This window comes from Cibotium barometz, chromosome 3 (genome assembly GCF_041138505.1).
Source record: "Cibotium barometz isolate CiBa-2024 chromosome 3, ASM4113850v1, whole genome shotgun sequence".
NCBI lineage: Eukaryota > Viridiplantae > Streptophyta > Polypodiopsida > Cyatheales > Cibotiaceae > Cibotium > Cibotium barometz.
Window position 1 is genome coordinate 66,842,032 of NC_141048.1, and position 72,089 is coordinate 66,914,120.

Genomic DNA, 72,089 nt, shown 5'->3' on the forward strand with positions numbered 1-72,089 from the left:
TGTGCTAAGTAGAGATGGAGTGAAGGCATAGATCAACCAAAGATGAGTTCCTAATAATGCCCAAAGTCCAAAACCCAAGTGCATGACAGAAATCCCCTTTTGGCCTCTGAGCTTCATGTTAGCTTTGATGGAAGCAAAGCTGCAACACTCACTCAATTAATGTTCATAGATTAAAGAAAACACAAGGGAGAGAGAGCTTTAATAAACCCCCCTGTAGTATAAATGTGAGGTTTACAGAGATTACAGAAAGAGAAGAGGCCCAAAGCTTTATGGAAGGCCTCCTCAAACTTTTCAAGTGATAAGGCTTTAGTGAAAATATCTGCCACATTATCATGTGTACTGCAATAGATTAGATTGATCCCTCTCTCTCTAACATAGTGATAATGCACTTCATGGCATGCAACAATTACCATTAAACTCTGGTTGTCAGTGAGAATAAGAGTAGGAGTGTTTGAAGGGACACAAAGGTCATCCATCAATCTTCTCAACCATACACATTCAACGATAATACTGATGAATGTTGCCTTGTATTTAGCTTCCATAAGATGAGGTTGCCCGGTAATAGGTTATTTCTTGCTTAACTAAGATATACATGAATTACCTCTAGAAAGAAATAGTTTCTAGATGACATGGAATATTGTGTATCATAATCGCATGCCCAATCTAAATCATTGAAGGCCTACAATTTGTAAATTCACCCCCCCTCAGCATAAAACAATCAAAGATTTTGAGTGCCTTCAAAGTATCGAAAGATACATTTAATTGCTTTTGCTAATGTTGGCGGCCAATCAGCCCATCTGACCGCCACCAAAGTTCCTCCCTTTAGTAACAAACTTATCATGTGTCAAGTCCTTTTTTTTTGTAACAACATTGTAACGGCTTCTTGGAAACGGGTAGTACCCGAATGGATGTAAGGAGCAAAAGGGGAATTCCCTATACCAAAGTGATGTATGCTTGAGAGTCTGAGCTAATATTAAAATAAGGTCTTTTGGGTTGGTTTCTCTTGTTGCTACTCTGTACTACATAATTCTATTAACTTTGTGTCACTCGCACGTTTGTCTTTGTGTTAACTACCATCAGGAAGCATGGTGGACCTATTAACCTGTGCATAGTCCTAGTTAACTCCCCTAAGCATGGGAAGACTGGTAGCTCAGGGCTCGGTGTTGGCTTGTGGCATTGGGTAGAGTTGAGTTAGTTGTCACTCTATAGGAGCCGACTAGGTGGTCCAGAACCATTGAAGTGTAAAGTCTTGGCTAGAAAATGACACTTAGCAATCTTGTTGGGGAACTAGCATGCTACCATAAGGGGTTAGTTTAATGTAGGAAGCTTGAATTGTGCTTGTGTGTATGATATACATGTGCTCCTAGTGTAGAGGAGCTAGTTGGGGTAGATCACTAAAGGAAATGTGCACATTATGTTGTCGAGTATGTTCATGAGTGAGTCAAAGAGTGCAATGGATGGTGCATGGAGAAGTTTGAGTAGAGCAATGCAGTACCACTGAAGGCAGTCAAAAGCTTCAAAAAATGAAGGGCGGTCGCATTGTGCAGAAAGGTTTTCGGAAAGGGCTTTGTGCTAGCAAGAGCAAGAACGATAGAATCAATAACCTCTAAGAGATCGAGAGGGAGAGGAGGAACACCATGAGCTCCAAAACAGGAGGGAAGGAGATCAAGAAGGAGAGGAACAAGTAGATTTGGGAAGAATGTCTTTGAAATACCCAAAGTTCAAGAAAAAAAGTGAGGAGGACCAGATGCTCATATCTTTGCCTTTGAGACCACCTTCTTAGTCACTTGAGCCCTATTGCCACAAAAGATAGAGTACTTTGCAAACAACACTAGGTGGAAAGGCCACTAGTAGCTGGTACGCTTAGTATGGTCTAGAGAACTTCCAAACGTTTGAGGAACTAAAGAAATCTTTCCGGAGAGAGAGACAAGACCACCATTGAGGCACTAGAAAAGCTGCAAAGGTTGACTGAGAGGAAGAGGCCAACAAAAGATTATGCAGCGAAATTCAGAGCATTACTAATACGTATGGACTAGCCCAACGAATCTATAGCATCCACACTGAGTCAGTGGTTTGTGAGAGAATTGAGGGAGAAGCTCCAAACGGCAGTAGCCTCTTATGATTTAGAGACTCTCACATTTGAACAAGTGGTAAATAGGAGCAACCAGAGCCCAAGAGGAAAAAAAAAAAGGAGCTGACCAAAGGAAAAAGAAGGAAGAAGAAACTTCTAAGTCGAATTCTAGTGGTGGACACCTGAGAATCAGTCTCCAGTCAAGATTCTAGTGGTGGACACCTGAGAATCAGTCTCCAGTCAAGATTCGGATGCTGATCAGCGGCGGAAGCCCCACCAAAAGAAGAAAGGCAGGAAAGCAGGCATTGGATATTTAGGAAGAACTGAAGGCCACCCTAGCCAAGCTTACCGGAGGAAACACATGATCCAGAATGAGACCTGACATCTAGTGCACCGAGTGTAATAACCAAGGTCATACAAAAGAAGAATGTCAGATGAACATCAACCATGTGCTATTTGTAATAAGAGAAACCACACCACTAATACATGATTTTACAACACTTGGAACAGGAACCCGAGAGTAGTAGAAAGACAACAACATCAGCAGCATCATCAGGTTTCAACTATCAATCAAGTCACCACCACGGGCCTCAAAACAACATACCTTAGAACAGGAGGAGGTGGAAGATTTGGACAAAGGGGAGCCGGGATGATATGATACTACTAGAGTGCTCCTGGGCATAGGCAAAATGATTGTCCCATAATACAATGCCATCAGCAAGAACTGCAAGAAGCAAGGAGGCAAACCCAGCAGGAGCTGCAAAGGGAGGCAAACCCAGTAGGAGCTAATGTAGTAGTAAACATGGTGAAATTGGATGAATGGGCATTAAAACATCAAGAAAAGCCACCAATAGTAATGACAAGGTCATAAGGACTTGTCAAGACATTGACAGGTATGAATGCTGACCTGGAAGAAAAGTAGAAGCCTAAACAGTGGGTAGAGCAGCAAAGGATCACTAAACTTGCGTAGAGTGCATAAGGAATGGTGCGGACGATGTGCAAAGGGAGGCAAACCCAGCAGAAGCTGATGTAGCAATAAACATGGTGAAATTGGATGAATGGGCATTAAAACACCAAGAAAAGCCACCAATAGTAATGACAAGGTCATAAGGACCTGTCAAGACATTGACAGGTAGGAACACTGATCTGAAAGAAAAGTAGAAGCCAGAACAGTGGGTAGAGTAGCAAAGGGTCCGAGAACAAATCACTAAACTTGCGTAGAGTGCATAAGGAATGGTACGGACGATGTAGGAAATCCCGATCTTGAATGATCATGCTGATACTAATATGGATAGGACAAGCTTGGTCAGGAAGAGAGAAGACATTGCAGTAGGCAAAAAGCCACTAGGCAGTGTGAAGATGATTGAAGAAGCGATGCAGGAGTGTTAACTAGAGTCTATAAAAGCCCAAAATAATAAAAGAACCTTCTAAAAGGAACTGGAAAGGAATCCAGAGCAAGTTTGGTTAAAAGAACTAACAAGAAGCCAATAAGAAAGAAGGAAAGGTGAACAGAGGCCAAAGTATGCTAAGTTAGGAAGTGAGGAGCAACAACTCGGAGGAGGAATATGACCTGTGGTAGTATCTCAACAAAACAAAGCTGAATATAACACTAGATAAAATGTTGAATCTGGTACCCAACTACAGGTAAAAGTTTCTCCAAGCAATAGTGCCGAGTGAAAAACTGTTGTAAGTACTCATTTCAAAAATGGAGAATCTAGCTTGTAGAATGTAGAAATGTGGAAACAATTTAGGACCGTGACATAACTATTCCTAAAGTGGCCATAAAAATAAGAGGGAAGATGGTGTCACAAGTCATCCTGGATGGAGGATCGGGAGTCAATACAATATCAGATAGCCTGACTAAGAAGTGGCAATGCAGCCTACTCCATTCCAGATAAGAATGGCTGATCAAAGAAGATTTTAGCCAGTTGGAATCATCAGAGGTAAAGCTGCAATTGCCTAAGAATACCAAGGAGTTAGCTAGATTTCTGGGATTAATTAAATGGCACAGTAGGTTCATGAGATTCCTAGCAAATGTAGCAATACCTCTATACAATCTAACTATGAAGGACATGGAATATGTTTGGTGAGGAGTATGTTAGGAAGCATTCTAGAATCTAAAACGGATGTTGTCTTCAACACTAATTCTTTAGCGCTAAATTTTGACCTGGTGTTCCATGTGTTCGTGGATGCTTCTAAATTTGCCATAGGAAGTGCTTTAATGTAGGGATCACATAAAGGCTGGTTCCGATCAGTGTATTATGCAAGTAGAAGACTATTAAAGACAGAGAGGAATTATTCCACCATGGAGAAGGAATCATTGGGAATGATTACTCAATCAAAAAATTTAGGCATTTTCTATTGGATAATATTTCCAAATTTTATGTGGACCACAAGGCACTCTTGTATCTTATAAACAAGCAAGACTTAGTAGGAAAGTTAGCTAGATGGATATTGTTGCTGTAGGAGTTTGAGTTCACCCCATTAAGCACACCGCATGAAATAAACATGTAGTGACAGATTTCCTATCCAGACTGGAATTAGGAGAAACTCTAGATGGGGGGAAGATGATTTCCCAGATGCACATCTCTTCATCATCGATGGAGAGAGACCAAGTTGGTATGATGAGATGTTGCAATTCATTTCCAATTTGTCTTTTATGGAGTACATGTTAAGAGATTAGAGGAAAAAGTTGACTCTCTGGAGTAAGTCATTCATGGTGGTCGCAGGACAATTATATAAAATGGGCAGAGGCACATCAAGGGATCAGTGGAGGGGCCACTTTTTCAGAGAAATTACGGGAAGGAAGGTGTTCCAAGTAGGATCGTGGTGGCCAACATCATTGAAAGATGTCCACATGTTTTTCAAAGGAGTGTGACAAGTGACAAAGGCTAGGGAAGCTAAATGATTCAGACATAATGTCTCACACCCCGATACTACCACTCAAGCCATTCCAAAAATGGGGTGTGGACTTTGTAGGCCTATTCAAGCCAGCAGCTCAGAGAATGGGAAATAAGTATATACTGATTGCCGGATTACTACACAAAGTGGGTAGAAGCAAAAGCTTTGAAAGGCTACAAGGCATCATCAATGGAAAAGTTTCTATACAAAACAATCATGACAAGATTTGGATGCTCGATAGTTAATGCGATAAAGAAAGACATTTCCTCAATGAAGTGATCAAGAGGCTAATAGAGCAACACATGATTATGCACAAGAAATCAAAAGTCTACTACCCATAGGCTAATGGACAGGTGGAATCCATGAACAAAATCTTGAAAGGAATTTTGATCAAGACAGTCAATGAAAACAAGACAGATTGGGACATAAAACTGCATTCTAGATTATGGGCATTTAGTAGTGATAGGACTTATGCCATTTAGCATGGTGTATGGGGGCTAGAAGTAGTAGTGTCCATGGAATTCCTCACACAAAGTCTTAGAATAGTCGGCTGAAAGATTATCTCTGAAAGAATAAAAAATTCACAGAATCGAGAAACTTCTTAAATTGGATGAAAAAGATTGTATAGTGCATGGACATCTGAGATTGCGCAAAAAATAAGGAAGATCCAAGTGGACAGGAACACCAAATTCAAAATCTTTGAGGAAGGAGACATAGTCCTGCTATTCTCCTCAAGAATGGGACCTCACCCAAGAAAGCTAAAGATCAGATGAATAGGCTCATTCAGAATCATCAGGAAGATGGGAATGGGAACCTTTAAACTGGAAAGCCTAGATGGAGAAAGGCTAAAGAAACTCATGAACAGATATAAACCGAAGCCTTATCATGGAAGGATTCCGAAACATTAAGGGACACAAGCAAGACAATCATGTCAAGAACCGAAAAGCATCCAAGGAGTAGAATACGAATCCAGTTAAGATCAGGAATGGGAATTGGGATAGGATTCTGAAAAGAGCAAAAAGGGAGAAGCACAAGATATTAAATTAAATATCATTGATGTAAATGTAATTTGAGCATGTGTAGAAAGCAAAGAGCTGGCAATTACATGGAGATGGCGGGAAAATTGATGGTGGCACCTCGTAAAAGGGTGCATGGATGGAAAGGGAAAATGTCACATCAATTTTGTCCCACCACTACTTGGCTATAAACAACCATGTGGCATGTGCAATAGGCAATGATAAACAATATCTAAAAATAATTTAGAAAAATTATGAAAAAATGAGGCAATTATATCTATACCAAGGAGAGGTGTGCTCCATGATAATGGTCGGGAGGGACTGCAATTTCTCACTCAAACGCCCACCTTACCTGGTTTGTGTTTTCTATTGTGCAAAAGCTCTATTCCCTGCTCTCTCTTCACTAAGCTTTTCTACGCTACCTACCCCCTCTTCGCTAAAATTCGATGTGATCCCTGCCTTCACTCACCCTCCTCTAACTATATGTTACATAGCAGGATGGTGGAGTTCAAGTACCTGTCATCCATCCTGTACAAAGAAGTAGACAAAAACGCAAAATGGCCGGAGAAGATGGGCTTGAAGGAGTTTGCAAAGCTACCCTAGGAGGAGCTCCAGCACAATTTCACGGCAGGAGAACAACTGGAGCAGCTCTAGCGTTCCAATATCATCACAAGGAGCTCACTCCCTTGTATGTGTCTGAGGTGTTCTGCTTGCCAGCAGAAGACAAAAGTTGAAATCAAGCTTGTAGAAGATGATGATAACATCACAGAATTAGGCCTGCTCTGGAAGGAAAAGCCAAAGAGTATAAAATAACTGGAACTAAGATGAGGTTTACGGGTGGAGATGATAAACCTCACTCACAAACCCTACTGCATGTCTAGGAAAATGCTTGGCATGGTGAAAGATGTAGAAATAGGCTCGGGTGGCATGGGAAAAGGTGCTCTACCATAACCTTAAAGAGCAGATTGGGAAGCTCACCAAACCAAACACAAAAACAAAAATCGGGCTGCACCTCGACGCTCTCTTCAAAGACAAGGTTTAACCAGGAGAAGATAAGGAAAAGGAGGAAGGCTCAAAGGACAATGCCCTTGGAAGATCTGAAATCTCAAAATCTTCTGAAAAGACTCAGGAACCAGCCACCACCATAGGTCATGGCAAAAAGAGGTTGTTTGAGTTTGGGGAGAAGAAGGTCAACGCAAAGAAGGAGAAGAAGGTCAACACAAAGAACGGGAAAATGTCTAAGAAGGAAGGCTCCAGTGGAGGAGTGGAGGTGCCAAGCAGCCAATAAATAAAGGAGGATCTGATTACATTGGGCCAATCTATGTTGCTGTCCTAGAGGCTGGAGCAACAACAAAAAGCATACTCCACTGCCACACTCCACTGCCACACTGCAACTAGAAATGTAATCTCCATAGCCAGAATCCTCGATGCCCAAATTGGCCCCGATCATGCCAAGCCTGTCAAATTTTCTAGAGACGATAGAAATGGATTGGGTGCAAGGATCTTTAAACTACCTGCAAAGATGCATGATCGATGGGCTCAAGGAAATGACAAAGTTGCAAATGATCATCAGGGAGAAAGATGTTGCATGTGCCAGAGCACAAAGGCACTGCAAGACCTGAAGAGCCAACAAGAGCCATTATAAGAAGAGCTGCGTAGGAGGAGAGAAGAAGCCAGCTAGGTAGACAACCTGGCAGGCAGCTAATGGAGCTCCAACAGGCCAACAAAGGGTTGGGGAAGGAGGTGGAAGAAATGAAAAGAAACATGGCCAGAAGGGACCAAGAAGCCCAATAGATGCAGGATGATTTGAATAGGGCCATAGAAAGGCAAAGAAGCATGGAAGCACAGGTTGCCCTGATCATGGAGGAGCACCTAAGAATCATTACAGATGTCTAGAACATAGCAAACAGAGATAAAGTGGACTTGGTGAAGGCGGAGGCATGTCTAGAAGTGCTGGATGCCAAGGAATATCTAGAAGTATATGAGTTGGAGGCAGAGAGGATGGAGAAATGGGAAACACATGTAGTGGAAGACCTCAAGGAGGTGTGTGGAGCATACTTGGAAAAGTTAAAATCAGTAACGGAAGCACCCACACCTACCTGTAAAAAAATAATTCCTCATCAGCCAGGTGATAGGAGTCTAGACGGAGGGTTAGGACATACGGATCCGGCTACATCCTTGGGCCCAAAATCAAGAAAGGCTCTAGACACCCTAGCCTTGAGTGGAGTTGTAAAGGAGGCAAGAGGTAGTAGAGGTGGTGGTAGAAGGTCTGAAGAACTATAAAAAGAAAATGAGGACCTACAAGATAGGAATTCGAAACATGGAAAAAAAAATTCTATCTTGAAAGGAGAAGGAAAGAAACCAGCAACAACACAGAAATAAAAGGAAAAGGTAAAGAAATAGTGCTATGGAGCCTAGTGTGGCCAACCTAGCATGCCACAACTGGTCATCTTTCATTGCATGAGAAGTGTTTGCCAGATAAGCAACATTGCTAGAGTGGAAATTAATGTAGCAACATACACAGATGCAATATTGTTGGAGTGGAGATTAATGTAGCAACATACGCATAGATACATGTTAACCTATGACGGACATTGAGACGTACTATGTTTTACGTCATGTAATTAGTTTAAGTATTCTGAGTCATGGGCCGGGCTTGTCGGCACCATATGCAAAGGATAAAGGGATTGGGTGATCGTCGATGAGAGGCGCACCTTGAATATCAATAGGATAAGGGTTCGGATCGGCCGGCCATGTATGGGCACCCATGTGTGAACGGCCAAGTCACCTATAAGAGTCCAATATAACCCTAAAACCCTCATTCTCAATGTGCTGAATACAAGAGTGCTCTTGCCTTATCTTCTTGGTTTCCTTCTCCTGCGTGAGAGAGAGAGAGAGAGGGAGAGTGAGAGAGGTGGCTCCTCCTTCACTGCGACGCGGGTTTCCTTCTCCTGCGTGTGTGAGAGAGAGAGAGAGAGAGAGGGAGAATGAGAGAGCGATCGAGCACTGTGCAGCAGCACGGCGGTGGCGAGGCCGTAGAGCGTCGACGGCGGCTCCTCCTTCACTGCGACGCGGGAATCCTTTGCGACGGTGGTTTTTGCGGTGAGTGACACACCTTTGCATTCTGTTTGAGCTTGCTTTCCTGGTTGTATGCTTGCAGCCATTCGTGGCTCGCATACGGTGTTCGGCAAGTCCCCAGCTACGACTCGTGCGACAAAAGCGCACAATACAATAAGCAATTAGAGATAAATGGAAGCACAACACTCAAAGTAGATTGATAAGAATGAGTGAAGTACAAGTGAAATGACATTATAAGGCCACTTATACACTCATAAGAGTGCATATATGCACGAGGAAAAAAACCTCCTAAAGAGGGAAAAAGTGCCTTGGCCCATTATTACTAGCATACGTCCACACATCACTACCATATAAATGCTACAAATTCCCCCTATATAGTGATGATGTGAACATATACATGAATCATATGGCTTATCAATCCCTAAACAGAAATAAGCCCAAAGCTTTACGAAAAGCTTCAAACTTCTCTTGTGAGAGATCCTTCATGAATATTTTTCCACATTATCATGTGTAGAAAAAGAAGCTAGGTTAATCTCTCCTGCAATAAGCCTCTCCCTAACATAATGATAATGCACCTCAATTTTCTTTATGTGTGAGCATGAAACACTAGGTTCCTCACACAAAATGGCTAATGAACTCTGGTTGCTATCAATGAAGGTGGAGGTAGGAGACTACTATCTAACACCAAGATCTACCAAAAGGTGTCTGAGCCATACACACTCCACAATCACTGTAAAAGCTACCTTGTACTAAGCTTCGCATCTTAAAGTGGGTTGCTTCTTGCTAAGAATCACCAAGGTGCAAGCAAAATCCATTAGTGGTCACTCGTGTGTCATACCATCTAGCACAATCAAAATCACTAAAAGCATATGCAGCTGAACATCACTCCCCTTAGCATAGAATAATCTAAGGGATTGAGTGCCTTGTAAGTATCTAAATACTCGCTTGGTAGCTTGCCAATGCTTACTTCCGAGACTGTGCATAAACCTAATCAACTAGGAGACCCCAAATTGAATGTCTGGCCTCGTATTTGCATTGATAGATGAGGTACTCAACAATTTGATGATAAAGTGATGTATCAAATGGTTCACTTGCACCATGGAGATTAGCATTTGCCTCTACTAGTGTAGCAATATGCTTACAAAACCCTAGAAAACTTATCCCAAAAAAAAGGAGGAAAAGAAAAAAAAAACAAAATTAAAATAAAATAAAGAAATTTAATTTTATTTCTAGAAAAAACAAACGTGTTAAGAGGAAAGATTTTTTATTTGGAGAAAAAAATTTTGAGGAAGAAAAAACCCCCAACCGACCCCGGCCTCGATCTTTTGATATATATATATAGGGGAGAGCCTCCATAGCTTTCTTTCAAGTGAGAGCTTAAGGAAAGTGGAGCTCTATATGTAGCCCACCCCCCAAGGAGTGAAGTGAGCATGTGGGATAAAGCCTTCACCCTTCCCTCCACCAGCAAATAGGCCTTCACCCTTCCCCCACAAGGAAACAGACTGTTTTGAGGACCACAGGAGCTCTGGATAGGCGAACACGGTGCTGTAAAGCACGCTAGGACCCTTTAAACAATACGCTTGTTTCGAGCTATCACATGCCCTAGTTCAGGTTCGACCATAAGTAAGGGGTTTAAAAACGGGTTAAAAACAATACAAAAACAAGTAAAAATGGGGTGTGAAACACCTAAGAAACCACTTGTGTGGACTTCAAGGGTAGTTACCAACGCCCATAGGGTACCCACGTCACATGCATCTACGCTCTGGTTGGGTGCTAGAGTCTGAGCCACTAGAAAGCGTTTCAGTTTACGCAGGCTCACACCATCCCTCCACGTTGGCATCTTGGCCTTCAGCTGGAACCCAAGGAAGTGCAACAACCCAAGATCCACGAATAGCGGCTAGTGACTCGTCCTCTGACTCAGAAGCCATGGAAGGGCACCCTACCAATAACCCTGAGGAGACAAGCCAAAACATGCCAGTTTGGGCTCCACAACCCGGATCTAGCATGTTTAGTCGTCTAATAGAGACCTTTAGTAGAGCTACACGCTCTGAACATGCGACAAGCGAAGTAAATGAAGAAGGAGGGGTAGTAGATTCGCCATTCACATCTTATGTAGACCCTACCCTCCCAAAGAGTGTCCATGTGGATATTCTACCCACTTCGTTTAATGAGGGCCCTACTGAGCTACCACCTTCTGACGCGCTTCCTAAGGTAGAGGTCCCTAGAAGTCGATCCATGTGGATATTCTACCCACTTCGTTTAATGAGGGCCCTACTGAGCTACCACCTTCTGACGCGCTTCCTAAGGTAGAGGTCCCTAGAAGTTGATCCATAAGAAGTGACATTGCGTCCACTTCAAGAGAACCGTTTGGCACGTCAAGTCTAGATGGGATATTTCTCAATGAAAATTGGGAATATGATCTACACACAGAGACTCTAACTGACCTATACACGGGTTACACATACCATGTAGGTTGGTTAGAAGTCATACGATCTACATCTAGCGCCACTAATCTAGAGGAGCAACAACAAATGATATGTGAGGTTATTCATATAATTATCCACTTTGAGAGGCAAAATAGGAGAGTGAACCTAGTTTCCACTGGCCCTATGAAATTTTTGGATATGGGCAAGGCCAAACAACCAACTCTGTCACAATTGGAGACTCCCTCAGTGAGTCCCAAAGACCCTTCGTATGTTGTTTCGCCTGGAGTCTCAATGCAGGTTGAGCCCACGAGCAGTAACTTTAGCTTTCCAACCTTGGCTCAACTTTCCATTAGGGAGTCCACAATGCCTACGCCAATGATGAGCATGACAGAAAGCACACCTGTTACCACTATAGTGAGTACGACACGGCTATTTAGTGGAACAGTACCTACAACAGTGCGTACCAGTGCCTATCGACCATATGTACCTATCGCTACTCATGCTCATGTAGCTCCTACGCCTCTTAGTATGCCAATGGCATATGCTCCACGACCGCCTTATCACAACCCTTACCCAAGAGGGGCTAGGCCTAGTCACATATCATATCCTACATCAGCTGCCTACATACCAAGACCAACGCCAACTCCTATTAACCAGGCTATCCGAGAAGTGCCTCCACCAGCTATGCCTACTCACCTAGGTGATCTCGCAGCATTTGCTCAGACGATCGGACGATCTATTGCAAAAAACATGCGGGCATGCCTGAGAGAGAACCCAGAAGCAAGGTGGTACAAGTGGTGGCTAAGCTCACTCAAAACTTCAGTGGTACAACATGGCTAAGCTCACTCAAAACTTCAGTGGTACAACGTGGCTAAGCAAGGTGGTACAAGTGGCTAAGCTCACTCAAAACTTCAGTGGTACAACGTGGGAAGCAGTCACTGCCAATGCAATCCAGTTAGAAGACAACTTGATGATTGCAGGTAAAAAGGTGTCTTCAGAGACAAAATCCGTTAGTTCGCAAGTATCTGGGCACGAGCCAATGACGGTAAAACCTATTGCCAAGGAGCCCAAGATATTCGAAATGTCTGTGGACCGACCTTACAAAGGCTCTCCAAGAATACTTTAGGGGTAATCGAGAGCAACAATGGTGTTTGGTTTGCTTAGGATCACATAGCACGAGTGAATGTCCCACATTCAGAGTTAAATTCAATGGGAATTGCAATGCATGTGGTAAATATGGCCATCAATCTAAGGATTGCCTAGTACTTAAGCGTATGTTGGCAAATCAGGCACCACTAGCCTGGTCAAACACACCTCAAGTACCCGCGTTGTTGCATGCACAACCTGTCGAGCAACCGTCACAGCACATAGTTCCAAGGAACTCGAATACAGTCCAATCTGTGCCGTTACCACCGCCAGTGCTAGGACCACAACCTCCACATCCAAGAATTACCCCTATGAACCAGATGGGTTGTGAGTCACATAGTGCGTGTGGGGATTATGAAGAGGAGATAGACCCCACTGCTCCATATGGGATTGATATGTTTGAAATGATTCCCCAGTACTACATGGAGGATCCTTTCGGGCAAGTCAAGCCTGTATATCAAGCGGTTGCTCTCGCCCCACAAGAGGGCAAAACCTTAATACTTTGGCAAGGAGACCACCTCTTCAATGCTACGATTGTGGTGGACCGCATCGTGTAGCGGAGTGCCCTAATAGGCTACAGAAGATCGCTACTCAAATGCAACCAAATCAAGGGAGCACATCAGGAATGCCGGTACTTACACGTAATCATTGTGGCATAGATCATTTGATTGCTCAATGTCCACATAATCCTAATGCACCCAAGATTACGCCATTGAATTTGGTTGAGGTTACCAACCAGGCACGAGGAACCACACCCGTTGTACTTGCGAATGTAGTTACACGGTCAATGCTTCAAAATCAAAACTACATTCTTGAAGAGAGGGATACTGCATCGATTGCTCGAGCAAAGAAAAAGAAAACTCGGCGGAAGAGATCGCTTAATGCCAGAGCTCCAAGCCTAGTTCAAAGACTAACATAGGAACAGGAGACGACCCCGTGTATATGAATGATCCTGAAGATGATTCTGATTCAATAGAAACCATGGGGACCAAAGCCACTACCTTAAGGGAGGAACGGGAGCTCATCAAGGGAGAATCAAGCAAATACGTAAATCAGGGGAAACAAAAGGAAACTCCCCCAGTCCCACAACCAAGTCATCTAATGCCTTCTCGGCCACCCAAACTGACTGAGACTCTCCAAGACAAGCCACGTGGGCCAAAAACCCTCAAGAAAAAGATTGGAACTTACCCAAACCCAGTTGAGGAGATTGAACAAGTGCAACACTTGAGGGGTTTGGTGGAAGAAACACAAAGAGAACTGGAGCCAAACCCTAGAAGAATCAAAATTCCAGATACAGTGTCTCCTACACAAGTTTAGTCTCATAGGAGCCATAAACCGTTAGCTATACCTAGTATCATTCGGGAAGAAAGTGAGGATAGGACATCAAGAAGTGGGCAACCACCCTTCTTGCTGGAAAGAATGTTTAGTGAGGGAATGCCTGACCCCATCGAAGAGGAAGTGATTCCATCTTCACCAGTCCCTAGTCAAGGGGCGATATCTCAAAAAGTACCATTGAATGTGTCCAAACTAATGGATTTCATGTCCTCTGAAATCAGAACCACGATCATATCCAAGCTATACAGAGATCCTGAGCTATTCTTAGCTCTTCGGGCATGTCTCAATGGAGAACTGAAGGCGGGGTTACCACAATTTGCAAATATGGATAGACCCGACACGCTTCAAGATGAAGGGGAACATTGGGATCTACAACCCAACCCAGATGAAGACTCGGTCGTTGAAATACCTGTGAACAAGTTGGGATAGTACTTTGAAGGTGACGAATCTAATGCAACTCTCCCCATTACTACCAAGGGATTAACTCTAAAGGGAATCCTTGATGGTGGTGCTGGAGTGAGCATTGTGACTTGGGAATCTATGGGAAGACCTCACCTTGAAGTCACAAACATAGTGGTTAAGATGGCAAATGGAACTATTGCTAAACCTATTGGGATGTTAAGGGATCTTAAGATCAAGGTCCTGGGATATAAGGTAAAACATACCTTCATTGTAATGGATTTCTCCAAGCATCCTATGTCATATCAAATGATCTTAGGACGTCCATTCATGAGGGAAGCACAAATGGTGCATGGCTGGTCGAAAAACCATGTCTATCTACAATTCCAGGATTCTGTCATTCGAGTTGATCTTGAGAATGGTCGCGCACATCCTTTAGGAAGCAAGGTTATCATCAATAATCGATCGGATACCACTATTCACTCCGCCCCATTAAGGTATTGCTATACATGCAAAAAAGAGACTGATGATGGGAAAGATTCTCCTTATATTATGGATGTCCTACCGGGTATGACTGAGTCAGATAATGTGGATTGGGTACACCTAGCGACAACCATAGACACATGGGGTAATAGAGGCACAAGTTGGGTAACACCTGAGAGGCAAGATATGCCACCGTTAGTGCCAATAAACATGATAGGTGTTATGCACTTGACTCCTGATGGCGAGAAAGCGGCAAACTCCACTGACACTGACAGTAGAGCGAGGACTCTGACCAATGCAACTCTGAGTCGTCTGAATCTCAAGAAGAATCTGACTCTGAGCCTGATGGGGGGGATGAATCAAATATTCACCCAAATGTGGAAGCAAGGTGCTCAAGGCCTAGGACAGTGACCTCCTGCAGTTCATCCGAAAGTGAGGGGGACACAAGTGAAGATCGACCAAGTGAGTTCGAATCTGACAGAAACAAAAATAAAAAACTTGGTAAGAAGAAAACAAGACATAAGCGACAACGCTATCGAGCTAATGTACGAACTGCAAAGTACGAACTGTAATAAACAAGGAGAGATCCACTGCAGAATGGCTTAGTTATGTAGGAGCTATTGACGCTCATTGGAAGTTAGCGGATAATTGGGGACAATACCTCCAAAGTGTCATGTGGTATATTCCGCAACCTCATGACGTTGCCCAATTAGAAATCAAAGAGAAGCCAAAACTAAGTCGTATTGCCAGAAGGTGGCAAAACCAAGAGTTAGCTCAGCAACACAAGGAGGCGGAATTAAAAGAAAAAAGCTTGGCACAACAAGAACCCAAAACTAAGTCGTATTGCCAGAAGGCGGCAAAACCAAGAGTTAGCTCAGCAACACAAGGAGGCGGAATTAAAAGAAAAAAGCTTGGCACAACAAGAACCAGTAGACTTACACCCCGCACCCACCAAGAATTTCAAATCATTTACCATAGGGGAACGTAAAGTTGTCTACACAAAAGCCCAATGAACGCCTACCACCAATGGGAGTAGTGGTGTCTACGATGGCCCTGCGGCTACGGTAGTTAAGGAGATAGACTTAGCAGATCCGGGTGAGGAGTCTAAACTAGTTTTTATTGCTCAAGACCTCACCCAGACAGAGGAAGCTACACTCAAGAAGCTTCTTAAGGAATTCAAAGACATATTTGCTTGGACACATCATGATATGAAGGGTGTTTCACCCTCGGTGGTGCAACACACGATTCCAATGATTAGCACTGCTAAACTAGTCCAGCAACGTCCCTACCCAATGAATCCTAAGTACGCAAAGATTGTACAAGAGGAAATTGAAAAGCTTGTAAAATGTGGATTCATATACCCTATTGAGCACTCAGAATGGGTTTCTCCGATAGTCATCGTACCAAAGAAGAATGGGAAACTCAGAGTGTGTGTTGATCTCAAAAAGGTTAATGCAGCCACTAGAAGGGATCATTACCCCTTGCCGTATTCTGAACATGTGCTTGAAAGAGTGGCAGGCAAGGAGGCATATAGATTTTTAGATGGGTACTCGGGTTACAATCAGATCACAATTGCAGTCGAGGACCAAGCTAAAACAGCATTTATCACGGAGTTTGGAGTGTTTGCCTTTCGCGTCATGGCTTTTGGCTTGACCAATGCACCTACAACATTCCAACGATTGATAAACACAGCTTTTAAGGAATATCTAAGGGACTTCTGTGAAGCTTTCTTAGATGATCTTTGTGTTCATTCCTCTTGGGACGAGCACTTGATGTGTTTACGAAAAATATTTGAAAGGTGTAGATTATATCGCATCTCCTTGAATCCTTTCAAATGCCAATTTTGGGTTAACCACGGAGTTATCTTAGGGCATATAGTGTCCAAAAATGGGATTTCCACGGATGAGAGTAAAATCAAGGTCATTCTGGAATTGCCCCCACACCCACGAACTATAAGGGAGTCCAACGCTTTATGGGCCACGTTGGTTATTATCGAAGGTTTATTCTATTCTTTGCCGAGATAGCTCGACCATTGTATAAGCTTCTCATCGAGTTTATTTGGACCGAAGAATGTGACCATGCCTATGAGCTATTAAAGAAGGCCTTGGCGAGTGCTCCAATCTTGCAAATGCCTAACTGGGATTTAATCTTCCATGTGCATATTGATGCATCAAACTTTGCTATTGGGTGTGTGTTAACTCAACCTGGAGAACACAAACTAGACTACCCCATTAGCTTTGCCAGTCGCCAGAGTTGAATGATGCTGAGATGAACTACACCACTACGGAGCGATAAGGGTTGGCAATGATATATGCAATAAGGAAATTTCGTTATTACCTCCTTGCCACGAAGTTTGTTTTCTATGTGGATCATCAAGCATTGTTGTATCTGGTAAACAAACCATGCTCCACAGGAAGAATCACACGATGGCTATTGATTCTTCTTGAGTTTGATTTCACTGTTGTTGTGAGACCTGGCAAAAAACATGTTATGGCTGATCATTTGTCTCGCATACCTAATGGTGAGGCTCCTATGGGAGTTGATGATGACTTACCGGAAACTTCCTTGTTCATGGTGGAGACAATGCCGGAATGGAGTGAGAACATTGTTAACTTTTTGGTTAATGGCTTCCCACCCAAGGAGCTTCGTAAAGATCTAGTGCAAAAGCTGATCAAAGAATGCAAACCCTATTGCCTGATAGCCGGGACCCATTATAAAAGAGGAAAGGATGACGTTCTTAGGCGTTGTGCCCGAGAGGATGAGTACCTATACATTTTGCAAGAGGCACATATGGGCGTAGCCGGTGGTCACTTCTCAGGAGACTTAATTGCGCGAAAGATCTTACAATCAGGGTATTGGTGGCCCACTATGTTCTAAGATGCATCACTTTTTGTGAGAGGTTGCGATGAATGCCAACGATACAAGAAACCCCAGTGGAAGGATCAGCAGATGCCCCTACATCCAATCAAAGTAAACCAACCATTTGAAAAGTGGGGTTTAGACTTTGTAGGTCCAATTAGCCCAGCGGCCCGCAACACACAATCTCGCTATATTATTGTGGCCACCCACTGACTATATGACCAAATGGGCTGAAGCAAAAGCGACACGTAAGGTAGATGCAAGGACAATAGCCAAGTTCCTCTTTGAAAATATAATCACACGCTTCGGTTGTCCTTTTGAACTTGTGAGCGACAATGGTACACATTTTATAAATGAAGTGATTAAGGAGCTCACAACAAATTTCATGATATCCCATCATAAAGCTACTCCTTACTATCCGCAAGCGAATGGCCAAGCCGAGAGTACCAACAAGACTTTAATCTCTGTTTTGACAAAGACAGTTGAAGCTCATCGCACAGATTGGGATCTAAAGCTTACGAGACAGCTTTATGGGCCTATCGTACTGCGTACAAAGTGGCTTAATTGCACACCATTCAAAATGGTATATGGCCAAGAAGCAGTCATGCCGTGGGAATTTGTCATTCCTAGTCTTCGTGTTGCTACTCAAGAGGGTTGGGATGGTAATCCCTTAGTAGAGCGTCTATATATCCTTGAGCGGCTAAACGAAGAAAGACAATTGGCTATATACAATGCCCTTGTGGAGAAGGATAGAAGGAAAAAATGGTTTGATCGCCACCTGAAAGACAAGGACATCAAGGTTGGGGATAAAGTCCTTATGTATGGAGTGCGTAACGAAAAGAAGAAGCTCAAATATGCTGGTAAAGGACCATATAGAGTATGTGAAATTACCCCGCAAGGTACCATCCGAGTGGAGACTCTCGACGGAGTTGAAACTATTGGATTCCTTAATGGGAGTAAATTCAAAAGATACTATGACCCCCTGAGCTGCCAAGAGGAGTTACATGCAATCCATCAAAAGAAGGCAGCTAAAGAACAAGCTGAGCTTAAGAAGATACAAGTGAGAGTTGAAGCCAAAGAACGTCAACAGCATGCTGGGCGTCAACGAGAAGCCAACTTGGGGATTACACAAGCATTTTTTGAGGAGGCAAACGAGGATTCACTGGAATCTGACCCACCTCTAAGATACCCAATTGAGTTACAAAGTCCTTACGGGAAGGTGCTGTACAATGCATTATTGGATACAGGAGTTCAACACAATTTGCTATCATATGGCGTGTGGTGTCAACTTGGAAAACCACCTTTATCCAAGAGTGCTATCCAAGTTAAAGGAATCAACAAGAAGAAAACCCCTGTCTCAGGAATTCTGCACACTCCGGTTGCCTATGACAAGGGGACCGTAATTCAAAGCTTTTTGGTTATGCCTACTGTACCATGGAGGGGACTGTAAACTTAGGGCGCAAATGGATGTTAGCCACCAAGTGCAACATTGATTGGGCCACCAGGCGAGTTACAATGCAAGAACCCACTCTCGGTCTCACTGCTCAAAATCCTGCACCTAAGTCATCAACTCCGGACAAAATGCTAGATAACAAAAAATCACAAAGTCAAGTGGCAAAACCATCTTTGATTGTTTGCCACCCCTCTAACGCTTCAACGCCAAGAGTGGAAACAAGCAGTATGGTCTCCAAGGCTCTGCTTACTATGCCAAAGAGTACATACAAATGGGTCCCAAAAGCTTCGTCAACAGCTACTTCCCCTGCTCAATCTCATTCAGCCAAGAAGCCTCGTAGAAGGAAAGCAGCTACCCACCCGAGACAGGGCAATGTAACATCACGTTGGATCCCTAAAAAATTATTAGTAGCCCAAGGGTACTATGAGGGGAATGACCAGATTTGGGTCCCTAAGCATGAATCCCTCTACATCACCTGTAAAACCTTGCAAACCAAATGTTGCCACCCCAACGACAATTCAAAACCGTGGTAAGAGAAAGGTAACAGAGTGCTCCGCACCACTTCTTCCAGAGCTAGTTTGGATTCCCAAACGATATATCTCAATACCACCTAGCTCAGGAAAGGGGGAGCCACATGAAGCTTCTAGCTCCTCATGCCAGGCACACGTTGATATAGAAGTTTCTTTATGCTCTACACCTACTCTTGTCAACACCCAACAAGAGACCAATGAGTCTATGTCTCCCTTTGTAAAAGTATCGTCGGAAACCATTTCCTCCATTCGCGTCAATGGGAGCGTACACTACCATCTCTGCAATTTGATGTGGCCACAAGGGTCATAAAAAGCTATTTGCCCACATCACCACCTATGACCCGATGGACAAATTGGTTCCAAGAGGCTGCAACATCATTGCAGAAAATATGATCTACCCAAGGAAAGGGAGAGCATGTACTCACGCTCGACATTCTATTGGTTCCTCCTTAGCCTTATCCCCCTGACCATGTAATTGCCAAATTCAAGGGGATGTATATATATAGCTTCACACAAAGAAAAGAAAAGAAAAACAAAAAAGAGTAAAAAGAGCAAGAGCATATTAAGAAGAGAAATATCCATATATGATCAAGAACTAGATTGACCTATCATAAACCTACTGATGCTATATCTGTGTTTGTAGATATGGAAAATGCACGAGCATCACACACTTCATCCACTCCCACCTTTGGTGAAAGGTATCATCTGTACCTTTCTCAGATATTTCACATATGCTATCCTGTATTGAAACTGAATGGGATCATATAGATGTACTAGCCAGAGAGGAAAATGTTGAGGAATTAGAATGGCTAATACGCCTATTGACCATGACTGACCCCTACTCCGTAGAGGACATATCCCCGATAGCCCAAGACTTTCCTTTTCCACAAAATGACTATCCTCGCATGGTTACATTCTTGATGAGTTTATATGGATGGGAAAATTTTCTTTATGTGTGAGCATGAAACACTAGGTTCCTCACACAAAATGGCTAATGAACTCTGGTTGCTATCAGTGAAGGTGGAGGTAGGAGACTACTATCTAACACCAAGATCTACCAAAAGGTGTCTGAGCCATACACAAAGCTACCTTGTACTAAGCTTCACATCTTAAAGTGGGTTGCTTCTTGCTAAGAATCACCAAGGTGCAAGCAAAATCCATTAGTGGTCACTCGTGTGTCATACCATCTAGCACAATCAAAATCACTAAAAGCATATGCAGCTGAACATCATCCCCTTAGCATAGAATAATCGAAGGGATTGAGTGCCTTGTAAGTATCTAAATACTCGCTTGGTAGCCTGCCAATGCTTACTTTCGAGACTATGCATAAACCTAATCAACTAGGAGACCCCAAATTGAATATCTGGCCTCGTATTTGCATTGATAGATGAGGCACTCAACAATTTGATGATAAAGTGATGTATTGAATGGTTCACTTGCACCATGGAGATTAGCATTTGCCTCTACTAGTGTAGCAATATGCTTACAATCTTTAAGACCAATCGTGTAAGTAGCCTCTGGATGTACTTTGACTACAACATCACAATACCATCATTACGCTGCATAAACTATATGCCCAAATAATAATGCAGCGAGCCCAAATCTGTCATCTCAAATGACACATGTAGTTCAAACTTGAAGGCTAAAACCTTCTCCTCATCATTAGGGCATGTGTGAGTAGCATTTCATCAACGTATAAAATGATTACTAAAAAATAATCTTTACTCCTCTTTACATAGAGGGTACTCTTTGTTGGAATTTTGCAAAACCATTTGCAACCAAGTATGCGTTTTCTCATACTATACTCTGGGAGCCTACTTAAGACCATATAAAGATTTTTTTAATTTGCATAATTTAGATTCCTTCCCCTTGTCAACAACAAAACCATGAGGCCGAGATACATAAACCTTATCATGAAAGTCACCATTTAAGAAGGCAGTCTTGATATCTAATTGATGTACATTTCAACCATATACCCAAAAATGAGCAAATGCTCACATAAAATGAAGAGTTGACTGAGTATAAGGTTTATTAGTTAAAAATTATGAGATATTACTAAAACAATGAGATATTTTAGAATAATGATGCATTTTTGACACCTTGGTAAGGAGAGGGGGACTCTTGAGGTAGGCACCTTTTTCACATGCGTGGAAGGGTTTTTAATTCAAAAAAATTGTGATATTTTTATCTCTCCTCCCTCCTGGATCAAACCAAATAAAAAAGGGAGCCAAACTGGTCCAAATCTTGTCCAAATTGACTCAAATTGAACCTGGAAAATTCTAGAACCTAGTTGGACTTGGTTAGTGGCCTCCCTCACCTATAAATAGACCCTCAGTCATTTGTAAAAAAATATTGGATCTATACCATGCCAATATTATATTAAAATAATCATATTTTCTATTATCCCTTAAATTTTCCTCTCTATTGGGATCTTGGAGCTCTCTCTCTCTACAACAACTCTTGGAGTTGCTTTTCTCCTCTTGGTTGACCAATTGATTGGTCGGGGGCTTCACTGCTAATAGAGAATCAAGCCAAACTTAGAGGTAAAATCAAATTTTATGGTTTTTTCCAATTTATCTCAATGCCTTTCTTCTTCTCAACCCCTCTTAAGCTTGAGAAGCTTTCTAAATGATTGTTTTAATTCAAATCAAGCTTTCTAAATGATTGTTTTAATTTAAATAAAGCTTTCTAAATGATTATTTTAATTCAAATCAAGCTTTTTCTTAAAGTCTTAATGCTTAATTAAGAGAAAGTTAATCTTTATGCTTATTTGTAATGCTTTCTTTAAATAAATCTCTCTCTCTAAAAGAATAGCCATCTTTATGGCCAAATCCCTTGAAAAAGGATGCTTCTCAATGATAGTCTCTTAATTCAAAGCTAAACTCTAGGCTTGATAAGCTAGACATTAAGAAAATGGTATTTTTATGATTTTGTGTTAGCAAAATAATGGTTATTTCTTTTAGATTATTTTATAAGTAGTTAAAACTACTTTGAATGATTCCAAATGAGAAATAGATTATTCTATCAATTTGGGAAAAGAAAAATAACGGAACTAGCTTAATCTAGTGGGTTAATCATAATTAAGTTTATGATTATGGTTAAAATTATGATTTAAATTAATAGTTTGATTGTAAGCATAAAAGAGGAACTACTATCATATTTTCATTACAAGCTTTTACTCTTTTAAGAAAAAATGAGAATTATCAGTAATAGCAGCGAAGCTATGGCAAAATTTTTAAAAAATAATACATATCTTATTTTTATGCATAATGCTTAAATAGGACTTCCTACCATATTCTAGGATTAGACATCGTATGCAAAAAGAATGAGTTTCATCATATTCATGAGAAATAATTTTTTTTGTAATTATGCATAATTAATTGATTATGAGAAAAGAGTAAATTTTGGTAAATTTATTTTTATACAAAAAGAGAAATTCCCATGATATTTGAGATCCAAGTAATTAAATGGTAAAGAGGAATTTTTAGCATAATTCACATTATGAGTATTTATTAAAAGTGGAATTTTGAGCATTATTAATTTTATTGGAAAATATGGGTAGAATTGATTTTTGTAAATCCCATGAATATTTTACTCAAAAAGAAGAATGTTGAATATATTTCACTTGAGAAATTTGAGAAAGAATATGAAAATATCCATTGAGAAAAAGTACCTTTAACTAGGCCAAGAAATTGGCAAAAACTTAGAAAAGTCCCATCGGTATATCGAAAAGTAGAAAATGGTACTAAATGTGAATGCGATGTGAATAAGATGTGAATGCGATGTGATAAGATGTGAATGTGATGTGATAAGATGTGAGTGGATGTGATGATATGTGAAAGGATGTGATGTGATGTAAATGGATGAGAATGAGATGTGATGATATGTGAAAGGATGTGATGTGATGTAAATGGATGTGGATGTGAATGTGATGAGATGATGTGGATGAGATGTGATGTGATGTAAATAGATGTGGATGTGGATGTGATGAGATGTGAATAAGATGTGATGATATGTGAAAGGATGTGATGTGATGTAAATGGATGAGAATGAGATGTGATGATATGTGAAAGGATGTGATGTGATGTAAATGGATAAGAATGGGATGTGATGTGATAGATATGCATGTGAATGAATGGATGGATGTGGATAGATGTGAATGTGAATGAATGGATGGATGTGGATAGATGTGCATGTGAATGAATTGATGGATGTGGATAGATGTGCATGTGAATGAGTTGATGGATGTGGATAGATGTGCAAGTGAATGAATGGATGGATGTGGATAGATGTGACTGTGAATGAATGGTTGGATGTGGATGAATGTGATGAGATGTGAATGGATGTGATGAGATATGGATAGATGTGGACGTGATGTAATGTGGATGGAATGAATGTGATGTGATATGGATGGAATGAATGTGATGTAATAAGGATAGATGTGGATGGAATGTATGTAATGTGATATGGATGCAATGAATGTGATGGATGTGAATGGGTGTGATGAGATGTGAATGGGTGTGATTAGGTATGAGTGGATGTGATGAGAGATGTGAGTGGATGCGATGAGATGTGAATGGATGGATGTGATGAGATGTGAATGGATGTGAATGTGATGTGATGATATCTGAATGGATGCAATGAGATGTGAATGGATGTGATATCTGAATGGATGCAATGAGATGTGAATGTGATGTGTTGATATCTGACTAGATGTGATGTGATGTGAATATGATATGATGAGATGTAAATAGATGTGATGAGACGTGAATGGATGAGATGTGAATGTGATGTGTTGATATCTGACTAGATGTGATGTGATGTGAATATGATATGATGAGATGTAAATAGATGTGATGAGACGTGAATGGATGTGATGTGATGTGATGAGATGTGAATGGATGAGATGTGATGTGATGTGATGAGACGTGAATGGATGAGATGTGATGTGATGTGGATCTAAATGAATATAAATGAATGTGATGTAATGTGAATGGATGGATGAGATATAAGGTGGATGAATGAGATGATCTAGGTAGATGTGAATGGATGTGATGTGAGGTGATGTGGATCAAGGTAGATGCCAATGGATGAGATGTGATGTGAATGGATGTGATGTGATGTGGATATGGGTAGATGTGAATGGATGAGATGTGATGATGTGATTGGATGAGAATGGATGAAGACGATGGGAATACATATGACTGGATGTGGAATAAGCAATGTGAATTGATGTAGAAGAATGTGGAATAACGAGAAATGATGAGGAACAATGTGGAAAGATGAGAGTTCGTTAGAAACTGTATTTATGACCTATTTTTAAATGACTGTTTTATGTCAAGAATGCTGGGGAAGCATTTTGACCATCTTGTGAATGAGGTCATGGAGACCTAAGTGATAAAGTTGCAACAGTGACGAAGAGTCAACGGAGGATGTCTCGCGTAGCATGGTTGACCAGCCTCAGTTCGATTTAAATGGTGAGCTTCCAGTACGGTGGATGAGGGACCAAGGAAGTGGCCTATGAGTGAAGCGCTAGGTGATTTGCGAAGGAACCTAGAGGGTGCTGACCATACGGTGCTTGGGCTCTGGGTCGCCAAAGATACCCACATGTGCGTTGAGGAAGAAAAATGGAACAAGGTGTTAGAGTTGTTTTCTGAACTCGGGCATAGATCTAGTTGATTGTCCTTGCTGGTCCTTAACGGATGAGTCCATGGCTCTTTTATATGGATCAGTTGGTTGATCTTGTTAATCTTCAATGGAGAGTCCATCTGGGTTTTCTTATGTGATTATATTGCCGGGTACTATGAGTTAGGAACTATTGAAAAGGCCCCTGAGAGTGAACAGGTGGTGAGCGTTGTGGTTGCCAATGATGCCATAAGTACACTGATGAGATGGAATGATTGGAAATTAGAATTCAAGCTGGATATTTTTGGTATGATCAAGGATACTATGGTTTCATTAAAAGATTGTTTTAAAGATAGTAGCTGAATCTGTGAAAACAGGCAATTTCATATTGGTGGGTGTGTAAGTGGTGTGACTATCTTGAAGTTTGCTTGAAGCGCCGGCTAAGGAGGCCTGGGAACTCTTTTCCTTGGTACCCAAGGCAAAACATAACCAAATTCCTAAATGGATCCTATCACTACAGTGGTTGGTGGGTTGGCTAACCCATAGGCTGGATTGATGGATCCCTAAAATGAGACTCAATTCTGTTAAGTTACGATAGTTGAAGTAAATCCCGGATAATCCTTGTTCTATGGAAAAGAATCAATGTTTGTGCCTCTTGATGAGGAAAAAAGCATTGGACTCTATGATCTAAGTGCAAGTCTTTTCCTTGATCTGACCATGAGACTTACTGGTTCAGTTGGATCAGTTTGGTTAGTGATGACCTTGACTACGTTAGAATAAAATTATCCTGGAGGAATCGCCTATGTCTGTTGGGCGAGGGAAGTTTTTTCGGGTTCGGTTTTGGAAGAACCGAGGGATTAGTCTCTTTTCCGGGTATCCGCGGGCGAGGCCGCGAGTGAGAGGCTCTGCCCTGCACAAGAAGTACTACTTTTGCTGCTAGCACATCGGAATTCGTTGCGTGGAGGGGGCAGGGATCTTTCATGTTGTGCTGGCGAGATAGGGCATGCCTCAATGCTAATAACAACATTCTAAAAGCCTTTTGGTGACTAATACATGGTGCATCACTGCCTTCCATTCTACCTACAAATAATTAATCTCTCTTACATATAATGCACATATCCCAACCTGCTGGTACTATCAATGCACCAGTAGATTACTAATGATGATGGATGCGAGTAGATTACTAATGATGATGGAAACTTGTAAAGTGTATGAAACATTGCAGAGGGTTAGAGTGTGGAAATGATACTTATTAGGAATGCAAAAATTGATGATAATGTTGATGAAGCTATTGAAGACAAACTCGAAGATACTTTGTAAAAAAGATGAGGATGGTCCTTTCTACATACCAAGTGCTATTGATATTGTGTAAACACAAAATTGAACAAAAATATTTCAAAGTGATACTCCCCGAGGATGCCTATGAAAACCTTATAGCATGCGCATGAGCCTCAAAACGTGTCCAAAATGCTTTGAGATGTTTGTGAAAACCTTTATGACATGCAAATGAGCCTTGAAATGTGCTCGAAGTGCTCCAAAATGCACAATATGGCTGTAACACACTATATGGTATACCTTCTCTACCTAAGAGGATAGTTCAATATGAAATAATCAAAAGAGCAACTTGAGGAGAAGATGACAAGGGTGAGAGCCAAGGCAATCAATGTCAAAGAAACTGTCAGCAAGTATACGTTGGAATGGTTTGCTAAGAAAGGAAAGCCATCTATAGATGATTACCACCCATACTATGATCGTGGTATTTACACTATTGGTTTTTGACCCACTATTTGATGCTCCTGACACTAGGTTTGAAAGAAAAAATTTCCAAATTTGAAACCCTCACCAGAATTTGGATAACATGCAGTAGTTCAGTAAAGGTATTTGTACTCTCACCCCCCCTCTGTCTCTCTTAGTAGTTCAGGTAAGGTCTCTCTAAGAATTTAGACAACATGCAATAGTTTACGTAAGGTTTCTCTCCTCTCACCATCTCTAGCTATTTGTCTCTCTCTATCTCTCTCTTAGTAGTTTAGGTAAGGTCTCTCTCCTATCACCTATTCCATCTACTTCTCTGTTCTCCCTATCTTGCTTAGGTATGGTCTTTTGAAGGAAGGATAGAGCTACTATCTTGGTATCTAGCCATGATCATGGTTTTTAATACTACTATCTTGGTATCTAGCCATGATCATGGTTTTTGTATTAGTAGGTTACCTTTGAGAAGCCTCTGCTCTCTATAGCAAAGGGAAGGAGAGTGTAGCAGCATGTATATACTTAGCGAGTGAGAAAGGCATACACCACCCAGTAAGAGGGGGTGAATGCAACATAAGGTGCTATCACTCGGTTATATGGTTGGTGTCTTATCATTGTTGCTTCACTCCCTCTTATACTGTGATAGTCTCTACCACCAAACCTCTAAATTTTCCACTTGTCTGTGTGTTTGTATAGATGTAGTAACACTATTGCCTTCAAGTTCTTGAAACCCACTATCCACTCCAGATCTTTCCCCACAATGAAACCAATTATCCACTTCAAATACTACCCCACAATGAAGAGTACTATTATTATCCCCATAATGGGATAATTAAGAGTACTTTTCAATAGATAATGTATGTCTTTTGTAGGCCTTTTGAGAGGCATATGCCATTTTTGTGATGATAAAGAGTAATTTTCAGTATACACTATACATGTAGTAACACTATCGCCATCAAGTTCTCAAAACCCACTATCCACTCCGGATCTTTCCCCACAAACGAAACCCGTTATCCACTCCAAATCTTGCCCCACAATGAAGATTACTATTTTTATCCCCACAATGGGATAATTAAGATTACTTTTCAATAGATAATGTATGTCTTTTGTAGGCCTTTTGAGAGGCATATGTCATTTTTGTGATGATAAAGAGTAATTTTCAGTATACACCATATATGTCTTTTATAGACCTTTTGAGATGTATAATATATCAGTCTTTTGTAGACATTTGATGTCATTTTTGTGATGATAAGAGTAATTTTCAGCAGACACTATATGTGTCTTTTATAAACCTTTTGAGATTCCTATATCATTTTTGTGCTACATCATTGTATCATGATAAATAAAAAGAATGTTATGTTACCGTTTCCCTTTGCATTACTTTGCTTCTCTCCCTCATCTCTAAAAAATCAGCATATGTAACTTTAATCACATTTAAAGCAGTGTTTGCTGCCTACACAATGGGATAATTTGACTCCCAAGAGCCAAGGTATATCACTCTATATTTTTTTTCTCAGGCTTAAGCATTGGTAAAAACATCGTCAATTTTTTATAAACAATATGCATCAGAAAGAACATTGCAAGAATATACAAATTTAAATAAAATGTAAAAAGTAAACAAGTTTAAATAAAACATTTGCGTGCCATGATCATGGTGGGAATAGCATGTTCATGGTAAATATATATAATGATCATGATATAGCAAGCTTGTGTTTTACTATAGTGATATATCACTATAGTGCTTCTATAGCACTACTTCTATAGCACTATCATAGTATAGCATGTTTGCACTTTTTTAGCACTATAGTGATATAGCACGTTCATGCTTTTGTAACACTATTGTGATATAGCACGTTTATGCTTCTCTATAGCACTATCATGATATAGCATGTTCGTGCTTCTCTGTATAGCACTATCATGATATAGCACATTTATGCTTCTCTTTATTCCTGGTGTAGCATGTTCATGCTTTGGTAGCACTATTGGGATATAGCACGCTTATGCTTTGGTAGCACTATTGTGATATAACACATTTGTGCTTTGTTGTAGCACTATCATGATATAGCATGTTTGTGCTTCTCCCTATAATAGCACTATCATGATATAGCACGTTCATGTCTATAGCACTATTGTGATATAGCATGTTCGTGCTTCTCTCTGTAGCATTACACTTTCTGGTTATTGTGCCGCTTTCTATATTTTTACAGATTGGGAAGCGTAAGGAGGGGACAACCATGGCCTCAGAATCATGGCAAATGGGGGACCTTGAATTTTCAGCAGCAAGGTGCATAGCCCTACCAACACATAGTAGGCATGTGGAAGAGTTTGAAGATGAACTGGGTATGTGGGAAAATAGCCTCTGTTTTGATGCACGTGAGGGACAAGAGTTTCAGGATTGAGGTGAAGGCAATGACAAGCTTTCAAGTCAACAAGGAGATGGAGATCAACATGAAGTAAATGTCATAAGAGGGGCAAAAAATGAAGACATTATAACAATTTTAGATTAGATGACATGCTTGTAATTTTGTAGCAGGCTCTTTTTTAACAAATCTTTATTTAATTGAAATCTTAATATTTTTGTAAACTGTAATTTTTTTGTCTAACGGTCTAGTGTGAAAAGGCCAAACTTTAAATTTTAACTATAAATAGCCAAAGGTGCCTTATTTCTCATTTTCACACGATAGAAACCAAGCACGAACTCACACTATCTCTTTGCATTCACATGGCTACCCACTTTGACAACTTCTGTGAGTTCCTCTCCACCACCCCGTGGGCGGGCAAAGAGCGAGCTCTTTGTCATGTTCTCTCGTGAAGTCGACTTTGAAAAGTCGCTCGCCCTTGCGTCCTAACATTATGAGACGCAGATTGCATACATGGAGCAATACTTGGCTCCCCACTCCATCTCCTTTCCCCATTGCCCCAATGATCGATGGGTGCCTGTTGAGCTGCTTAAGTACATTCAACAGTATGCCCGCCCCTATATCTAGTGCCTTGAACGCTTCATCGACATTTGCATCCTCGCAGGAGCTTCCTATACCTTCACTAAGCAGGAGGTGAAGAGGTTGGGGAAGGGCAATTTAGGAACTAGGTTCCTCTTGTGGCTCGCCACTTTTGCGTTCCTCATCAGAAGAGAGCGATGAGGATTCAGATGAGGAGGTAGAGATGCCTCTATTACAATTGGTAGGGTATTTGAGGGATGACAAGGAAGTGAAGGCAGTAGAAAAACGAGTGCTGGTGTGGAAGAGTAGCTTGCATCATAGCACTTTCTAGAGGTGCACAATGTGCAGCAGCTGAACAGCCCACTGTAGTAGAAGATGCGGGGCCATCTTCCCCACACGAGGAGAGCAAGGTGCTGCCAGAGCTTGAGATCAATCTCTTGTGGTGGAAGGTGAAGAATACTTATTTCTTCATGACCTTGAAAAGGCAGCTGGCTTGAGAATGGATGAATGCTCGGGCATTATATGCACGCGATGTGAGGTGGACCTTGATACGTCCAACCTCGGTCCTCACCTAGATAGTGCTATATTACCCCTTGGAGAATCTATCGCCGCAGAGATAGTTGCTTTGGTCAAGGAAACTGTGGTTGAGACCGCGGAGCAAGCCCTAGTTCCAGAGGAGAAATTCACAACCTTACAAGATAAGCTAGAGGCTGAAAAGGATACCCTTGCTGCTGGAGTGATGGAGGAGACCAAAGCACCAAAAAAGGATGAGGCTAAGTCCTCGATTGACCTCTCTGCCCCCCACCAGCACTTTGGTAAAAGAGGACATTGAGCAAGAGGTAATAATCGACTTTTACAACCTAGAAACATTTGTAATTATGTATAGGAAAATATTTTGATTTTTCCTTTAATTGCAGAGGGTGGTTGAAATTGATGCATTTGCTAGGAGAGGCGGCGACAGAAGAGACCAGGCCAAGGTCCATGGACATGATTATGCGTTGGCGCACTATCTTGGTTGACTTCCTCTGGATGGCATCACCATTATCCACAGGGACTACACCTCTCAATCTGCCTTCACTCTCTTCTTTTTGAAAGCCCTCTCTAAGGTGCTCTGTGTAGCCTCTATGGCACAGAGCACCAAATGTATAGTTTTGATTAAAAAATCCCTTGCCTTCGATGTTTTTGGTTCTAGATTTAGGGGTAAGCTTCTTGCTCGTATAGATATAGCCAAAAGCATAGGCATAGAGGATCCTTAAGAAATAGCCCAATGACTCCTTGAGCACACTCTGCCCCTAATAACAAGAGAAGGAAGCTCAATATTGTAAGAAAGCTTTTGTAAAGATGATGTATCACTTCTTATTATGAATACAATACAATTTTTGCAAACTTATTTTCATCAAGTATATCATTGTTTTTTCTAGTTTGTACCATCAATGTTTTTGTGAATGCATCAGAAATGACCCTGGGAGCCTGGGGGAGCAGTGCCAGAACAGTGCGAATTTTGAGCCTGCACTGGTGCTGTAGAGCCCAAATTTGCACTATTTTGGCATAGCTTCCCCAGCCCTTCAGGAGCAATTCTGATGCATTGGATGGCAAATAATGTATTTTTACACATGATTAAAGGTATTTTTATCTTGTAAATTACTGTTTCTCATAATCAATGTGCTCAACTTGATTATAAATGCATCAGAAATGATTCTAAATGGCTGGGGAAGTAGTGCCAGAACAGTGTGAATTTTGAGCCTGCACTGCTGCTATAGAGCCCAAATTTGCACTGTTCTGACATAGCTTCCCCAGCCCTCTAGGAGCAATTATGATGCATTGGATGACAAATAATGTATTTTTACACATGATTAAAGGTATTTTTATCTTGTAAATTACTGTTTTTTATAATTAATATACTCAACTTCATTAAGAAATGCATCAGAAATGATCCTGATGAGTGGCTGGGGGAGTAGTGCCAGAACAGTGCGAATTTTGAGTCTGCACCGCCTGTAGAGCCTGAATTCGCACTGTTCTGGCATAGCTTCCCCAGTCCTCCAAGAGCGATTCTGATGCATTGGATGACAAACAATGTAATTTTACACATGATTAAAGTTGTTTTTATCTTATAAACTATTGTTTCTCACAATTAGTGTACTCAACTTCATTATAAATGCATTAGAAATGATCTTGAGTGGCTAGGAGAGCAATGCCAGAACAATGCGAATTTTGAGCCTTCAGTGCCGCTGTGGAGCCTAAATTTGCACTGTTCTAGCATAGCTTCCCCAGTCCTCCATGAGCAATTTTAATGCATTGGATGATAAACACTATATTTTTACACATGATTAAAGGTGTGCCACTCATCCATCCACATCAATCCACATTACTCAAACATCAATCCACATTGTCCACTCATCCATCCACATCAATCCACATTACCCACACATCAATCCACATTATCCACTCATCCATCCACATCAAGCCACATTACCCACACATCAATCCACATGAATTCGCATTATCCACTCATCCATCCACATCAATCCACATTACCCACACATCTCATCACTTCACATACATTAACATCTATCCAGTTTACATCGCATCTTATCACATCCGTTTCACATCACATCTCATTCATTCACATCCCGATTCACATGCTAACACATTCATTCACGTCCCTTATCGTTCATTCACATCCCAATTCACATGCTATCACATTCATTCACATCCTATATCATTCATTCACATCTCGATTCCCATGCTAACACATTCATTCACATCCTATATCATTCATTCACATCTCGATTCCCATGCTAACACATTCATTCACATCCTATATCATTCATTCACATCTCGATTCACATGCTAACACATTCATTCACATCCTATATCATTCATTCACATCTCGATTCACATGCTAACACATTCATTCACATCCTATATCATTCATTTACATCCTAATTCACATGACATCACATCTCATCTATTCATTAACATTTATCTGATTTACATCAAATCTCATCACATTTATTTAGCTCTCATTCTCATCACATCTATTCTCATCACATCCATCCATTCCATCCATCTATTCTCATCACATCCATTCCATCCATCTATTCTCATCACATCCATCCATTGTTTCCCATCTATCTAATTTGCATCACATCCATCCATTGTTTCCCATCTATCTAATTTGCATCACATCTATTTACCTCTCATTCTCATCACATCTATTTTACCTCTCATTCTCATCGCCTCTATTCTTATCACATCCATCCATCCATTCTTTTCCATCTATCTGATTTGCATCCCATCTCATCACATCTATTTACCTCTCATTCTCATCACCTCTATTCTCATCACATCCATCCATCCATACATTCCCACCTATCTGATTCGCATCACATATCATCACATCTATTTACCTCTCATTCTCATCACATCTATTCTCATCACATCCATCCATCCATTCATTCTCATCTATCTGATTCACATCCCATCTCATCACATCTATTTACCTCTCATTCTCATCACCTCTATTCTCATCACATCCATCCATCCATACATTCCCATCTATCTGATTCGCATCACATATCATCACATCTATTTACCTCTCATTCTCATCACATCCATCCATCCATTCATTCTCATCTATCTGATTCACATCCCATCTTATCATATCTATTTATAGAATGTAAGAGAATTCTTATTTTTTATATAAAGATTCTTTACGCATCTATTTATGCATAAGAACAACTTCAGTGGGAAAACACTTTTATAAAAATCCGTTTATGCATTTATTTATGCATAAATTCAATTTAAAGGAGAATAACACTTTCGAAATAAAAATAAATCTTTTATGCATCTTTCTATGCATAAAATCAAAGTTGATGAGAATAACTCTTTTGAAATAAAAATAAATTTCTTTATGCATCTTTCTACGCATAAAATCAAAATTGATGAGAATAACTCTTTTGAAATAAAAATAAATTTCTTTATACATCTTTCTATGCATAAAATCAAAATTTGATGAAAGTAACGCTTTTACAATTAAAAAAATTCTTTTATGCATCTATTTATGCATAAATTCAATTTTAATGAAAGTAACACTTTTATAATAAAAAAAATTCTTTTTTGCATCTATTTATGCATAAAAATCAATTTTGATGAAAGTAACACTTTTATAATCCAAATATTCCCAATATGCATCTTTCTATGCATAGAAATTAATTCTAATGAAAATAACACTTTTATAATAAAAATATTTCTAATTTGCATTTTTCTATGCATAGAATAAAAATAACACTTTTAGAATACACAAGCGGTAGGGATTACTCTTTTTAAATAATAAAAAGATAAAACTTATTTCACCAAATTTAAGAAAAATTTGCCATAACCTCCTTTGTATGGTTGACCATTTTTCAAAATTTTCACTCTAAAATTTACTAGAAATTATCCAAGATGATTTAAATTATTCTAATCTAATCAATCTCCAGTTTATTTAGAGTAAACAATATGAAAAGTTTAATTCCACCAAATTGAATACACATCTAGGATAATTAAGGGCTGAATTCAATAATGAAGAGAAAGGGGAAAGCCTTTCCAGCAAGGCATAACATCCATTTTCATTTTAAAGAAAGCAAAAATCAGAAAACCATAAAATAGAATAAGAAAAAGTAGAATTTCTAACTTACTAGGAGTTTTGTAAGGTTCCCCCCTTCTAAAATAGGGGAAACACTTAAGATAGTCCACTAAGTCTTAACTTAGAGAAAATTTCCTATTTATCGACACCTTGACCATGTAAAGATTCAAGGATACGATTCATAGGTAAGACCTAGTGTCCTATCCCCTGCAGGGGGAGCGTGATCTTCTAAAATTCAAATCACCCATAGGGTAATTGATCAAACTACTAGACTTGATTTCTAGAGGCAACGCTTTTTTCCTCATCCATGCAAGGCACAGCCCGCTGGCCTAGTCTTCTAGAATAAAGTTGCCCAAGAACCTATTTATCTAGTGTAGGTCTTTCACTTAAGCTGTTGGAAAGCTACTACCCGACTAATCGGGTCCACCCGTCCGTAGGATGGTGCCGTCGGGGAATTCCATCCTCCCACTTTTCACCCTACTCACGCGTCAATTTATTTTCTAATTAATCCTACCACACTGTTTGACATAAATAAACATGCTCCTTAATTAAGACCCTTTTCAAACAGTCTTTTTCCACAATACAATAATGCCAAAGATAAGATTTATAAAAAAAAAGTTTATACATGAATTAATTTCATACAAGCCAAACCGTCTCTCTTATTCTTTTCCTTTATACTCCCAATGATCTAGAATTCGGCCTTCCAGCCTCTACATGCTGGGGCAGCAAAACCCTACATGACCATACACCTCATCATCGACCGCTGGGCGAGGACTCAAACCGGCATGTCGCCCTCTCAGGCTCCATCGCTTGATCCTCCCGCCCCTCAGAGGGATGTCTGCACACTAGGGTGGGCTTATTCACCGCACTAGCCTGGGCCCTCAGAACTAGACAGCATCATAATCTCTCGCCTCAATCGGCGAACCTTATTCTCCCAATGGTATGAGGGATATCTTGGGCCATTCTCGGGCTTTTTGCTAACGACGCCGCCTGGCTACACAAGCACGGAACGGAGTTAGCGTGGAAGCCAAGAAAAACTTGCACTCTTTAAAGATAACAATTTCAATGCAATTCATTGAATACAGCATCACTCAATTCGTAACTTCATACAATTTTATGGCATTATTTCAAAAGTAAAAGATACACATTTATTAACACTAATATAAAAAAAACTCTTCTTTAAAAGATAACCAAGCTAACCTGGCCACCATTTCCTTGAGGAGCTTGTAAAGGGAGGGTTGGAACCACATCGGGAGCATCTTCTCTAATCTCGTTGTTCTGACGTTTCTGGGAAGGGGCCATCTTGGACGTCGTCTTGTAGGGCTCGCTGTTGTCGAAATGCTCCAGTCAGATCTCAATTCTGAGATCGTTTGCTCACCGTATGAGCAAAAGACCACAGCGCATGAACCCTTTCTTAAGGCTAAAACCTCTTACTAAAGTCCACACAAATGGGGGGGGGGAATGTGAGATGTCCTTAACACAAAAATGTTTTGCTGAAGGGGAGAAGGGCTGCTGTAAGTCTCTTCACACGAGGGGAAGGGGGGGGGGAGAAGAGTTAAGGACACTGTCTCCTAGCAAGAGGGGGATAGAGGAAAATTGCCTTATCTGAAAAGTGGCAAATGAGGGGGTGTGGAGAGGGGTGGCTCTACAAGGGGCGACTGTACTACAGCAAGTACACTCCATTGGGACAGATGGCGGCACAACAGAACATAAGCTACACAGAAATGCGTGTTGCCCATGGAGCACCCGAGGGTTTATATAATTGTGGGGTACGGGTACGGGCACTGCGCAAAGCAAGGATGAAAGGACGGTGTACTAGTAAAGGCTGTAGATCAGTGGCCTGCATGGCTCAAGGGGGGAAAGGTACGGTATCGGTTAAACAGGGAAAGGAGTGGTACGCATGTACCTTATCTGGTCAGGGGCAGCATGGGTGTCCACATAGCGGTACGTGTGGACCACACAGTGGGCAGCCATCCTTTGGTTCTTGTGCGACCATCGTACGGGCACCCTGGTAAGTGTGTACGGTCCAAATTTTGGAGCGGGGTCCCCAAATTTGTGACGCCGGCCTCGATTTGCGTGCCAAACCGTCCCAGGGGGCGATTTTTTTTTTGTCCGGGATGTTCTCCTGGTCATTGGGGTGCAGACCGTTTGTCAATCGGATACCCGATCGTGCATTTATTAAGGTTTAAAGGTCGTCGCTTTTTAACTAAAAATGACTGAAATTCGTGTATAAGCTCGATCCGGTGTCCGTTTTGGATGTTGTAAAATCCTATACTAGGCTAAAATCGCACACAAATTCTAGATTTGGGCTCATAATTTGAAGATTATAAGTTAAAATGACTCAAATAATAAAATCATTGATTTTTATACCATAAAAACTTATAAATTTATGTATTACATGGACATTTCTTTATGAAGATGGGTATGTTACATCCTTCCCCCCTTAAAGAAATCAAGATGTCCTCATCTCGTCATGAATTGGGGATAATCCTTTAAGAGTGTAGCTTCATCTTCCCAAGTTGCATCCTCTTCAGGGTAATCTTTCCATTGTACTAGATGTTCTACAAGAGTTCTATTTCGGAGTTGCCTTTCCCTAGAATCTATGATGCTACTGGGCTGTAATTCAAGGACTCCTTGAGTAGGGATTACAACTTGTTCATCATCAAAAATATGATCGAGACTGGGTACATAAGGTTTTAACAAACTTACATGAAATACATTGTGGACTTTGATATGGGCTGGGAGTTGGAGTTTATAGGCACTTTTACCTAGACACTTGATAACTGTATAGGGACCACAATACCTAGGGCTGAGCTTCTTATATTTCCCAAGTGATAGAGAACTTCGTTTGGGTCGCCCTCATAGAAGAACTTTGTCTCCTTCCTTGAAGATCCTTTTAGACCTCTTGGTGTCAGCATAATGCTTTTGTCGATCTTGGGCAGCTTTAATATCCTTTTGGATTGCCTTGGTTTGTTCCTCCATCTCTTCTAGCATTTTCCTGGATGCCTCAACTCTTATGGTCGGATCAGAGAAATTTAGAGGAGACAAGCATTCTTGCCCATAGAGTGCTTTGAATGGTGACATTCCTATGCTCTGATGATAAGATGCATTGTAGGAAAATTCTACCAGAGGAAGGTATTGAATCCACCTTCTTGGTTCTCGTCCACAACATGCTATGAGAATGTCTTCAATTACTTGATTGACTTTCTCAGTTTGGCCATCGGTCTCTAGATGATAAGTTGTGCTAAAGCAAAGTTGAGTTCCCAGGGCTTAAAATAAGGACTGCCAGAACTTTGAAGTGAAGTCAGAATCCCGGTCACCTACTATCCTTTTTGGGAGACCATGAAGTTTGAGGACTTCCTTGATGAATATTCGAGCAACATCAGAAGCTTTGAAGGTCTTCTTTGCTAGTATAAGGTGAGCTACTTTGGTAAGTAAGTCCACTACTACCATAATGGAGTCATATCCTCCTTGAACAGTGGGGAGACTTGTGACAAAATCCATACTAATGCACTCCCACTTCAACTGGGGAATATCCAAGGGTTGAAGTTTCCCAGGCATCTTGACCCTTTTAGCTTTGATCCTTTTTGGCATATGAGAGACACTGCTTCAAGTACTGAAGGACATCATTTTTCAAGCCTGCCCAATGAAATCTCCTTCTTACGGCATTTAATGTTTTTGCATAGCCTGGGTGTCCTGCAGTAGGACTATCATGAGCTTCATGGAGGATTAGTTTCTTTAAAAAGCAGGATCCTTAGGGATACATAGCTTGTGATTGAAGTAGAGGCTTTCTTCATGAGTGGAGTATCCCTTGATTAGATTCTTCTCTATCTCTGAATTTCCCCCTTCTTCTACTACCTTCATCATCCTCTGATAATCCGGATCATGAGACTTCTTCCACCTTGACCAGTATATGGGATTATTTGGCATTAAAATTGCACTTAAGAAAGATTTACGGCTAAGTGCATTTGCTACCACATTATCTTTCCTAGGGCGGAATTTGATGTCAAAGTCATATTCTTGTAGAATTTCAGTCCATCTCCTTTGCCGCATGTTGAGGTTAGGCTGGGTGAAGATCCACTTCAGATTTTGTGGTAAGTTACAAGATGGAATTTGCCTCCCAAGAGATAATGTCTCCATAATTTGAGGCAATGAACAACTGCTAAGAGCTCTAAATCATGGGTGGCATAATTTACTTCATATTGCTTCAGCTTGCGAGAAGTATAAGCAACTGGTCTTCCTTCTTGGCCTAAGACACCACCAAGTGCTAGACTACTAGCATCAATAACCACTTCAAATTCCTTGGTGAAATCAGGAAGTTTCAGGACTGGGGCAGAGGTAATAATGACCTTGAGCTGATCAAAACTATTTTGATGGATTGGCAGCCATACTATTTTGCAATCCTTCTTAAGAAGACCCGTCAAAGGTGCAGCTACCAAGGCATAATCTTTGATAAAAATCCTATACCATCCCGTGATTCCCAAAAACCCACGAACTTCACGAACTGATTTAGGGGGTGGCCACTCCAGAATATCTTTGACCTTGGCGGGGTCTATTGAAATACCATCTTTGGAGACGAACCCAAGATACTCAATTTGATGAGGAGTAAAGAAGGTACATTTGCTCTTCTGGCATAGAGTTTGTGTCTGCGCAGCAACAATTGTAGAACTCTACGCACATGCTCCTCATGCTCTTCCATTGATTTGGAGTAGATTAAGATGTCATAAAAAAAACAAGCACAAATTCATCCAAGTAAGGACGGAATATATCTTGCATTAGGCGGTTGATGGTTAACCCGAATGACATTACAGTAAACCCATAGTGGCCATAATTAACGGGTATTGAAGGCTGTCTTGGGTGTATCTGCTTCCTTGACTTTGATCTGATAGTAACCAGACCTCATATCTATTTTTGAGAAGACTTTGGCCCCATGAAGCCTATCAAGAAGTTCGTCGATGCAAGGGATAGGATACTTATTATTGACAATGACTTGATTTAGCCCTCGATAATCTATGCAGAGGCCGAGAGTTCCGTCCTTCTTTTTTTGGAAAAGAACAGGTGTCGCCCAAGGAGAGCTACTGGGGCATACGAATCCTTGCTCAATGAGTTGGGAAAGTTGCTCTTTAAGTTTAATGGCTTCAAGAAGGGACATTTTATAGGGCGTTTTTGAGACGGGTTGAGCAGGGATCACCTCGATTTCATGATCGACTTCTTGAGGAGGCGGTAGCCCTGTAAACTCGTTAGGGAAGATGTCAGAGAATTCTTAGAGCCAAGAGGGTTCTGTCTCCTTACTAGGTTCAATGGCTTTGTTGAGCTTGACTAAGAAAACTTGCTGACCCTTACGTGTTCCCTTGTGAAGATGTTTTGCCTTGACTACCCTAGATTTAGGTTTTCTTGTTATCCCCTGAACAGATATTACTTGGCCATGCTCATTTTCAAAAGTGATACTCCCCTGGTTACAATGAATGCTAGCTTTATTTGTAATTAACCAATCCATCCCAAGGATTCCATCATAAATTCCTAATGGCAAGACTCTAAAGTGGACATGAGTTTTCTCATTACCCAGCTCAAAATCAAGGTTTCCCTACAGAGTGGTGAGATACTACTTCTTTCCCACTAGCTAACTCTACAGTCATTCTTCTAGCTGTTTTTTGACCCAAGTTTAATTTTTGCAAACACCTAGGAGAAAACAATGAATGGGTACTGCCACAATCAATCAAAAGCTGGAATGGCTTACTGTGATGAGTGGCTGGGGTTTGGATTACACCAAATTGTTTATTCGGACCTTGGTGTTCTACTATGGCATGGACGGTGGCGTGCTCTTCTTCAGCCATTTTCCAAGGTCGGTTCTTCACTTATTATAGAACATGCGGTCCTAGAAGCAACTACTCCTCTGCGGCCTCTGCCACGTCCATCACCTCTTGCACCTTGGTGGATAGGGGTTCCACAGCCTTGATTTCCTCTACCACCTTGGGGAAATGATGTTGCCTTAGGCGAAGGCCTTTTGAACAGATTATAATTTATTTTCTATGCACCTTCTGAATTTATTTTTGAACTTCTGTTTTGGGGGAATTTATTTTAATAAGAAGAGATATTTTTTCATCCAAAAATATCTGAAAATTGAATAATCTCTCTCTAGAATACTTTCTCTCTCTAGGCCAAAACAAGGTAAACCAGGATCTTTCTTTTATTTCAGAGAGGGGAATAATTATAAGATCAGAAGGGGAGGTTCTTAAACCTGCACACCTCAAAAGCCGGAGGGAGGAATCTTACATCCTACCCTACTTAAAAAATGCGAGATGTCCTCATCTTGCAAAATTAGAGGAGAACTCTTTTTCTTAAGATCCAATTGATTCTAGGGTTCCTTATAGTCTGGTGAACCCAACAGAATCCTAGGATAAAGATCCCTTATATAAAACTCATCATCAGATAATAATTCACTCAGATCGTAACATTCAAATCCTTATCACAATAATGGTCCATTAGACCGAAATTTTTATCTGAACACTCCTTCATGGAAATTTTCAATTATATAGATTTTTAATTTGACATCTCTTAACTTGATCCACTGGGTCAAGTGTTAACAGCAGCAATCTGCCAGCACAATCCACTAATCTCATAGTGATTTGTTGAAGTCATTAAGGTCATTCCAGCTACAAACATCATCACAAGGACTCGTCCCATTCATCGTGATTTTGCTTAGTTTATCCAAAAATTCAGGAATCATCATTTTTCAATTAGAATCCAATTCAACTCATCAGTTCTCAACTATAATTTTAAAATCATATCAACCACATTCGAATTCATCATCTGGATAGCATTTTAGCTTATAATTTCAAGATCTTAGATTTACTCGTATATATTGCCAGTAAAGAGCTGCAGTTATACCCTCGGTATATACGGGTAGTCACGGTCCTTGGAATTATAAGGTAAATACCATCATGTCTAGGCCTGAAGCAAGTCAGGGATTCCATACAATTGCAGTACTTCTATCTGAAGACCCAATTATCAAATTAGGAATTTCATTCTGAATATCAATTTGTATGAGTTTTATCACACACAATTACAACCCTTTACTGCTTCTTCATAAATTTTTGACATTCTTGGCTTCTCGGTTGATCCACTTTAGCCAAATTGCTCTGATACTAGTTGTAAGATCCCTGACCCCACTACGCAACGAATTCAGGGGTGCTAGCAGTGGACGTAGCACTTCTTGCGCGGGGTAGAGTCCCACACTCGGGGCCTCTCCCACGGATATCCAGACAAGAGACTAATCTATCTCCAAAACCGAACTTGGAAAAACTTCCCTTGCGTGGAAAGCATGGGCGATTCCTCCACGATAACTTTTCTGTAACGTAGTCAAAAGCCTTATCTAACTGAACTAATCTGACCGAACCCATAAGTCCCATAGTCAGATCAAAGGAAAGATTGCACTTGGATCATAGAGACCAACGCTTTTTTCCTCATTGAGAGGCACAGCCGTTGATTCTTTTCCATAGAACAATTTTTATCCGGGGTTTACTTCATCTATTGTACCAACAGAAATTGAGTCTCATTTTAGAAATCCATCAATCCATGGGTTAGCCAACCGCCCAGCCACTGTAGTGATAGGATCCAATTAGGAATTTGGTAAGGTTTTGTCCCGGGTACCAGGGAAAAGAGTTCCCAGGCCCCCTAGCAGAAATTCATGCAAACTTAAAACTAGTCACACCACTTACACACCTAATATGAAATTTCCTTTTTCACAGAATCAACATCTTCTTTTAAAAAAAAAATCTTTTAATGAAACCATTGTGTCACTGATCATAATCGTAAAAATCTTCGATTAAATCCTTATTTCCAATCATCGGTGTACCTATGGCATCATTGGCAACCAGAACGCTCACCACCTGTCCACTTAGGGGCCTTTTCGATAGTTCCTAGCTCATAGTAACCGGCAATATATTCACATATCAAAATGGAATCTCCTTTGAAGATCAGCAAGATCAACCAATGGATCCATATAAAAGAGCCATGGACTCATCCGTTGAGGAGACCAGCAAGGTCAATCAACCAGATCCATGCCCGAATTCAGAAAACAACTCTTACTCCTTGTTCCAATATCTTCCCCGACATACTTGTGGGTATCTTCGGCGACCCAGAGCCCGAGCACCGTATGGTTAGCACCCTCTAGGATCCTTCGCAGGTCACCTAGTGCTTCACTCATAGGCCGCTTCCTCGATCCCTCATCCACCGTACGGAAAGCTCACCATTTAAATCGAACCGAGGCTGGTTAAGACCTCGGCCGACCTTGCTACGCGAGACGTCCTCCGTTGACTCTCCGTCCCCAGCAGTTGCAATTTTAACAGATAGGTCTCCGCGACCTCATTCGCAAGACGGTCAAAATGCTTCCCTAGAATTCTTGACATAAAACAGTCATTTAAAAACAGATTTCACATACAAATACAGTTCCAACAATTATTCCATCTTTTCTCATCACTCCACATCCTTTCACATTAGTCCCCATCTTTTCTCATCTTCCCACAAATTTTTTCTTCTTCATCGATCCCTATCACATCACATCATTGCCACATCAAATCATATCCAATCACATCATCCACACATCAATCCACATCATCCATACATCCATCCACATCATCCACATCATCCATACATCATCCACATCAATCCACATCATCCATACATCCATTCACATCAATCCACATTATCCACACATCAATCCACATCATCCATACATCCATTTACGTCAATCCACATTATCCACACATCAATCCACATCATCCATACATCCATCCACATCATCCACATCAATCCACATTATCCACTCATCCATCCACATCAATCCACATTACCCACATATCAATCCACATTATCCACTCATCCATCCACATCAATCCACATTACCCACACATCAATCCACATTACCCACACATCAATCCACATTATCCACTCATCCATCCACATTAATCCACATTACCCACACATCTCATCACTTCACATACATTAACATCTATCCAGTTTACATCGCATCTTATCACATCCATTTCACATCACATCTCATTCATTCACATCCTGATTCACATGCTAACACATTCATTCACGTCCCTTATCGTTCATTCACATCCCGATTCACATGCTATCACATTCATTCACATCCTATATCATTCATTCACATCTCGATTCACATGCTAACATATTCATTCACATGCTATATCATTCATTCACATCTCGATTCACATGCTAATACATTCATTCACATCGTATATCATTCATTCACATCTCGATTCACATGCTAACACATTCATTCACATCCTATATTATTCATTCACATCTCGATTCACATGCTAATACATTCATTCACATCCTATATCATTTATTTACATCCTGATTCACATGACATCACATTTCATCTATTTATTCACATTTATCTAATTTACATCACATCTATTTACCTTTCATTCTCATCACATCCAACCATCCATTCTTTCCCATCTATTTGATTCACATTCACATCCCATCTCATCACATCTATTAACCTCTCATTCTCAATCCATCAATTCTTTTCCATCTATCTGATTCGCATCCCATCTCATCACATCTATTTACCTCTCATTCTCATCACATCCATCCATCCATACATTCCCATCTATCTGATTCGCATCACATATCATCACATCTATTTACCTCTCATTCTCATCACATCTATTCTCATCACATCCATCCATCCATTCATTCTCATCTATCTGATTCACATCCCATCTCATCACATCTATTTACCTCTCATTCTCATCACCTCTATTCATCACATCCATCTATCCATACATTCCCATCTATCTGATTCGCATCACGTATCATCACATCTATTTACCTCTCATTCTCATCACATCCATCCATCCATCCATTCATTCTTATCTATCTGATTCACATCCCATTTTATCACATCTATTTATAGAATGTAAGAGAATTTTTATTTTTTTATAAATATTCTTTACGCATCTATTTATGCATAAGAACAACTTCAGTGGGAAATAACACTTTTATGAAAATCCGTTTATGCATCTATTTATGCATAAATTTAATTTTAAGGAGAATAACACTTTCAAAATAAAAATAAATCTTTTATGCATCTTTCTATGCATAAATTCAATTTCGATGAGAATAACTCTTTCAAAATAAAAATAAATTTCTTTATGCATCTTTCTATGCATGAAATCAAAATTGATGAGAATAACTCTTTTGAAATAAAAATAAATTTCTTTATGCATCTTTCTATGCATAAAATCAAAATTGATGAGAATAACTCTTTTGAAATAAAAACAAATTTCTTTTTGCATCTTTCTATGCATAAAATCAAAATTGAAGAGAATAACTCTTTTGAAATAAAAATAAATTTCTTTAAGCATCTTTCTATATGCGTAAAATCAAAATTTGATTAAAGTAACGCTTTTATAATAATAAAAATTCTTTTATGCATCTATTTATGCATAAATTCAATTTTAATAAAAGTAACACTTTTATAATAAAAAAATTCTTTTATGCATCTATTTATGCTTAAAAATCAATTTTGATGAAAGTAACACTTTTATAATCAAAATATTTCCAATATTCATCTTTCTATGCATAGAAATTAATTCTAATGAAAATAACACTTTTATAATAAAAATATTTCTAATATGCATTTTTCTATGCATAGAATAAAAATAACACTTTTAGAATACACAAGCGGTAGGGATTACTCTTTTTGAATAATAAAAAGATAAAACTTATTTCACCAAATTTAAAATTTTTTTGCCATAACCTACTTTGTATGGTTGACCATTTTTTAAATTTTTCACTCTAAAATTTACTAGAAATTATCTAAGATGATTTAAATCATTCTAATCTAATAAATTTCCACTTTATTTAGAGTAAACAATATGAAAAGTTTAATTCCACCAAATTTAATACACATCTAGGATAAAGAAGGGCTGAATTCAATAATGAAGAGAAGGGGGAATGCCTTTCCCCAACAAGGCATAACATCCATTTTCATTTTAAAGAAAGCAAAAATAAAAAAACCATAAAATAGAATAAGAAAAAGTAGAATTTCTAACTTACTAGGAGTTTTGTGAGCTTTCCTTTGGCTTGATGGTTTGAGGGATCTATTCTTTTTTGCAACAAGAGTGGCCACCAATTCTTTTGAAGAGGAAATGGTAAAAAACAAATGAATTATCAATGAATTCACTGTTTTTGGCTCTTGGGAGGAGGAGTCGAGTAACAGTGCATAAAACACTATTAATTATTTACAAAGGGGGAGGCTTTGTTTATAGGAAAAAGTGAGCCTCTAACCAAGAAAACTGATTCTAGAATTTTCCAGATCAGTTTGGTCAAATTTTGACCATTTTTAGGTCAGTTTAGCTTACTTTTTGGTGGATCTAGTTGACGCAGGAGAGAGGAGAGATGAAAATATCTCATTATTTGTGAGTTTAAAACTCAACTGCACATGTGAAATGAGCGCCTCCTTCATGAGGGGAATTCCCCCACACTGAGGTGTCAAAAATGCATCATTTCCTCTAAATATTTCTTCTTTTTTAACTAATAACTTTGTCCTTAGTCAACTCTTCATCTTATGTGAGTATTTACATATTTTTGGGAAGATTTTATTTATTTCTTAAATTTATCTCCTCCCTACATTTGGATTAATCTAATTGGCCCCTTAGAACCTTAATCTAAAATTTTCAGAAAATTTGGACCCTTAGGCTAAGGCCTTTTGAACAGATTATAATTTATTTCTAATGCACCTTCTGAATTTATTTTTGAACTTCTATTTTGAGGGAATTTATTTTAATAAGAAGAGATATTTTTCCATCCAAAAATATCTAAAAATTGAATAACCTCTCTCTAGAACATTTTCTCTCTCTAGGCCAAAACAAGGTAAAACAGGATCTTTCTTTTATTTCAGAGAGGGGAATAATTATAAGATCAGAAGGGGAGGTTCTTACACCTGCACACCTCAAAAGCCGGAGGGAGGAATCTTACATCCTACCCCACTTAAAAAATGCGAGATGTCCTCATCTTGCAAAATTAGAGGAGAACTCTTTTTCTTAAGATCCAACTGATTCTAGGGTTTCTTATAGTCTGGTGAACCCAACAGAATCCTGGGATAAAGATCCCTTATATAAAACTCATCATCAGATAATAATTCACTCAGATCGTAACATTCAAATCCTTATCACAATAATGGTCCATTAGATCGAAATTTTTATCTGAACAGTTCTTCATGGAAATTTTCAATTATACAGATTTTTAATTTGACATCCCTTAACTTGATCCACTGGGTCAAGTGTTAACACCAAGAATCTGCCAGCACAATCCACTAATCTCATAGTGATTTGCTGAAGTCATTTACGTCATTCCGGCTACAAACATCATCACAGGGACTTGTCCCATTCATCCTCATCATGGTTTTGCTTAGTTTATCGCTTTTCAACCAAAAATTCAAGAATCATCATTTTTCAATCAGAATCCAATTCAACTGATCAGGCAACTAGAATTTTAAAATCATATCAACCACATTCGAATTCACATCATCTGGATAGCATTTTAGCTTATAATTTCAAGATCTTAGATTTACTCGTATATACTACCAGTAAAGAGCTGCAGTTATACCCTCTCGCTATATACAGGTAGTCACGGTCCTTGGAAATATAAGGTAAATACCATCATGTCTAGGCCTCAAGCAAGTCAGGGATTTCATACAATTGCAGTACTTCCACATCTGAAGACCCAATTATCAAATTAGGAATTTCATTCTGAATATCAATTTGTATGAATTTTATCACACAATTACAACCCTTTACTGCTTCTTCATAAATTTTTGACATTCTTGGCTTCTCGGTTGATCCACTTCTTTAGCCAAATTGCTCTGATACCAACTGTAAGATCCCTGACCCCACTACGTAATGAATTCAGGGGTGCTAGCAGCAAAAGTAGCACTTCTTGTGCCGGACAGGGTCCTACACTCGGGGCCTCGCCCCACGAATATCCAGACAAGAGACTAATCCATCGGTTCTTCCAAAACCGGACTCGGAAAAACTTCCCTTGCCCGGAAAGCAGGGGCGATTCCTCCAGGATAACTTTTCTCTAACGTAGTCAAAAGCCTTAACTAACTGAACTGATCTGACCGAACCGGTAAGTCCCATAGTCAGATCAAAGGAAAGATTGCACTTGGATCATAGAGACCAGCACTTTTTTCCTCATTGAGAGGCACAGCTGTTGATTCTTTTCCATAGAACAATTTTTATCCGGGGTTTACTTCATCTATCGTACCAACAAAAATTTGGTCTCATTTTAGGGATCCATCAGTCCAGCCTGGGTTATTCTCATAACTCTCATTCTCATCACATCTATCCATCCATCCATTCATTCTCATCTATCTGATTCACATCCCATCTTATCACATCTATTTATAGAATGTAAGAGAATTCTTATTTTTGATATAAAGATTCTTTATGCATCTATTTATGTATAAGAACAACTTCAGTGGGAAATAACACTTTATAAAAATTCGTTTATGCATCTATTTTTACATAAATTCAATTTTAAGGAGAATAACACTTTCAAAATAAAAATAAATCTTTTATGCATCTTTCTGTGCATAAATTCAATTTTGATGAGAATAACTCTTTCAAAATAAAAATAAATTTCTTTATGCATATTTTTATGCATAAAATAAAAATTGATGAGAATAACTCTTTTGAAATAAAAATAACTTTCTTTATGCATCTTTCTATGCATAAAATCAAAATTGATGAAAATAACTCTTTTGAAATAAAAATAAATTTCTTTATGCATCTTTCTATGCATAAAATCAAAATTGATGAGAATAACTCTTTTGAAATAAAAATAAATTTCTTTATGCATCTTTCTATATGCATAAAATCAAAATTTGATGAAAATAACGCTTTTATAATAAAAAAATTCTTTTATGCATCTATTTATGCATAAATTCAATTTTAATGAAAGTAATATTTTTATAATAATTTTTTTTATGCATAAAAATTAATTTTGATGAAAGTTACACTTTTATAATCCAAATATTCCCAATATGTATCTTTCTATGCATAGAAATTAATTCTAATGAAAATAACACTTTTATAATAAAAATATTTCTAATATGCATTTTTCTATGCATAGAATAAAAATAACACTTTTAGAATACACAAGCGGTAGGGATTACTCTTTTTGAATAATAAAAAGATAAAACTTATTTCACCAAATTTAAGAAAATTTTGCCATAACCTCCTTTGTATGGTTGACCATTTTTCAAAATTTTCACTCTAAAATTTACTAGAAATTTTCCAAGATGATTTAAATCATTCTAATCTAATCAAGTTTCACTTTATTTAGAGTAAACAATATGAAAAGTTTAATTCTACCAAATTTAATACACATCTAGGATAAAGAAGGGCTGAATTCAATAATGAAGAGAAGGGGTAATGCCTTTCCCCAGCAAGGCACAACATCCATTTTCATTTTAAAGAAAGCAAAAATCAGAAAACCATAAAATAGAATAAGAAAAAGTAGAATTTCTAACTTACTAGGAGTTTTGTGAGCTTTCCTTTGGCTTGATGGTTTGAGGGATCTACTCTTGTTTGCAACAAGAGTGGCCACCAATTCTTTTGAAGAGGAAATGGTCAAAAACAAATGAATTATCAATGAATTCACTGTTTTTGGCTCTGGGGAGGAGTAGAGTAACAGTGCATAAAACACTATTAACCATTTACAAAGGGGGAGGCTTCATTTATAGGAAAAAGTGAGCCTCTAACCAAGCAAACTGATTCTAGAATTTTTCGGATCAGTTTGGTCAATTTTTGACCATTTTTTAGGTCAGTTTCACTTACTTTTTGAATCTAGTTGACGCACAGGAGAGGAGAGATGAAAATATCTCATTATTTGTGAGTTTAAAACTCAATCACACATGTGAAATAGGAGCCTCCTTCATGAGGGGAATGTTGGAAATAAAGGGCAATGTACTTGACCACCACTGGGCCTACTCGCCTGCCATTGTACTCTATGTACTATATACCTATTGAGAAAACCAAAAAGAGGTACACTATTGTACCCACACACTATGTCATTGTCTCTCTCTCTCTCTCTCTCTCTCACTTGTATAGCATCCACCATTGGAGCTCCGTTCTCTCTTCGATCCATGCACTTCAAACTGGTATATCAGAGCTCAGGATTCGGGAGCAGGAGCTTGCGTAGTAGGGGAGCAGCAGTCGGCTTGAAAGCTCACAGCCATTGCAGCCATGGCAGCTCTTCATTGAGGTTTGTCTTGATCTCATTTGCTTTGGCATCTATCAGGGCACCTCCTCTGAACCTCATCAGGGCAGAGCTAGGGCATTATTGAGTGTGTCTTGAGCTCTTTTGGAAGAGCACTTCAAGCTGGAAACAGGATAACCATGTCTCTTTGCTTCTTGTAAGCATAAGCGTGCATTACCATTGCCTCTGAGCTTCAAGAGGGAGCTTGGGAGGGTCATTTGGGACCCCCCCCACATTAGCATTGAGTCATTGTAGCCTTCTAGCCCTCCCAGCCAGGCAGCCAGGCGCCATCACGTCAGCAGGCAGCCAATGAGTCTGTCTGGACAGATTGACCACATGTCACTATTTTGCTCATAACTGGAGCTAGAAAACTCGGATTCAAAAACTTTTTTTTTGAAAACGAAGCTTGCTTTGAGCTCTACGTATTTGTAGAAGATCTTGTGAGCTGATTTGGAGTGCACGTATGTATAAAATTGAAAAAACAGAGGCTGTTTTCTGAGGACAATGTATACAAATATTGGCTGCAGGAGGCAGAGTGCAGGTATGTCTAAAATTGAAAACACAGAGGCTGTTTTCTGAGGACAGTGTATACAAATCTTGGCTACAGGTAGATCAGCCCACTATCTTGATCATCTCCTTCATCATTGGCATTTCCAAGACCATCATTGGATACTTGAGAGCTCATTCTTGAGCTTGGCATTTGATTCGAGCTTGGCATTGGCATTGGGAGTGTTTTACTCAGTTTCTTGGACTGTTCATAACAGTTTACAGGGGCAACATTAACAGTTCATGCATATGCTTGAATAGCATTGGTTGTTTGATGCTTATACATGCCCAAATGGATGCCTACTTGTCATGGGATGTTATGCTGGAGAGACGGAAAACTCTCTCACTTGTAGCAAGAGTAGTATGATCCACATGTAGCTCAATCCAATGGGATTTGCATCCCTTTCGGAGCTAGGGATTCAACCCGTACCGGTGCACAAAAGCTTATCCATTTGATGGAGAGAATGCTAGGAATACTACTACCATTGACATAGACTTAACACATACACAAGCTCAATCCTGCTATTGCTCACTCACTCATCATCCCACTCATTCATACATTCAAAACAAGAAGAAAGCTTAGCTATTGCATACACAAGATCAAAGCATTCTTCATTCTCAAATACTCATTTCCCTAGCATGCACACAAACCTTGAAGCTATCAATAAGAAACATGCACACTAGAGAATTGATATGAGAAGAGAGACAAATATCAACTCATTGCATTGAATTAACAAAAATAGAACTTACAACAATGTAGATGGGGAGAGAGAAGAGCTTGCACATCTATGGGAAAAGAGGGAGAGCTAGTCTCAAGAGAGCTCAAACATGAGTTTGCCCAATGTGTCCATAAGCTCTTAAATGAGCCACTTTTTATACAAAAACTCTAAAACTCCCAAAAGTTCCCATGTGGGATTATTGTCAAGCCCACTTCCACACCCATCTACAACTTGGAACTCTTTACAAGAGCCCTAAGTATCTTTTTGTTGCATCCTTGCATTGATCTTCACTCGTACGTAACACTCCTCCCTTCCTATTTTGTGCACGTCCTCGAGCGCGGTAGAAGCAAGAGCTGCAAAAAACAATGGATACAAGTAAAGCCTTTTATTGAAAAAAAAACTAGCAATGACAATTTCACACATGAGCATACAAGTGAAAGGCTGATTAGAGTTTTAAAGAGTGCTAAAAGAGGTGAGTAAAAACTAGTCAAAGTGAGACTAAGTGGTAGATAGTGCTATGCAAAGACAAGTGTGCTTGCACACCACAGGTTATGACTGCAGTCTCAATGTCTTACAAGTATTTAAGTTATTCCTAAGTGGCAAATCCACTCCTAAATATGAGCAATGGTGATTATACCTCTTCTTCTTTTCTTTTTTTTCTTTTTTCTTTCTTTCTTTCTTTCTTTCTTTCTTTTCTCTCTTTTTTTAAAAAAAAAATTTATTGTTTTATGTTTTTTTTTCTTTTCTTTTAATTTGGTGTGTGTGTAAAAGATGATAAAGATGAAGGTTCCATCCCAATGAGACCCAAGCAATGGCCAAGAGACCTCCGCCAAGAGAATCTAAAGGTCGCTAAGTATCTCAAGGGTGACAGACCCTCTTCTTTCTTTTATGACATAAGGAGTACCCCATGAAGATGAGGGCATCAGTCTCGAGGGCCCATAATGTACCCCAGAATCCTGCCAACATCTATCAAGGCGATAGAGTCCTTTAAGGTCTTTTTCGGAATCTTTTAGACGTCAGTGTTCACCCCATGGAAACCAAGGCATCGGCCCCAAGGTGCTAAGACAACCCCAGGTCCTACCAAGCATTCCACATGGCTGTAGACACGTCATGTCTCGATTCACTTGTATATATTTTTTAGGGCATGATTTTTTGTAAATTTTTTATTAATCCTAGCACCTAGCCCATACCTAAGAGGTAGCTACCACTAGGGATAACTAATATACTTCGAAAGCATAAGAACTTGGCATACTCCGTTGGTATATATCCTACACTGTCTTTAAATAGAAATATCTTCTACTAAGTCCTCTAAGAATCGAGAAATTACTTACCACATTTTAACAACTAATCTAAAACTTAAACCAGCCAACTGTGTGTGAACATGCAAACCATATATCCAAAAGTTAAAAGCACATAAAGAACAAAAGATTATGATTTGAATACACTTGTTGTAGTGCTCGTTGATTTGTTCGTTTGCATTGATGCATTGCTGATGTTGTGCAGATTGCTTCTCTTTGCTTCTTGTAGGCATTGCATGTCTCCCCCCTTCCTAATTTGTGTGCACGGTAGGTGGACTATTGGGGCGTGGTTGTATGCTCTTGTTTAGCTGAGATCTTTGCAAAATGTTTATTAACAAACAAGAAAAGAAAAGAAAGGAATAAAATTTGTTATTGGTGCCAATCACCGAATATAGCCGAGGGGAAAAACCCAGTGGGAGAAAAGTGCCCTGGCTTGTTGATCTTATTGTGGAGTCGCTGAGCTTACCCTTGTGCTGGTGGTGGATCCGTGTCCACTTTTGCTGGAAAGATGGTATCAATTACTTCAGGATGCAGGGACAACCCTTCACAAAAACCGGCCTCTGGAGAAGGTGGTAGAGGAAGGAGTGCTTCCTCGCTAAAATATGGCATTGGTTCTATGGGAAGATTAAGCAGACAATTTCGATTTTGGAACTGCGCAATATAGGTACTCATATTGATCCAAAATTGACATGTTGAGGCTTGGGGAAGGAGGGCTTGCAAGATCGGTGGTTGCAAGTCATTTAAGCATGTATCCCTCCATTGTTGTGCTTGAACCTCCTCAGGTAATCTACGTTGATTTGGTCCTCTCTCTGGTATTCTCACATTAAGAAGATTATGGCGTTGGGATGTAATTCCCACAATTTGTTTCATTAAGCCCGTGCCATATCGTCTAAAGTAAGAGTGGCATATCCAACAAATGTGTGAAGCTTCTCCTAATACGAGTCGTGTGCACACTCTTGACAATGTGGAAATGGGTGATGCTGATGTGACAAAGTGATGCCCATAGCAATTTTCACCTAAGGGAGCATAGAAGTACCTAGAATGAGTTTGAAAAGGAGGAGCACTATAACCCCTGCGATGTTCAGGTCAAGTACTATCGGGGCCAATGCATGGTGGACATGTATCTTGCCAAGTATCCATCAGGAGTTATCTGGACGTAGAACAATGAAATTTAGAAACACTCATATTCGTCATTACAATCCCAATCAAAAACATTTTAGATAAGATCATCTCAAAAAGAACGCAATCCTCTAAAGGCATAAGGAACCACACTATTCAAACATTGATCTACCAAAGAGCTTCAATTGTAGTGTTAATGCCTTATCTTTGGTTTTGGGTATGTCCTTCTTAAGAGGTGGGAATGTTAGCAATTGTCAAGGAATTTGAGCAAGATAAGAGGATTTATGCATTGAAGTGCTAGAATCTATGCTCAAAGGAGACTCATGTGAAGTTGGACTTGTCTTAGGTACACAAGTTAATGGTGGAATTGTGTAACAAGGAGAAATTGGGACAAGTGGTGATTCAATACATGTTCTGGGAAGGTCAACACAAGAAGATTTGTAGGTGCTATCACAACCACCTATCCTATCTTGAAGAGGTTGTGCTGATTTCTTTTACACCCACACTGATATGGAAAACCGAGGGTGGCTTTTGGAGTCTTATTGATACACTCTTTTACCCCTAGCAAACCATGGCATTTAGGAAGCCAAATTGTTGTTGCACCCTCATAATAGCCTTGTGCTTTAAGAACATGCTTTGGGACCCAACGAGTAACAATCTGAGGTTTAGGCTTGGAAAAGATGTGCTTTTTAGGAGGCTTAGCAACTAGGCTAGATGGTACAAGTTTGTACGCATCTTTGGGTAGCCAAATTGATAATTCTTCTTGCCTGGCCTTCTTTGAGCAGTGACTAAAGTAGTTGGAACATGCCAGCCATGGCCCTCACTTGAGTACTCATCAATTATCCACATCATTTGTGTTGGAGCTTCAAGAGCAAATTTTGAAAGTGGGTTATGTAGGGTAGAAACACCACCCTTTTGACATGATAAAGCTCGTGGAGTAGCAGATCCCAGAATGCAATCAGAATCAATTTGCAATTTGTATTGTCTATTCTTCCAATCTAATGAGCAATTGGTAGCACTTAACCATGATCGACCGAGGACTTACTTGCCACATAAAAGGACACAGACATTTGGTGATCCTGAATGGACATCATAATGACACATTTTTCCTCTACAGGGTTATCTTCACCTGATAAGCTTTGTAAGTCAGCAGGAATGTGTGCAAGTGTTGGTTGTCCCAAGGCTATCCATGTGTCAAATGAGAGAACATTATAATTTGCACCAGAGTCAATTAAGGCAGAGACAAAGTAGGTAGTCTCATGAAGATGAAGGCACACTTGAATATTGAAAGGATCGACATATGGTTCATCAGTAGCCAACTGTAGGGCCAACATAGAAGCCTTGTGACGCTCCTTGGCTTTTGCAACTCTAGCTTTAGCCTCTTCTTGAGCTGGACGTTTAAGTAGGTCAAGTGCTTCTTTCCGTGTTTGTGCAGCATGCATTTGTTGAAGCATGGCTTCAGTTAATGGTTCATTGTATTTCTTGAGACGACTTCCATTAATGAAGTTAGGCATTTGCTCACCTTCTAGTGTCTCTAAACGCACTGCACCACTTGGAGTAAGCTCATTAATCACAAACGGTCCTAGGCCACATTTCTTGAGCTTTCGATTATGCTTCTTAAGTGTGTACAAGAGCACTAGGTCCCCTTTTTTGAATCGGCCAGTTGTTACATTTCTATCATACCATTGCTTCAGTCTCCTCTTCTCGGCATACATCCCCATTTTACCGCCAATAAGCGGGTCTCATCAAGCTTTTCCAATTCATCAATGCGTTGTGAAAGCTCATGACCAGTCCAATCCAATTGTTTAGCAACTCGTAGAGTAGGTACAAGAAATTCAATGGGAAGAATTGCATCTAGCCCAAAAGCAAGCTCAAATGGAGTTGTGCCCACAGATGTTTTATAGGCTGTCCTATACGCCCAAAGAACTGAGTGCAACTTTTGCTCCCAATCAGTCCTATGTCCCTCAACAATCTTTGTGAGTGCTGTGCAGAGAATCTTGTTATTACTCTTAGCTTGTCCATTGGTCTAGGGATGATAGGGTGCAGAACGCTTGTGAATTACCATAAATTCTTGAAGCAAAAACTCTATGACCTCATTCACAAAGTGCACACCTTGATCACTAACGATTTCAATGGGTAATCCATAGCGTGTAAACACGTACTCATACAAGAACTTGGCTGTGGTTTTGGCATCATTTTTGACTGCAGCCCTTGCCTCTACCCATTTGGTCAAATAGTCAGTTGCGACTATAATATATTCTGCATGCGTGTGACGAGCTGGAGGTTTAATGGGACCGACAAAATCAATATTCCATTTTGCAAAAGCACATGTGCTTAACATAGGCCGCAATGGCATATTGTCTTTTGTGATGGGAGGTTTGGTCCTTTGACAATCGTCACAACGTTTTACATATTCTTCGGCATCCATTTGTAAGGTTGGCCACCAAAGCCCAGACCACCTAATCAACTTAGCTGTGGTATTGCCCGAAAAGTGTCCACCCCCAGCACCTGCATGTGCATGAGTCAAGATTTTCAAGTAGTCAGCTTCACATACACACATGCGTAAGTTGCCATCCTTGCCCCTCCTGTAGAGTTGGTTCTCTATCAGCAGATAGTTGGCCGCTTCAACTTCAATAGCATGCTTTTGATATCTAGGAATTTTTTGATCCGTATGACCATGCTGAAGATAGTCCACAATATACTTACTCCAACTTGGTGTAGTTGAAATTTGGAATAAGGTGACATTATGAATTGGCACAATTACGAACAAATTTTTCAGCATCCGCATGCATGGTAGGCCACCATTGCCCATCCTGTGATATACGTCGCACACAAGTAGTAGCTGATGCATGGATTCCATCGATACCCGCATGTGCCCATTCCAAGATCTCCTCATATTGGTCAGGGTTAGGTATAAGCCGCAACACTCCATCATTACCCTGACGATATAATCTCCCTGAGATTAACTTGAATGGTCGCCATAGGTCCACATTAGGACCCGCTAGTTGTATCTACCCACTTGTCAAAATTTCTAAGATGGGTTCAGACCATTTAGGAGCTGTCTCTACAAGGAAAAGTGTTGAATCTAACATATCATCATCCACACCCACAGGAGCTTTGCCAGAGGTGATTCGAGACAAATGATCTGCCCTAAGATGAGTTGTTCCTTTTCGGACTGCCACTTCAAAATCAAACTCAAGAAGGATGATAAACCACCTCACAATCCTTCCAGTTGCGCAAGGCTTATTCACCAAATATAGCAATGCTTGATGGTCCACAAAAAATATGAATTTGTTTGCCAAAAGGTAGTGGCGAAACTTTTTCACTGCATATATCATCATGGACAAACCTTCTCTTTCTGTTGTGGTATAATTCTTCTCAGCATTGTTCAACTGTCGACTAGCATATGAGATTGGGAAATCCTTATTATGTTCTCCCGATTGAGCCAAAATACATCCAATTGCAAAGTTTGAAGCATCAATATGGACATGAAAGATTTGGTTCCAATCTGGTGCCCGTAAGATGGGTGCAGTCACTAATGCTTGCTTCAACTTTTCAAAGGATTCCTCACACTCATCAGTCCAATTAAACTTTACAAGAAGAGCATATAATGGTCTGGCTATAGGACAGCGTACATGTAGATGAATCGACGATAATAGCCACAATGTCCCATGAATGTTTGTACCCCTTTAGGGTTGATAGGCCGAGGTAATGAGACAATGACATCAATTTTATCCATATCTGTTGAAATCCCATTGCGAGAAACAATATGGCCCAAGATTTTTCCTTGTCTTACCATGAATTTGCACTTGTCAGGATTCAAGCATATACGATAAAGTTGACATTTTTGAAACACAAGTCTGAGGTGTTCTATATGATCATCTCGCTCTTGTGAGTGAACACATAAATCATCCATGAAGATCTCAAGAAATTGCCTAAGGTACTCCTTGAATACATGACTCATTAACCGCTGAAAGGTTGCTGGTGCATTTGTTAGACCAAATGGCATAACACGATAGGCAAAGATGCCATCTTCAGTAGCAAAGGCTGTCTTGTGTTGATCCTTTGGATCAATTGACACTTGATTGTAACTGGAGAATCCATCCAAGAAACTATATGCCTTTTTCCCTGCAACTCGTTCCAGAACATGATCCGTGATTGGAAATGGGTAATGATCACATACAGTAGCTGCATTTACCTTCTTGAGGTTTACACATACTCATTTTTCTTGGGCACCACTACAATAGGGGAGACCCATTCAGTGTGTTCAATCTCATAGATAAATTTTGCCTCTAAGAGCTTGTCTATTTCTTCTTTTATCTTTCGTGCAAAATTCTCATTGTAGGTATACGGATGTTGCTTGGAAGGCTTTGCATCCTCTCGCACTCGCAATGGAATTGTATGCTGACATATGCTTGGATCAACTCCTTTGAGGTCTTTATAACTCCAAGCAAAAACATCGCGATACTCCTTTATTGTTTGAGTTAATAACTTCTCCTCATCTAAGGACAAGTCTGTGGCAATCCACACATAGCGAGGCTCTTCTCCTGGCTTAGCGATATCAATCTTTTTTGCATCTTCTGGACCATCATATGAAACCCCTGGCACGCTTGGCTTTTGTCGCATGGGCTGTTGAAGAACAATCTTTTGATCTTGAAGAGTGTACTGTGTGAAGTTGGGGGGAACATTGAGACCTTGTTCTTGTCCACTTGAGTCATCACTCATTGAAGACCATGTGGTTTTGAGCTCTCCTTTGCAATCTTGCATCGGATTTTTTTGTTCAACCGTTATCTTTGCACTTCCGACATTCTCTTTTGAATCGGTTTTAGACTTGAGTTTTGGTTTTGTTTCTTCGTTTTTTTTTTTTGATTTTTGCTAACAGTTTTTAGCTTTTCTCCTGCTTGGAATCCATCTGATTGTTTTACTTGGTCTTTGATACTATCTTGTGCTTGGACATAGTATAGATATCCGTTCTTTCCTGAGAAGTGAGGTGGTGGTCGAGAGTGTTCATTCTTAGACTCCTCCTTTTCTTTTTGTAGTCTCTCACGTCGTTCCCTCTCATCTTGTTTACGGATTCTCTTATGGCTCTTACAGCATTTACGTTTGGGTCGGCTTCGAGGGATCTCTACTTGAACCTCCCTTCCTCTCAAAAGTAGGCGTGCCTTTCCTAGCTCTTCCTCAGGGATTATCACATCATTATCAAAATCAGAGTCCCATCCATCTTCCTTATCAGCATCATTAGCATATTCGAGTGTTAAATCCTCCACTGAGACTTCCTCTACCTGCAGAGCTGTTGTGGATGCATCCCTATAGTACAAATCATCTAGAAGGTCACGTGGTTGTACCATTCGTATAGGAATAATGTCATATCCATCTGAGTCACAAAATTGAATTGGCTTAGGTAAAGCACAGGTCGATAATGTTGCAAGGACATGACTCCATTCTAGTGGATCAATTAAATGCTCAGGGAAGGGTTGTGGAATGTATGCCTCATCTGATACACTGCGATTACCCTTAAGTCTCTCAGTGTTGAAATCCTTACATGAGGCTCCACACATCCACAGATCTTCTCGCCCATCTGACAATGTAACTCTTGAGCCCTCAGATGAAGCAGAATCAAACTCATCTATTGGAGACCTTGTTACATCACGATATGAGTGATTCTTTAGGTTGACCCTTGTGATGACAGAATCATGTCGGAGGTACAAATAATTGTATCCCCAATCTTGAATCATTTGAAATTGTCGCATGAATGGTCTACCCAATATTACTTCATAGTTTGGATGTTTTCCAAAATCCACTACTGCAAAGGTGTGCTCATATTCAATCCCACATGTGGTGACCAATATGTTCTCAAGAAGCCCAAGGGGATGTTCTAAGCTTCCATCTGCTAGCTGCAAGCGCATCCTGGTACTCCTAATAGCTGGTTTGCCCCACTTGTTCCAAATGGACCTTGTCACAATGCCCACTCCTGCACCACTATCAAGTATTGCAGTTGAAGCTACTTTTCGCACTTCTAATGGGAGGGTAGCATTTCCCTGATTGTCCTCACAAAATTTTCCTACTTTGTTGATAGGAACTGGCATAACATGCTTTGTCTCAGGGTGTATAGTACACTGATGGTGACCCTTTTGTAGCAATACCTGCTCTGACAAACATGTGGCAATATCATTCCACAACTCAGGTCGAAGCTTTATCAAATCAAGCAAAGGTAAGGTACAAGCCACTGGTGCTGACAAAATAGCTTGCACGATACCCATATCCATCTCCTTTGTCAACCTTTTATGCATGGAGGGTATTCTCAAGGTTTGAGAACAGTTCTCATATTCTCCCAAATATGATGGTAAGGTTTTCATTGTATGCTTACTTCTAGGAGAAACAATTGTTTGAACTTCCACCTGGATGCTTGGGCTTCTAGAGTTGTTTTCTGTGCCCCTGGTAAAATCTACCTCAGAGAATGGAGGTGAACTAATAGAGGACATATTCTCATTAACTTTCTCATGAACTGCTGCCCACATCTCATTTTCCATGTCCTCGTTAGCATCAATAACTTCATCATTGCATGGGAAGACAAGGCTAGGTGGTGGCAGAATACCTTCTTTCAATGGGGTGTCAATTGTTGCAGACCTCTCGCTATGAGCTTGTGAAATGAGCTCACTTTTCATTTCCCGACTTGATGACACTTCTGGTATGGTTTCTAATATTGGCTTAAGAGAGGTTGGGCCCCGAGGAATAGGTGGAGGTGGGCCCTCAAGTACTGATTGAGCTTCCCTAATGAGTTGCTGATGTACAGCTAGATTGATCTTCTCCTCACGTGGATTTGGGTATTCTTGAAGCTTCTTGGGTAGCTCAGATAAAGCTGCAATGCGACTTCTATGAGTATCAATGATGGCATCTAGAGTCTCATTCACCTTATCCACAAAAACGGAACCCCCAAAACTATTCTCGGTCGTACTAGCCTCATCTTGTTTAGCACTAGAGGTTGATGCTCCTCATGCACTTCTTGGGATGTAAAAGTTTGATCCCTCATGTTTTGTTAGAGACTTCTTGAGAACTAGTGGATGCACTTTTAGTTCGCTTGTTGCGGTTCTTTTTCCTCCTAGTGGTCTTTTTTCTATTGGAATGTAGGGTCTTATCCACTAGATTTGCCTTTGCATCCCTAGTTCGAGGTGTCTCATCAGTTTGCATTTTGGCATTTCGTGTCTGTGATCTAGTCATGACTCTAAGTGGCACGACATCCTCATTCTCAGATGAAGGTGGCGATGGAACTGCCCCTACAAGGTTGAGTGAGACCTTTGGTTGAGAGGTGCCTTCCTCATGTGGTTTCAGCAAACAATCCTTTGGGAAGTGTTCTACACAACACCCTAGACAATATCTTTCAATTGGTGGAAACTGTGGTACTGTTGTATTGGATCGAGCTGCTTGCCTTGAGCGATGTGGACAATCACGAGCCCAATGGCGTTCTCCGCACTCATAACAGGGACCCATTAGTTTGGCTTCTACTTTCCTTTGCTGCCATTGACCTGAGGGGCCTGGAGTCCTAGGTTGGTATCCGCCTAGCAACATTAAAGAATTTTGTTCCCCTGGTTGAGCCTCCAGTGCTTGGCTTGGGTATGCGGGACTTTCAAAGAGATTTTCCTTGGATGAATATGATGCATATTCCTCCTCCACATAGCCTGGGTTTACCAAGTCTCTACACATATTTGAATTGTCATAGTCAACAACCCTCACAGGAGCAGTCCCAGGAGCAGGAGGTTGAGCTCCAAGAACAGGTCGTGCTTGCTCTTGTGCCATCGGTGGCTTACGTTCAAAATTAGTATACTGTTGATGCATTTGTGGAGCCACTCCACCCCTTTGCTTCTCATGCTCCTGTCTCATTCTTGCAATGCGAGTACATTCCTGTGTGGTGTGGGTAAAGTTCCAAGCACAGGCCTGGCACCACTTCTTTGTGGGTTGGTTTGTGACTAGAGGAGAAAAGGTATTACATTCTTTGGTTTTATGGTTACCGCCACATGCTCCACAAAGATGAGGACCTGTAGGTAGTACACTCCTCATTCGCTGCTGCTGTTGTTGTGGCTGCATGGGTGGGCGATAGGTTTGTCCCAATCTCCTTAGTACTAGGTTAGCTATCTGGTCTGGATTTACTAGCGCACTACACCCTGAACTTTGGTCTTCACCCCCCTGATCTCTAGGTTTCACCTCAGGGCCAGAACCATCTTGGAATTTGAAGTTATCTGTGAAATCCATAGCATCATGGCAACACTCTTTGAAATTTGTATGCTTCTTTGCATAGAGATGTGTATGCAGTGTTGAATTTTTGAGTCCTTTTAAGAAGAGAGAAATTAATCGACTCTGGGTGGGCTTCTCATCTTCTGGGCAACGATTAATGTACTGCTTCATCCTATTTACACAATCTCTAACACTCTCATTCTCGCCTTGCTTGAAAGAGTAGATGTTTGCTACCATGTCATGTTGAATCCCCATCAAGGAAAAAGCAGCAATGAATCTCTCTTCCAAAACTCGTAAAGAAGATTTGTCTGAAGCCTCTAGTGCCTGAAACCAAGCAAGGGCCTTTCCCTCAAGAGTGAGCCCAAATCCTTCAATTTGAGTATGCTTGTTAGCCACTTGCTCAGCTCGAACTGCTTGCCTAAATGCTGCTACATGGTCGTATGGATCTCCCGACCCTTCGTACTTCTTTACGAGTTTCTGAAGAGTTGATGGCCTTACTTGTCTTGAATACTCATCATAGGGCCTACGGCCTCTCACTCTCAGTGGGAATTGTTCCTCTCTTTGGTAAGATGGTCCACATGCATCCCAAATTGGTGTGGGTCCCTTATTACCTGCCTCACCAAACCCCTCCAAAGATATTGTTACCCGCATTTCAGGAGGTGCATTTATGGGAGGCCGAGTTGGCTCCCCTACCCTCCGATTGTCATACTGAGAGAAACGTTGTTGTGGTGTGATCTGTGGTCGCACTTTTGGTGTAGGATAATGTCTTGGTGCTAGAGTTGGGCTACTAGCAGTGGTCCACTTTGATGTTGAGGGTCCCTCTCTAGTGAACTCTCATAGGGGAGGAGCAACAGTTTCTCCAAGAAAGGCTGTCTCTCCTGGTTTAGCTGTATTTGTTGAGAACACTTCCATGAATAATGGTTGTCCTTTCCACGTGAGCTCCTGAATCTCCTTCCAATCTAAGGTTCGGTATTCATTGGCCCATTTATCAACGATTTGGTTCATGTGTCCTGCAAGCTTCTCGACTACCACCACAAGTGCTAGAGGAAAATCTAGCTCTGGCAATCTAGTTGTGGCATAATATCCCTCTAAAGAGTCCTTATAGACCTCTTGAAGTGGGTCATCCTGTAAGACCTTTGTCACTGGAATTTATCGTACAAACTCCCATTGGTTCTCAGCCCCCTGATCCATTTTGCTCTTACCTTTCCTATCCCTTTCCAAATTTAGATCTACAAGAAGTAAATCATCTATTGATGGCTTTGAGGACTGGGCATTGGATGGTCCAGGCATGTCTGGCTCAATGAGCCAATCATCTCTAGACTCCCTTGCTCTGGAAAGCTTTGATAAGTCTAAGAACTCGCTTTTAGAGAGCTCCCCTAATTTGTCTACATTCTCTGGATGATAGGTGACTTCGTAGCGAACACCATTTCCACCCATGTACATGTTACCCTGGTCATTGACTAGAGGTGCTCTATCAAGTTCTGAGAAAAAGTCTGCGATCTTAACAAGATACCGTTGTTGTGGATCCCTAAAGATCTCAGCTCCTTGAGCATTCATGTAGACATATTGGAGTCTCACATTGAGTGTTAACCCCATGGTGTCGGCTTCAAATGGATTAAAAGATCTTGTGGGTGTTCTATTTGGGGCTAAGGGATGACTATTTGACGGCCCTAGATTGTCCATGGACAATGAGCTAGTTGTTCTGGAAAAAGGGTATCGGATTGGGATTCAGAAAAGGTTTCAGCAATATCTGCCAAATTTCCTACCGATTGGGTCCCACTTTCCTACGTAGGTACTCTAGAAGGTGCCCTAGGCCCTATGGCAGAGTCTATAAGACGTCCTGACCGCAAGTGCATAAGGTCAATTTTTTTTTTGTTTTTTGTTTTCGTTATGTTTTGTTTTGTTTTTTTTTGGGTTTTGTTTTTTTTAAAAAAAAAATCCTACCTATCCACTAAATGCAACTAAAATGAGTATGTGTGTAACTATCTATTTTTTTAATGATTTTATTATTTTTTTACTTTTTTTATATACTTTTTTCCTAATTACATAAAAATATGAATTATGTTAAAAAAATACTAATTATGCACAAAATTACAATTTTTTTAAAAAAAAATGCAAGCTACTCTAATTATACAAAAAATTATAGAAATTTTAAAAAAATAAAAAATTACAAAATATGCAAAGAATATGGACTCTTAAAAAAAACACAAAATTTATAGAATTTTTCTATTTCTATTTCCTTTCTTTTCTTTTCTTCTCTTTTTTTTCTTATATTTTTTTTAACTAATTAAAGAAAAATACTAATTATGCACAAAATTTACAAAAGTTTAAAACAATGCAAGTTACACTAATTATGCAAAATTTTATAGAAATTTTAAAATAATAAAAAATTACAAAATATATGGACTCAAAATACAAACACAAAAATTATTTTTTTGTTTTTTTTTCTTTCTTTCTTTCTTTCTTTCTTTGCTCTCTTTTTTTTCTTTTTTTTAAAAAATTTATTGTTTTATGGTTTTTTTTCTTTTATTTTATTTATTTTTATTTAAAAAAAATAAAAACAAATTAACAAATTTAAAAAAAAAATATTAACCTTATCGTTATCTCCTCCGACGGATTGTGCGGCTCCGGATTCCCTGCTACACGTTCTTTGCCTTCTTTTTCTGCCCATTTGCTGCAGCCAGCTGCCCTTCACGTGCCTCCTCGCCTTCGCTTTCACACTCAGCTTGCAGCCGACGTCATCGCTTCACCTTCTACACGGCTGCCGCCCTTCGCCGCCTGCGTTGGCCACAGCAGCCGTCTCTTTCGGCTTCTTACACTCCACGCAGACCTTCGCCAGCCGCCTCCTCCTCTTCGACGGCCTCCTCGCCCTACGCCACCACCTCTGCTTGCCGGCCTTCGTCTCCTACTCCATGCAGACCTTTGCCAGTCAGCGACCAGTAGCCGTCAACTCCACCTCCTCTTTCCTAAGCCTGGCACTGTCATTGCTCATTTTGATAGTGAATTCACTGCTGTAATAGCAGGGGGGTTGAATGCAATTTTGTTAGTGAATGACATGCCTATTGGTTGCAGGCACTATCTCGGGTACTCAAAGTGATGTCTAGATGCTTATCTTGGATGTCATATACCCGGGAATAATTTTGGGGATGCTTTGAGCTTGGTTTTGAGCTTGGGACATTTTGTCTTGGCTGGAAAATTACAGTTTGCAAGTACCGTAACAAAGAGGGTATTTTGGACAGTTGGATGGTTCCCATTGAGGTCCTTATGTAGTGATTTGGTATTGATATTTTTGACATATGCTTGGACATTGGGTGCACATGCTTTATGCCTCATTTTTAGGCTGAAACAAATCATTCTATAGAGGCATTTTGGTGCTGTTTACAGTGAACAACAGATCTGGCTGGTCAGTTTGCATCTCTTCTTGGTCACTTGTTTTTTTTTTTGACAGATTTGGCTTGTCTTCTTGTCATTTGAGCTGCAATTATGGCTGGCAGCAGTGACAATAGTCATCTTATGCACATCAAGAAGCTTGAAGGGACACATAACTTTGCAATTGGCAAAAGTAGTGCTACAATGTCTTGGTGCAAAAGAAACAGGTGAAGCCTATCAAGTTGAAAGGAGCACGACCAGCGGACATAGAGCAAGAGGATTGGGATGGGCTGGCTCATTCAACCATTGAGCTTTCTGTTTCCGATGCTTTGTTGTTCAACATAGAAGGGCTCGATTCTGCCTATGCCATTTGGAAGTGACTAGAGGAATTGTATGCTCAGAAGAATGCTAAAAGTAAAGTCTATTGGTTGAAGAAATTGATGGATTTACGCATGAAGGAGGGGACAGCCATGTCTGTACACCTCAGTGAGTTTAATTCCATTTTCAGCCAGCTGGTTGCCTTGAAGTTCAATATCGATGATGAGTTCAAGGCTACTTTTCTATTATGTACTCTACCTGAAAGCTGGGATACTTTCAGGAGGACAGCCATGAGCAACTCGAATGCTATGCTACTGTACTCTGATGTAGAGAGTTATCTACTTATGGAAGAGATGAATCGGCAAAACAATGCATCTAACAAGTCATCCAGTGCTTTGCATAGTAGAGGTAGCAGGTCTCAGCAGAGGGGGAAATCTGAAAGGAAAGGACGCAGTAAATCTCGTGGGAAAGATGTGGAGTGCCACCATTGTGGCAAGAAAGGATACTTTAAGCGGGAAGTGGAAGAAAGAGAAAGGAAAGAGTAAGAAGACTGATGATAGCAAGGATATGAAGAAGGACAGTCAGCCTGCTAAGAAGAGTAGTGTCAAGATTGAAGAAGTGAATGTAGTCAGCCACCATGAGAGCGACAGTGGTAATGATGTACTCATTGTCTCTTCTTGCTTCAGTGCACATGCCTTGGTAGCAGATACGGATGATGACATGCATACCTGGATCTTGGATTTAGGTGCCTCATTTCATGTCACTCCTCTCATGAATGGTTCTCAGACTACACTGGTGGTAGACATGGTGCTGTCCACTTGGGGGACAACTATGCATATGACATTGCAAGCATTGGCAGTGTGCAGCTGCAGTTTTAGCATGGATCTGTCTTTACTCTTCAGAATGTACGGCATGTACTCCAGCTCAAGAAGAGCTTGATCAGTACTGGGCAGCTAGATAACGATGGTTTTCATACCACCTTTGGTGATGGGAAATGGAAGATTTGTAAGGGATCTAGGGTTATTGCCAGAGGCTCAAAGAGTGATACTTTGTATCTGCTACATGTATCTAGTGTGTGTGACCATGTTGTTGCCGCTGTGACCGAGCAGCCAAGTGTTTCCTTGTGGCATGGCTGGTTGGGACACATGAGTCAGACTGGAATGAAAGTACTTACTCGTTTGGGTTATTTACCTTGTCTTTGATATGCTGATTTTGAGCACTGTGATCATTATGTTTATGGTAAACATGCACAGACTTCACATAAAAAGTCTCTTTCATTGAAATCTTTGCCTTTAGAGTTAGTACATTTAGATGTATGTCAGATGCCAGGGTTATCTCTAGGGGGAAAGAAATGCTTTGTCACCTTTGTCGATGATCTACACGGAAAGTCTGGATGTACCCTATTGGTAGTAAGACTGAGGTTCTTGACAAATTTAAGAAATTCCTGGCATTGGTTGAGAACATGACTGGTAAGACATTTAAGTGTCTTCGCTCTGACAATGGTGGGGAATACATGTCCAAAGCCTTTTAGGACTTTTGTGATAGTAGCAAAGGGATAAAGAGGGTGCTCACTGCCCCTCATAATCCACCCCAGAATGGAGTTGCAGAGCGTATGAATCGGACCATTCAGGATAAGGTTCGTACTATGCTGTCTCATGCTACATTACCCCATGGTTTTTGGTGGGCAAAGGCTATTATGACAGCCGTTCACTTGATTAATCGGTCACCAAACAGGTCTTTGGGGGGGAGAGTCCCTCAGGAAGAGTGGTCGGGCAAGCCACCTTCATATTCTCATATGAGAGTGTTTGGTTGCGAGGCCTTTGTGCATGTCCGTAAAGGAGGAACGCAGCAAACTTCAGCCAAAGTCCTGTAAATGCATTTTCCTAGGATATGGTGACGAGGGTGAAATGGGGTATAGGTTATGGGATCTCGAGAAAAGGAAAATAGTACGTAGAAATGATGTAATCTTCCTTGAAGATTGCATGCATAAGCAACTCGAAAAGGCAGAAAGATCAAAGATTTTAAGGAGCATCTCACTAGTGTGGATGAGATATATCCTGATAGCAAATGCCCTTACATTTGATCTGTAAGTTTCAGTACTCTTGCAAGAAGAGCAGTCTAGGCAAAACAGATCTGCTATGCGAGTTGGTGACCAAGATTTTAATGCCAGTCAAAAAGGCAAAGGTAAAGCTTCTTCGCATGGTGGCTATAAGCCAAAATCAGAATCCTCAGGTAAGGATGCAGCGAAAGAAGGTAATAAGCCTAAAAAGAAGGGCAAGTGTCACTATTACAGGAAACCAAGGCACTACATAAATGAGTGTAAGAAAAGGCTAGAGAAGGAGAAGAGTAAAGAATCGGGTATGGCTGTGGTGGCTAATGCATCTGCACCAAGTGCAGAGAAGAAGGAATCTGTAAGTTTTTCGCAAGATGATTGGGCATGGAGAGTACATTGCAGTTATGACTCTTCTGTTCATGATGTATGTCTGTCGGTGGTAGAATCGGATGCTTTGGTACTTTGACAGTGGTGCTAGTAAGCACATTCTTCACAAAAAAATTGTTCTCATCTCTAGAATCTGTCCTAAGTGTAGGAACCGTCACATGTGAAAATGGTTCCTCATATCATGTCAAAGGAGTTGGTAGAGTTGTGCTCATTACTGCAAATGGGGGCACATTTACTCTTTCTAAAGTTTTATATGAGCATTAAGAAGAACTTGTTGTCAGTTTTAGCCTTAGCCTTGTTAGCCTTGATGTTGAAATTTGTGGATGACAGATGTACAATTCAGGATAGAAATGATGATTATTCTTTCATTGCCTCAAGTACCTTATTTCATGGCCTATACAAGATGGATGTATTTGAGAAGTTACAGCAGCATGATGCTTGCTTAGTCTCTATGACTCGTGCTATGAGTGATGTAGAATTATGGCATGCACAATTTGGCCATCTGAATTATGATAGTTTGTTATGCCTTCAAAAGCATGATATGGTGTTTGAGTTGCCAACTCTTGAGACCCCTGCTATACATGTATGTGAGGGGTGTATTCTCGGTAAAATGCATCGGGAATCATTTCCAAAGGATGGATCTATGAGAGCTGTTAAGAAGTTATAGCTTATACATAGTGATGTATGTGGTCCTATGAGGACACCATCTATTGGGGGATATCACTACTTTGTCACTTTTATTGATGATTACTCCAGATATAGCTAGGTGTATTCATTAAATCAGAAGTCGGAGCTTTTTATGTGCTTTAGGAACTTTGTATATCCATGGCTGAAAATGCATGTGAATATAAAGTTGGCACCCTTTGTTCAGATTGAGGGGGGGAGTATATGTCCAAGGAATTTCATGCATATATGGCTGAAAAAGGCATAAGGCATCAATGTACAGTGCCATACACACCTCAAAAAAATGGTGTGGTTGAGAGGAAAAACATGTCTCTCATGGAGATGGCACGATGTATGGTGAAAGCCCCATAAATACCTCATGGTTTTTGGTTAGAGGCAACTATGTGCGTAAACTATGTGTTGAACAAATGCCCTACCAAGGCCTTGCAGTCTAAAACTCCTTATGAAGCTTGGCATGGTAGGAAGCCTTATGTGGCTCATTTGTGTGTTTTTGGTTGTCTTGCTTATGCTCTTGTGCGTGAGCGACAACGCAATAAGCTTGATGATAAGGCAGTCAAATGCATATTTGTGGGATACAATTCAGAAAGCAAAGGATATAGACTCTACCATCCGGCCTCAAAGCAGATTTTGGTTAAGTAGAGATATTGTTTTTGTCAAAAACTCAATTCAGCCCATTCTTTCATGAAAAAACAACACAATGTATATTTACAGGGCATGAAGTATAGGGCAACTTTTACAGCTATAATTGAGTGGGTGTGGCTCAGACGTCTTATGGCTGATTTGGGTGTTGGACAGTTGTCTAGCACTACGATTTTCACTGATAGTAGCCAGAGCACATTAGCAGTTCATGCTCGCACTAAGCACATTGAGGTGCATTACCACTATGTCGGGGAGGAAAGACTCTCTGCATAGCAGAGATCAACTCGGTCTATGTGCCTACACATGATAACATGGTAGATTTATTTTCACGAAGGCTCTTCCTCATGAAAAGTTGAAGCTTTTCGTAAAGCTTTGGGCTTACTGCCTTTTCAGGATTGATCGGCCATACCCTCTACAAATCATTAAAAAAAATATTAACATAAAAGAATAACTTTGTAATGTTCTATGAAAAGGAATTCATTGAATGGAAAATGCCATCTTACCTTCTACAATACAATCCATCCAAGCCTTATAGCGGTTGTTGCCATCAAGAATGTCAAACATTTTCCCTCATAGGTAGGGACCCCACTCTGCATACAACTCCAATGAAGCCTCAAAATCTGCATTAATGGATTTCCATGTATTGATCCATGAAGCAATTATCTCCTCTGTAAGAGTGCATTCCTCTCCCTCTAAATATAACAATGACACTATAAAACTACCTTTGCTTTGGAATGTAGCCACCTATCTTTTTAAATGACCTGGTAAGTGTTTTCTCTATTGTATGACTAAGCTTCTGAATAGCCTTGGTTGGTACGAGTATGCATAAAGGTATCTTAGGGGGTGGCAATCCAAAATCCACTTTAATTCTACTCTTAGGAATGCACTATGGGTGGAAGTCTTCAAGATTTTTCTAAATATTTCAACCACTTTTCAATCATACTGCCCTATCTTCACATTTGAAATAATACGTACATTGCCATCATGCAAGGATATTTTACATAGATTGATTAAGTATTTCTCTTTTGAAAGCAAGGTGAAGGAATTAGAAAAGACATATAGAAACAATTTAATGTTTGAGTTGGTAGAGGGGAAAGGGATGGAGGGAATGGAGCAAAAATATGAAGGTAATGCACGGACGAAGCTATAGACCGGAGAATAAGTCTTTTATCTTACGAAATAGTTTTTGTGGTGGTGTGTTTGAATGCATGAATGGAAGATGCTTGTTTGGTTCTCGATGAGGAACACCAAATAGGTGTCATTGGAATGGGCAAATTTTGAAGGCACCTAAAAAGAGGTCCATGGCCGTTGGTAGCTATGGGAATCTGGAGTGCTTTTGCTGTAAACATGTCCCTGTGTGTGTTGCTACATGCTCTATTTCTGTCTATTACTTTATGCCAAAGGGAGTTCCCTTAGTAGGTTATTTATCCACGTGGTAATAATTCTCATAGAGTTCCCAGGGGGATGTGTAGAGCCTCATTGAGGAGTATAAAATGTCTGGTGGGCTATGTGGTTGCAATGGATCACAATGTTGGACCCAGGAAAGTGTAGATGATTATTGCAGAAGAGTCAGTCTTAAGGTCCTTTACAAACAATGAAAAGACACAAGGTGAGTTCCGAGAAAGAATTACAGAAGATGTTACAAGAGCTATGGTCGATAATAAATTTAAAAAAGTAAGTCTCTCTTTTTCTTAGGTTTTTATTCACTTGTTTCTTTTGCAAGATAATAGATAATCACAATGTTTTATCGATGACTCTTTGATGTAGATTGAGGCATATGGTATTGCAATGTCGCAAGAGTAGCAGGCCTCTTGGAGATGGTTTTGAGGCGATTTCTGAGTTGAAGAGGAAATTTCACTTTCAATTATTACATGGATCTTGTTTTCCCTTGCAAAGGAAAGACATTGAAAGATAGACGCTTTCTCTTAAGATGTCGACGAGACTGGTCCTGGCTCTAGTAACACAATGGAACGAATGGGGGGGACTTGCAGCACTCCTAGGTTTGTTTTGATCATGTTCATCGTATTGAGATTGGGTGGCGCCCATGTTGATGGAACACTTGTAAGTTCCATTGTGTTTTTGCCCATATTAAAGGCACTAGCATACTGCATGTGTGGCTCACTGGCTTCAATATTTGAACAGAGTTGGAGAGCTATTAACAATTGCAACTTGTGAGTTCAAAGAGGAGGATCAAGCAACAACACATATTATGTTTTGGGAGAATGTGAATGAAGTGTGTGAATGAAGTGATGATTGAGCATATTGGTAAACTTGCCAATTTCTTAAGGTTTATGGGGTTGATGAAGCGGGTGCCAATTGGAATGTTGTCTGTGTAGTGTGCAATGCCGGGAAGGGAGATGGTTGTTTGGGAAGGAGAGATCTTGCCTATTTCATTGGAAGGACAATCTTAGGCTCCATAGGGAAACACACTTGGCAATGTGCAAGAGGTGGAGGACCTCTCCTACAAAATATGATGCTCTTGTTCGATTTTTCAAGATACGTGCTTGGTGGGTGATAGGCAAGGCAACGGACAAAAACATTCCCAGGCTAGCTAGCTGGTGGCTGAGAGTTGGTGGCATTGTATAGCAAGTCAATGTGGACATTCTTTTTTGAAGGTACATTCTTTCTCAATGTAACCAAATGCAGCATAATAGCTTAATGATTGGTTGTAAACTAAAGAGTATTGTGCTGCTTACAATAAATAGGAGAGAGAGCCAATTATCTCAATGCTTTGGTGCCTAGGACAAATTTGTCAGAGTCCAAACATGCCAGCTAGGTTGTAGGAGAGTGT